This window comes from Eurosta solidaginis, chromosome 3, assembly GCF_040869045.1.
Source record: "Eurosta solidaginis isolate ZX-2024a chromosome 3, ASM4086904v1, whole genome shotgun sequence".
NCBI classification, from domain to species: Eukaryota; Metazoa; Arthropoda; class Insecta; order Diptera; family Tephritidae; genus Eurosta; species Eurosta solidaginis.
Genome location: NC_090321.1, coordinates 169,922,065 through 169,973,393, shown reverse-complemented (window position 1 = coordinate 169,973,393; position 51,329 = coordinate 169,922,065). Strand labels below are relative to the sequence as shown.

Below are 51,329 nucleotides of genomic sequence, written 5' to 3'. Positions count from 1 at the left end.
CTCAGAGTCAGTGCATATACGCCTTGGCAACCACGATGCTGTTGGCAGCCATAAATTCGAAATAGTAAAAGGCTAAGCTAATTTGGGAACCAGCATTAACACTAACAACAACATCAGGTCTGAAATCCAGCGAAGAATCACTCTTGCCAATAAATGCTACTTTGGACAATTGAAAATCATACTCTACAAATCACTTATCGTACCCGTCCTGCTATATGGTGCAGAAGCATGGACCTTGACAACATCAGATGAAGCCACTCTGGGAGTGTTAGAGAGAAAAGTTCTTCGAAAGATTTATGGACCTCTACGCGTTGGCGATTGCGAGTACCGAAGTATATATAACGATCAACTGTACGAGCTTTACGGAGACATCAACATAGTCCAGCGAATTAAAACGCAGCGGCTGCGCTGGCTAGGCCATGCTATGCGAATGAAAGATGACGCTCCGGCTAAGAAATTGTTTCTATCGGAACCTGCCTATGGAAGTAGATGAAGAGTGCGGCCCATACTCCGCTGGACGGACGAGGTGGAAAACTATTTAAGCTCTCTTGATGTGACTAATTGCGCCAGTTTGCGGAGCAAAGAAGCGACTGGCGCGCCTTGTTGGACGGTCATAACCGTTTAAATGGTTAAGCGTCAATTAAGTAAGTAATGTTACTGTGGTAACTGCAGGAACACTCGCCCAAGGTATGGGGAATGCTACGTCCGTCGGCAGTCCTTTACCGGATACGAAACGCAACCCCGTTACTAGTACTTAAACTTTCGCGACGACTCACCTTGCTTATCTGTTCTTCAAAGCATGGTTGTAGTTAACAATGTGACCTCAAGTGAAGTTAAGCGGGAGATTTATGGATTATACATATCAATAATTCAACTATCAAGTTGCTCGTCAATCTCTTTTGCCACACCGGCTCATAATATTTTGGGAAAAAGAAAACTAAACAAGGCTTACACAACTTTCTGTATCTGCCAAACTAGTTTGACATGAATTTACCTAGAATGTTCTGGTACCAAACTAAGATTGCAACAACGACCTCAGCAAGACTTCTAATTCTCAGTGATCAAGACAAAACACATACATACATTTTTAATTAAAGAATTTACAATTTCTTTTGAGCGCCCTATAAAGAAGAGAGGTGAAGTATAAAATGCGTTGTAGGTATGTATGATTATATATGTATAAAAACGTCTGAAGTGGGGCGATCAAGCAGGGGAATATCCACATTAGGGTGCCCGTTATTTACCAACTTGGTTATTTTCGCCCGACACACAGTGGTGTATTTTGTTTAATTCCTCTTTGCGGGGTCGTAATTTTTAACCGATTTTGAAAATTTTTGTTTTATACAAAGATTTCGAGATAAAGAAGAGAACTGTTGGGTAGGGTTTTTTGGACTTTTGTTTCTTTATACAAATTTTTTGTGTGCAAAATTAAAAAAAAAAAAAAATTATAAATGCGTACTCTTGCGTAAAAAGCTTGTTCGTGCAGCGTATATACATATATATTTCATTGTTGCAAATTAACATATTGACCTAAAACTTGCGCCATGCACTCTTGGCTCGATTACTCGTTCGTCGGTGGTGGCCGTATTACAATTTATAAAAACAGACCACACATAAAAAAAACTACCTAGTAGAGCTTACGATTTCTCGAACATGTTCAAGGAGAGATTTCTCGCAAGTCTCGCCTTCTCGCGAGATTCTCGAATCTCGAATTACTCGTAAGGCTCGTGAGATTTTCGAATCTCGAATTACTCGTAAGGCTCGTGAGATTCTCGAATCTCCAATTACTCGTAAGGTTCGCTTCTCGACATTCAACTTAATCGATTCATTGGCTGTTTTATATAGAGCTTACGATTTCTTCTGGAGCACAAGTCAAATTGTCCGCAAAACCATAAGTAAAAAACCCCGAAATGTATAGAATATTGCCAATGCAGCGACTGAATTGAAAGTCGAGAAGATCGCGAATATTACGAGTAATTCCAGATTCGAGAATCTCGCGAGCCTTACGAGAAATTCGAGATTCGAGAATCTCGCGAGCCTTACGAGTAATTCGAGATTCGAGAATCTCGCGAGAAGCCGTTTTCTTGATGTCTCGTTGAAAAATAAAATACTGCCTACAAAATTATATGTATAATAAATATGTTTTGAGTTAAATGTCATTGAAGCAATATAATCAACAAAAAGTTCACAAGTAAAAAAAAAAACAAGTGTATAAATACTGTCCATAGAGCGATTAAGTTTACGTCGAGAAGCTTGCGAGATTTAAGAGTACTTCGAGAGACGAGAATCTCGCGAGAAGTCGAGTTCTCGATTTCTCGGGTCTCGAAAATCTCGCTTGTGTTCGAGAAGAAATCGTTAGCTCTAATACCTACTAATGACTACCGGATAAGCGATCCAGGTATGAACTCCGCTTTTGTGTTTTTGAAAAAAGTGTTAAAATCGCATATCATTTTATATTGTAACGAATTTCGGGAAATTCCGCATACACTCTGCTGTCTCGTTCGCATACTTCTAGGCGTTTCTTCTTCTAGAATTTACTACTTAGTTACCAGCACGTTTATAGCCTCTCGCATAGCCATATGCGCGTGTGTATGTGAGTAATACTTCCACCGATAATTGCATACTTTTGTGAGTATCTCAAATATATGCATGTGTTTGTGCGTATCTCTCCGCTGCTTGTATGTACATATGTGTAGACATAATGATTGACTTGTTTATGTACATACCAGTGACTGCTTAGTATCGGGTTAGAGATGATAGTATCCCTTAGTGTTGCTAATATTCGTCACACTGCCCTCCACCTAAGTCTGATCGTCCCGATCAGAAAAATCTGTCGATCTAACCGCTGCTAGCATCTCCAAATAAACCACCCTTCTATTTCGTGGTTTCCCAATGGTTTGTATGCGGTAGATGGTATCACTGATCTTCTTCACAACTTTGTACGGGCCTTCCCAACTGCACCAAAATTTGGATGGAAAACCTTTCCGCCGGCGAGGGTTGTATAGCAGTACCAAATCTCCCTCCCGGAAACCTTCCGAATTATTTTTCTTGTCGTACCTGTGTTTCATCGTACTACTCATTATCCTGGACCGTTTCCTCACACTCTGTTGTTTGGCCAATGAACTACTTCGTAGAGCTTGCGCTTGACGGATTGGCTTCGCATAATCAGTATCGTTCCCACGTTTCACAACAGTAGTGCGCCCTGGCTTGAAACTACCCTCGCATTCTTTCTGGGAAATTCTTTCCTTCGTTTTTGTGCGTAATGCCAGTGTTTCTCTCGCAGGTACTTTTGGTTTCGCTTTATTTGGCCCATTCGTTCCATTAACCTTTGCCGATCTACTGCCTTTGACTTTGGTGGTCTTTGTCCAATCGCCTCCACCAGCACTCGCTTACTGCTGAACCCTTTGAAGTTGAGTGGTACTTCCTGGTCAACTAAGAAGTCCACTCCCTATATGATTTCACCAACAATCTCCGCCACAACGAATTTTTGTAGAAACATTACCTTTCCAATTAAGACTTCACAGATCACTTCTCCCCGGATCACTTCTCCCCTTGCGCAACCTTGCTCCAGGTAATGGCTTTACTCTCCTGTTGACCAAATCAGATCGGATCAAGGAATGAGATGCGCCCGTATCTACAGTCAGTACACGTTCTTTGCCATTCACAGTTCCTCTGACGGTAAGACTGCTCGAGTTTCTTCCAATTTGCGAGATAGATATCACAGGACATTCAATAGCTGGGTCAAGTTTTCGACCTTTACATCTGACTCGCTTTTGCTTATCTCCTGCAGCTTTACGTTTACGACCAGCCAAGTTGGAGCTACCAGGACCGGTGCTGCAATGGCGAGCAATGTGAGCTGGGTTATCGCACTTGAAACACTTCATAACTCCGTCATTTTTCTTTTGTGGTCCCTTGAGCGCCTCCAATATTGTGTTTACCCAGTCTGGCGTCTTCGCCACTTCCGCACGGCGTGCTTTGAAAGCTGGTTTACACAGAAGCGACGCTGTTTCCTGAATCAGAGCATGTGATACCGTTTCTGCGAACAGCAACTTTATCTTCAGCATTCTAGTTGTTCACTGTTGCGGTCTTCTCAAACTGTAGCTTAAAAACAGAACCGTCAAAGGATGGTGTTTTTACCTTTGGATTACTCGCTGAAACTGCTGGCCGATTTAGTTGCAACTGCTCCATACGACCTTTTAAATCATTGACTTCTGCCTGAAATTGAGCGGGTTTTGCATCCTGCGCTTCCAGCTTTGATGTTACCCTAGCTTCCTGTGCTTCTAACTGCGAAGGCATTTGTGCCACACGCAATAATAAGCGCTCCTCTTGTTCTTCCATCATGGATGTTATACGTGTCTCCTGCGATTCCAGTTGGGATGCCATATATGTCTTCTGCTCTTCCAGTTGAGTTTCCATCTTGGATGCTATATATGTCTTCTGTTGTTCCAGTTGAGTCTTGACTGTAATCTGTGTCAACATTTCTGAAATACGCATTTCTTGTGCTTCAATCTTCGATGTTATGTGTGTCCCCTGGGATTCTAGTTGTTTTTCCATCTTGGATGTTACTGTCGACGTTTGCGCAGATATTGTGTTCAAGTCTGTGTTGGCCATTGTCTGAGGTGTTTAATTTTTCTCCTCCAATTTTGTTGTTTCATCGCCATCAAAATGAAAGACGTACTGTTCAACATTAATTCCTTCCTACTCCATAGCGTCTCGTAGCCGCGCTTGAAGTTCGATCTTACTGCCGGTTGTATTCAAACCACGGTTCTCCAACTCCTTTTTCAGTTGCTGGATCCTTAATTCTCTTAACTTTGCCATGTCCAAGTTGTATTCCCAGTCTTCGGAATTTATTTAACAATCCCATTTCTGACACCAATTGTACCGAATTTTGGGAAATTCCGCTTATTCCAAATCTTCTACTAACGTTCGTATCGCTAAATTGGTGCATAATTAATTCCAATATTCAATAATGCAAAAGTGTATTTATTAGGCTACAATAACACTTATACTTCGCAACCAATAGCGTGCTTAAATCAAACTGATTGCTGCTTAATCAGCTTTCGCTCCTCTGCTGTCTCGTTCGCATACTTCTAGGCATTTCTTCTTCTAGAATTTACTACCAGCTATAAACTACAGATGCACGTTTAAAGCCTCTCGCATAGCCATATGCGCGTGTATATGTGAGTAATACTTCCACCGATGATTGCATACTTTTCTGAGTATCTCAGATATATGCATGTATTTGTGCGTATCTCCCCGCTGATTGTATGTACATATGTGTAGACATAATGATTGATTTGTTTATATACATACCAGTGACTGCTTAGTATCGGCTTAGAGATGATAGTATCCCTTAGTGGTGCTAATATTCGTCACAATTTGAATATTAATTAATCTATAGTATTATTCTAAAACACGGCTAAACTACAATACGTACATAAATGAGATATATATCAAATGAAAGCTTTTCATGAGCATGTTTGCACAAAATTAAAAAAAAATTTAAATTGGTTAATTTGATTATGAGATATTAGCGTTTAAAGTTTACTTATTTACCACAGCATTGTTTTTTAGAGTCAAATTCTGACTAGCACAAAATCATATGTCCTTACATCTACAATCTATATCTATCTATCAATCTATCTATAAATCTTATAAAATAAAGTCGATAAATGCCATGTACGCACATAACTTCACACAGAATGCTCCGATTTTAAAACGGGTCTTTGCATTTGAAAGCATAGCTACGTGAGATGGTACAGTCAATATAATTTGAAGGTATATATTATAGGGGCGTGGCAAATTGCTAAAATGTAGTAAAAATCATAAAATTTTTGTCTACACAGCTATAACTCATAAACGGACGGATGGATTTAAAAAATTCTACTTTTCAGTAAAACTTTGAAATATTTACCTTCGTTCTGCATAAAAAAATACTTGATTCCTTTCTTATATCATAAAAAATTGTTTAAGCAAAAGTAATATTTTTACCAAAAAATGCGTGTGTGTGGTTGTTCGCTGTCAACTGTGCGCACAAATTGCTTTTGAGTGAGGCATGATGCGACACATACGTACATACATAGAATTCGCTGCGTTATTTAACTTCGGGAGTACATTTATATGTATGGATGTATGTATGTACTTTTCATATCATATCAGTTTGACATATTTATGCGCTGTTGCCAAGTTAATGCAACATAAATGGTTAAGAATGCATACATCTCTTGAAAAATACTCTTTCGTTAAAAATATTGAACATTTCCTTAAAGTTCGTAAACAGAAGTTTTATTTTTTGATATTTTTGCGTCACTACATAGTATAAAACAAAGTCGCTTTTTCTGTTCCTATGACCCTTTGAATCCAATTTAAACTGCGCAACGGATTTTGATGCGCTTTTTTTTAATAGATACAGTGATTGAAGAGGAAGGTTTTTATGTATAATAACATCCATTAAATAGTGGAGAAATACTGTTATTTTTGAAGTTTCTAATGTGATGTATATATATAAAAGAAAGTGGTGTTAGTTACACTATTTATAACTCAAGAACGGATGAACAGATTTGGCTGAAAATTAGTGGAGGGATAGCTTAGAACCAGGAGACAGAGATACGATACTTTTTATCTCGTTCTCGCTAGGGTCTTAAGATCAAAACATGAACCTAGGTTATCCTGGGATATGTTTATACAATATGGGTATCAAATGGAAGCTGTTTATGAATACTTTGATACTGTGTATTTTTCGTACCCGTGGGTGACTAGGTTCTCGAGATATAGGCCAAAACGTGGACCCGGATACCCCTAGAATGTGTGTGTAATATGGATATCAAATGAAAGCTGTTGCTGTGAGCTGTAAAGTAATTTTCATTGAGATATTCCATTTAGTCGCATCAACTTGGCAAAACTGATAAATATGCATGCGAAGCCGAAATAAAGACATGAATTAATAATACCCACATACCTATTTACATACGTCCTATTCGATTTGCCTGAAATATGGTATATAAATTTGCCTATACATAATAGTAGTTACGATCCTTTTTTCCGGGAATTAGGCCAGAGATGGGCTGGGAATGGGATTAGGACTAGGACTGGGACTGAGTCTCGGAGTGGGACTGGGACTCGGAATGGGGCTGGAACAAAATACCTACCACCCTCCGGGACTGGCAATAAGGAATTAAGAAGAGTGGGAAAAACTTGAGAGAAGAGAAAAGAGGGAAGGAGAAGTAGACTAGATAGAGAAGAGACGAAGATAGAGATAGATGAAGCGAAAAAGACGGAGGGAGGAGTGAATAAAAAGATAAAGAAAAAGTGAAGAGGGGGAGGGCAGAGTCAGACGGAAAAAGCGTATTAAAATGTATGCAGATAGACCAAATTTAGGGCAGAACAACGCTGAGGGGTCTGCTAGTACATACATATTTACGTTTTCATTTTATAATGGCCGATTCACATAAACGCTTTGGTAGCTTCAAAGCGAAGAAAGGGTTTCGTTGTTACCCGATTATCGGGGGTTATATACTAGTTATTTTTATTAGTTTGATAATTGGTTCCGTGTTACAAACCAAAAATTTGGGGGACGCAGCGCGAAAAAAGCCAAGTTGGTGGGTAACGGACACCCTACTCTATTCTCCACATTTGCTACATTAAAGTGGCCCTTACTTTTGAAAATCGGAAATTTGAAGGGTGTAACTCCTTGAAATAGCTTTACATAAAAAAATACTCCCTAATAGTTTAAATTCAATTGGTTAAGTCCAGCCAGTGCACATTTATACGAATTTATTATTTATTTTTTTTTTTTTAATTTAGACATTGTTTTAGGAATATATTTACAATATTTCATAATTTTAGTGAACAAAGAAAATAACAGATTTGATCTGTACCAACCTAGCTCACAAATTACTGACCGGTTCTGTGGGTATGGATAAGTAACCGCTTTTGTGGTTTTGCGAGACTGTGAAATTGTCTCAAAATTGATTTTCACCCCAGAATGTCTCTAATGGTGACTAGAGACGGCTTCCTGAATTCAGTTGTTACTTCAAGGACATACTTAATTTTGACAATGAATATGCCTTTTGTATATTTGTCAAGTAGTTAATAAAATGAACGACAAAAATAAAAAAAGCAAAACAAAATAGCTTTTTCGGTTTTTTTATTTTAAACCTAAGAAAAAGGTTAATCCATTTATCAATAGTTTGTATAACAATGAATGTATTGGTAAACTTCTTATATGGCTGAGATTACCTTTTCAGTATGATTTTATTCGTTCAAAAATTGAGCGAAAACATCTATTTGCAGTACCTGGTTTTATTTGCTTGAAGAGCGCAAAACATCAACATAACAATTTTATTTGGTAATAAAGCAATATATTCGGTGTTTTAGATATTTAAAAATATTCACAGGCTAAGTTGAAGTGTTTTTTACAGTGCTCCCTGGACATTTTCTAAGCACAGCCTATTTCCTTCTAAATATACTTTTCGTCATCGCAATTGAATAGAGAACTGAAATATGTACCTACAATGCCAAACACTTTCCAGTTTAAGAAAAACGCTACTGTTTCAAAAGTCGCCAACAGCACAATTAACCTAATCGAGCGACGTAACAGGCAACAACTTATTCAGAGTCTTACCTTGCAAATCAGCAATACATCCGCATTAATGTTTTGCAAAATTTTCAGCTCTCTCATATGCCGGCAAATAGAAATCCTAACATATTTCGTTAAATATTTATCTGCTCAATCATAGTCATTTACATACATATATTGCACAAGAATATTTTAATCATGTTTATAAGTAACGGACACCCTAATCTACATATGCAATTAAAATTTTTGCGTAAGTTGTAGACGTCTATTAAATATTTAATAATATAATTTGACCAATTAACCCTTTAGATTGCAGGTAATGACTTTAATGCAACAAAATATTGTGCGCCTAAATCAGTGGTGCGCATAACCGCGTTTGTGTTAACTAAAATTGTACCGGGTAACCGAATTCCGGATAATATATTAAAAAACGTAGCCAGATTCGGGTATCTGGTAAACTTTATGCCGTATAAACGCAATTCAAATGTGTATTGTCTTAAAAAAAAGAGTGAGAGCGAAGGACATGAGAAGAATAAAGAGCTTAGTCAAAAATCTTAAATTTTGAAGTTATACCTTTTACATGATTTACCAAGTCAATACCTACCGATCTTTATGATCTATTATAAATTAGTTTCACTACTCACCGAGAAATCTTTTAGTAAAAAATATAACAATTCTATTGGCGCATATGGAGAAGTTTATCGCTAACAGAAGCTTTTGTTTATGCCTTTGCCGAACATTGTAAGTTTTTGAGTTGATTGCTGTTTGGATCTACTTTTTTTCTCTGAAGACATGCAATGACGGTACTACTTACTTACTAAATTTAAGCTAAATCATTGCAAGACAGATTCTTTTCTAGAGGAATAAATTGTTTAAGCATTTTTATTTATAAATGGCGTTTTCTATTCTGAAAGTATTGTCCCATCTTGATCCTTTGCAGCTCTCTCGTGAGATTGTGTGTTCCTTTTACAAAATATTTTCCATTTTACATAGCACCTGGGGACCCATTCAAAAGTTAGAATTTAGCAATGCATGAAAAGGGTAACATTTTTTTCAGTAAAGAAATCGCCATAAGAATGGTTGAAAAATAACCCTTATATTTTCTCAAACTGGCAATAAACCCGGACATAGAACCCCGATGAAAATTATTTTAAAAAAATGTTTTCAATTTTTACCCTTTGGTGTTCTGTTACGCAGTCCACCATAAAAATAACTCTTGGAGCAGCCATATTTTTCAGAAAATTGCACTTCGTATGTCACTTTCGCTGAACATATGTACTTATAGTCCAGCACGTCTGAGCAATTAAAAGATTAAAATATTGGAACCAGTAAACATCTTATCATTTCGTACTAATGCTTCAATAGAATTTTGACCCCTGGTATAAAAATACCGAGTAAATCTTTAGAAACATGTTGAATCAATCCGTAACAAATTTCCTCATGGTGGAACGAAAAAACGACCCAAGAACACCTTGTGACCCGTTTAACTTTAAAATGCAAATTAAAAGTAAAATATACCAGTTGGACTATAAGTTTATTCAGAAAGTTGTATCTCTACGATACTCGTATTATCTGTTTGTTGCGAAACTGCTGTTGTACATTGTTATTACAGAAAACTTGTCTGGAATGTGTCTTGTAGGGATTTCCGAGAATGTCTTCTCGGTACTACGAAGAACACCCAGTATCTCTGTGGTACACTTTCCTTCAATAAACTTGGGATTATATTGAGAAAAAAAGTTGCTACCAGACGCTTTTGTTTATGCAAAATATTAAAGCCTTTCTCCTTTAAATAACAAATTTTTTTAAAATAATACATACATGGAATTAAATACTCTCTAATCTCAAGTGTCTGTTCGGATAGCTAAAATGGTGAGATAGTCCAGACCCCGAATACCTACCTGACATCCGACACCACCCTAACCCTGTTAACTCTTGTAATGGTTACGCTTACGCTGTCAACTTCGCAACTTTAATACACACTTTATAAAATAGTCGGCCAAATAGCCGCACAGTGACAAAATAAGACTGTATTAGCTTGTACGCCTCTGATCTAAAGAGGTATGTATGCCTGATACTATTGTATGTCGGTAAGAGTTTAACTACATTATCCAGATCTAAATTGAGAAAAAGTGGCACGAGTCCTTCCATGTAAGTTTCGTTCTTGTCCTGCTATTGGTGCTGATTGATAACTGCTCGTCCCTAATTTCTGTGGGATGTAGGTCCGCATCAAATTTTTACTCCGTGCTCAATCCAGATTCTTGTACCCTGCTGTTGTTGTTGGTGTTGTAGTTGTGCTTCACCCCATCCAATAGGCGCGACCGATTAAAAATTGTCATCAATATCTTTTAAAGGGAGTCCAGGGAAGCTTATAGTTTCAACAAGGGCGAACCAGAGTGAGAGGGGTGTTAGAAGCGTTGGTTCCACATTGCAATTAAAGAGATGGTTGATGGCCATGTGGGGACACATTACAACCAGGGACATACATTATGTTTGTCGGATTCTGGATAGGTAAGAGTATAACCTGTTACAGTATTCAGATCGAAGCTGAGCTAGAGTGACACGCATCTCCCTAGGGAGAGTGCGTTCCTTTACTGGGTATTCTTCTTTAAGAACTAGGTTCACCGGGCAATTCCTGGTAGAGGTCCGACGCCTTTTTGTGGATATCTCTGGTGACTTGTTTGTGTTTTTTCTTCATACGGATGTGTTTTCAGGTGCCGTTTCTCCTCATAACTGCGAAGATGACTTCTTAAGCCCCTGAGAGGTATGTCGTATTCATTCAATCTTTTGCATGGAAATAGGGGCACCCAAGAACTTTTGACGTTTGATGGCGCATGGTGATCGGTGTACAACACACATGAATATTGAATTTGGATTGATTTTAATGAATGTTTAAATTGTTTAGTCGACTGCCGTCTAAGCTGTCACTTTTTCTTTAAGAAACAATGCGCAATCAATTTTTTCTCGGCAACACCAGAGTTGCAGTGTTCAATAAAAATCTTTGGAAAATAATAGTAGAAATTTCTTGAGCTGCACAAAGAAAGAAAATTTTACAGACGCTACAAAGCTGCCCAGCGGGTAAGGGGGCTTAGAATATACCCGCTGCAGGTATGCCTGACGTAAGAGGCGACTAAATACCAAATTGATTTAAGGGGTTGAATATAGCTTCTCCAACTCAATTGTCAACCACACCTACTCGTGGCGAATTCTGTTTCCTTAACAGCCGAGGCTCTGGCGACCCCAAGCTCCTCATGGATCTAGGGGGTGGGAGGGCGGTATGGCCTAGACGGTTTTATTTGCGTTCCCGAGATGGTCGGGCTAGTACCTTAATGGTGCTTGTCGCCGGAACGTTAGCGGATCTGCATCCAGCAATGGACCATCAATATCGATAACAATCCCTAAGGCCTTCGGGGAGTGTCCTTATCGCTACAGCAACAACAACAACAGCTGCATGCGGCTCTTCAGACTTGATGTGAATTCAAAAATTATTTCCGATGTTCTGAGAAATAAAACCAAATTAGTTTTAATAAAAATACATACATATTTATTTTAGGCCATTTAAATAGGAATCCAGTTGCATTTTATGTATTGTATATCATTATTTTATAAATAGTTTACGTTGGTCATATATTATAAAACCAAACCATTTTATGTTTTTTCTTCTATATACTAAATATCTAAAAACTACATATATATATAGACATATTCATATGTATGGCGTCTCACACGACACTAAACTAAAAATTATACAATATTGGAATAAATAGTAACTTTGTGATACAGAGGCTGTAAATGCTCTTTTTCTGAAAAATCGTTTTAATACTCGTACATACATATATAATTATAATATTACAATAAATTAGTGTATACTCGCAGTAAAGAGGAACTATGTGTTTTTATGTAAGCTAAATGTTGCTTGGAGGAATTTCCAAGCAAACAAGTCTACCATTGATTGCAGCATTTTATTTCGTTTTTGCATTGTTTTTTTTTTTTTTTATTTTGTGTATTGTTTTGTTTTGTTTCCCGCTTATTTTGCTGACTAGCCGAGAAAATTTATTCGTAGCTTTTTAAAGGATATGCACCGTTATTAAAGGAATCCACATAATTAGTATTTTTACTTTCGATTGCACAATTTCCGGAGTCACCTCGTAGGTAAGTTGTATAACTGTAAAGAAAATTTATTAAAATTATTATTTTATTAAAATAGGAAGAATGAATAATAAAAAACTCCTATCACCTACTAAAAACGCGTTAGGGGTATTCACGTCTACTTGTTATTAGCTCACATATCTTGTTGGAAGTTATTTGTTTCCGGTGCATTTTGTTTTTTGAACAGGGTGAAAAACATAACCACATAAGCATATAAGCTATTAACAACAACAACGTGAACACACCAATTGTAAAGGTCTCCAGCGGAGAAGAAGACTCGGTCGGAGAATATACAGCAATTAAGAATTGTTAAATAAAAAAAAGTTTAGCTTAAACGAGCTCCTACCGGCAAATAAAAAACTCGAAAATATTAATGCGCTGCATCGAGCAGCGTCCCAATTGAGTTATTGTTGTGTTAACCAATCGATGGGTTCGACCACTCACAAACTCTTATCAAAGTCCAAGGAAACTAGCAGTTTCAACAGGGGTGAACCATAGGGATGTTGATTTCGCATTACAATTCATAAGACGGTTCAAACGGCTGCGTACGCAGGTGCCGCATCTCAATATAATGCTTACGGAGGTGTTTCCTTATTTGTGGAAATTTAGCAAAAACCGTCTGTTAAGCATTTTGCTATGCTCTTTACTTACAAACTTAACTGCCGCTTAACTGTTTAAACTGTTAGGCGGGTTCCAATAGAAACACATTCTTGGCCGGAGAGTAATCTTTCATTCGCATAACATGACCTAGCCAGCGCAGCCGCTGCGTTTTAATTCGCTCGACTATGTTGATGTCTGCGTAGAGCTCGTACAGCTCATCCTTAAATCTTCTTCGGTACTCGCCATCTTCAACGCGTAGAGATCCATAAATCTTTCGAAGAACTTTTCTCTCGAACATTCCCAAAGCAGCTTCATCTGCTGTTGTCGTGGTGCATGCTTCTGCCCCATATAGCAGGACGGGTACGATAAGTGACTTGTAGAGTCTGATTTTCGTTCGCCGAAAGAGGACTTTACCTTTCAATTGCCTACCTAGTCCTAAGTAGCATTTATTGGCAAGATTGATTCTTCACGGGATTTCAGTGCTGATGTTGTTGCTAGTGTTGATGCTGCTTCCCATATAAACGAAGTCTTTTACTATTTCGAAATTATGGCTACCAACAGTAGCGACAAAGGGCATTTGGGCTGACTCTTTGCTTGATGACAGCAGGTACTTCGTTTTGTCCGCAATCATCATCAAACCCATCTTTACCGCTTCTCTTTCCAGTTTGGAGTAAGCAGAACTAACGGCGCAGGTGTTTAGGCCGATGATTTCAATGTCATCAGCATATGCCAGTAATTGCACGCTTTTATAAAAAGTTGTTCCAGAGCGGTTAAGTTCTGCACTTAGTATAATTTTCTCTAGCATCAGATTAAAGAAATGGCACGATAGGGGGTCACCCTGTCTGAACGGCTCGGAGAGGTCCTTCCCAATTCTGACTGAGCTAATGGTGTTGCTCAACGTCATTTTGCACAGCCGTATAAGTTTTGCGGGTAACACAAATTCAGACATAGCGGTATATAGGCAGTTCCTTTTCGTGCTGTCGAAGCCGGCTTTAAAATTGACGAAGAGGTGCTTTGTGTCGATTCTTTTATCGCGGGTTTTTCCAAGATTTGGCGCACTGTGAAAATCTGGTCGATGGTAGATTTACCAGGTCTGAAGCCGCACCTATGAGGTCCAATCAGCCGATTCACGGTGGGCTTCAATCTTTTGCACAATACACTTGACAGGACCTTATATGCGATATTAAGAAGGCTGATTCCGCGATAGTTGGTGCAGTTCGCAGTATCCCCTTTTTGTGGGCTGTAAAAAGAACACTTAGATTCCAATCGGTGGGCATGCACTCGTCCGCCCATATTTTGCGAAGAAGCCGCGGCATGCGCCTTACCGACTACTTGCCGCCATGTTTGAATAGCTACGCAGGCAATACATCAGCGCCCGCGGCCTTGTTCTTTTTCAATCTGGTTATTGCTATTCTGACTTCGTCATAATCGGGTGGGGGGACATTTATTCCATCATCATCGATGGCGGGATCGGGTTCGTTATCCCTGTGCGGTAAATCGATGTCTCCATTTAGAAGAGCAGATAAGTGTTCCTTCCATAATCTAAGTACTCTCTGGACATCAGTTACAAGGTCGCCGTTTTCGTTCCTACAGGAGTTTGCCCCGGTCTTAAAACCTTCCGTCTGTCGCCGAATTTTTTGGTACAATTTTCGGGCGTTATTCCTGGTGGCTATCAGCTCAACCTCCTCGCACTCACGCCGTTCTGCCTCTGCTTTTCCTTCCTGAAAAGGCGTCGCGCTTACCTTTTTAACTCGCGATAGCGTTCACACACTCCCCCTGTTGCGCTTGCTTTTAGCGTAGCCCTGTAGGCAGCGTTGTTGTTGTTGTTGTTATAGCGATAAGTTTGCTCCCCGAAGGCTTTGAGGAGTGTTATCGAGGTGATGGTTCTTTGCCGGATACATATCCGGTACGCTCCGGTAACACAGCTCCATTAAGGTGCTAGCCCGACCATCTCGGGAAAGACTTATATGGCCACATTAAACCTTCAGGCCATCCCTCCCTCCCCACCCCCAAGTTCTATGAGGAGCTTGGGGTCGCCAGAGCCTCGTCTGTTAGTGAAACGGGATACGCCGCTCAAAGGTGAAGTTAACATTTGGGTTTGGAAAAGCTATATATTGCGCTGGCAATCTGAAAAGGTTGCGCTACACAACCCCTTGAATCTGGTATTTTAATCGGCTCTTATGACAGGCATACCTACCGTGGGTATATTCTAACCCCCTAACACGCTGGGGGTCTGTAGGCAGCGTCTTTTCTTTCGGTTACAACGCGGCATTCTTCATCATACCAGTTGTTTTTCCGTGGCCGCCGGTAACCAATTTTTTCATCGGCGGCAATACGAAGTGCTTTGGAGATATGCTACCACTGCTCCCGCATTCCATCTGGCGGAATTGTGCTCTCATAGAGCGGGTGTGAGAGTCGAGTTCCGAAATCATTGACAGTGTGTTGCGACTGCAGCCTTTCGACGTCTAACTGTCCTTGCGTTTTTGTTCCTTGGTTTTACCCGCGAAGAGGCGGGTGCGTATTTTGGCTGCGACGAGATAATGGTCTGAGTCAAAGTTAGGATCTTTAATGTTGAGCTTTTTTGCCTTACAATGTAGATGATGTTCAAGAGTCATAAGAAGACATCCCTGGCAGTTCTGAGTACAGCATTTTGACAGGCCTGCTGCCTTTTCCAGTAAGTGTTTCTAAGACCAGGCGACCAAACTAGTGACGCATAGCTCATGAGCGACCGGCCACGCTTTGTACGTGGTTAGTAATGTTTCTTTATCCTTTCACAAGTGCTGCTTTAAAACGACTTGAAGGTTTTGTTGCAGCTTTATACTTTAGATATAATCTCGGAGGCATGCGAATTGTAGGTGAGAATGTTATCGAACGTTACCGCTAAGTTCTTTGAGTGATGGACAATCAATATTTTATTTATTATTATTGTAAAAGAAAAAATTCAGTTAACTGCTACCTGCAGTAGAATTCGTTAAACATAAAAACTAGACCTTGCTCCAAAAGATTGCCTTTGTCTGGACCATTTGAAGTTATATATTTAGATTTTCGTATAGAAGTGTTGATAAACTTGAAAGATTGGTCCAAATTCTTGACTTGGCATTTGGAATTTTGTGTATCAGTTTCTTTTCAATGAATGTCTGAAATTTTAAGATTTGTAAGAGGTCCATAAACTTTGTTTTCATACTTGAAAGAGTCCGATGTTCTCTACCATCAATTAAGCGAAGAAGTGGTTGGTAATCCAGTTCACATTAACGACTTTTCCAACATCCAGCGAGTGTAAAATATTGACACACCTTAGTTCAATATTGCATCTCTTCTGCCCAAATATAGCCAGGAAATAAATAAAATATCTACGAGTACATTTGTAAAGCCGCTCCTAATGAAAAATGCACTTCCAACCTGTTTTATTACGGATCTCGCAAAGTTGACATAGTCATAACCATATCTAAAAATTGCAAACAAATTCCGCAAATAATAAGTCACTTTGATAAAACGTATAAAAACGATAAATAAAATATGGAAAAAGTTATTAAGTTCACCAACTCAAATATTTATAGGTCGTGGATTTGGCGAAAAACCAAAACCAATTGGTTGACTAGGGTATGGATATGGATAGGGCGTTATGGTATGGTATCATTGACCAATTACATTAGTTTCCCTAAGGTTGGTTGGATCCGCTGTTTTATATGGATATGGATATGGCAAGTTTGCCACGAGCCTTGAAAGCAGCCAAGCGAGTAAAAAATAAATATAAGAGGTTGCAGAGCATCCTTCCAAACATGAAAGAACATATTAGGCCGGTTTTTTATGCGAGTTTAAGCTATAGTAAAGCTGACTAGAGTTTAACCGTGCCAGTTTGTTCAATAACATAAAATTTTGCTGCTCATCTCGGCTTGAGCGCTGAAAAACCATCTAAGTCTATCATCAGTTATTGTTTCTTATTTAATGTTAATGTTGCTGGTGTAAAACCTTTAAAGGCCAATTAATGGTGACTTATCCATAACCAGATAAAACAGCTGATCGAACCAACCTTATGGAAATCAATGTAATCGATCAATGGTGCCATACCATAACGCTAACGCCATAACCATACCATAGCCAACCAATTGGTTTTTTTGTTTTTCGCCATATCCATAAACTATAAGTATTTGAATTGGAGAATTTATTAACTTTTTGTAGATTTTATTTATTGTTTTGGATACGTTTTGACTAAGAGGCTTATTTTTTGTGGATATGTTTGTAATTTTTTGCGTTTTCTTCATTTTTATGAAATTTACATGATTTTTAGGTTAAGGCACCAATAACTGATGCCAATTTGATAGGGATAAGTAAAAATATGGTTAGGACTATGGCGTTACGGTTAAAGAAGTTTAACTGGCCCGTTAAGCACCAAAAACCGGACATAATTCTATCATCAGTTGTTTCTTGTTTAATGTTACTGTAGCTGGTGCAAAACTGCAAAGATATGTGCAATATATATGGGGTATTCCATCCCATTTCGACCAATTTTGAACCCGACCCCTTTAGAATTGGCTGAAAGTTTTTCTTCTTTTTCTAGCTTACGAAAGACGTTTTTCAGAATTTTTTTTAATTTTTTCATCCAACTCAAAAAAAGTTATGAATTTAAAAAAAAAAACACCGTTTTTGTTTTCAAAATGCTATAAATTTTTCAAAAATTGACCGTTTGGGATCTTTTTTTTTAATTTGTTTTTAAATGTACTTTTCGAAAAAAATACAAAAAAATTTTTAAAGTTTTTTTTTTAATTTTTCAGTTTTCCGAGATTTTTCGAATTTCACCATTTTTTTTTCTCATAAAAAAAACTTCAATCAATTCTGCAATCATCCCCACTAAACCCGGAGTGGGCCGATTTTTGTTTTATTTTTTTTTTTTATTTAATTGAAAAAAAAAAAAATTTTCAAAAATAAAAAATTTTTTTTATCAATTTTATTTATATAACAAAAAAATGTAAGAAAATGATTTTTAAGTATTCTTTCTGGTATTATTATGGTAATCTACGATTAAAATAAAAAAAAAATAAATGTAAGGCGCGATAACCTCCGAAGAGATCTAAGGCCGAGCTTCTCTTCCAATTTGCGTCGTGCTCCTCTTGATTTTCCCTACAAATCGGCCGGACGGGACCTACATGTTTTATGCCGACTCCGAACGGCATCTGCAAGGCAGATGAGTTTTCACTGAGAGCTTTTCATGGCAGAAATACACCCGGAGTGCTTGCCAAACACTGCCGAGGGGCGACCCCGCTTAGAAAAATTTTCTTCTAATTGAAAAATCTTATTTCTAAAATTTTGATGTTGCTTTGCCCGGGAGTTGAACCCAGGGCATACGGTGTGATAGGCGGAGCACGCTACCATAACACCACGGTGGCCGCCCACGACATTTCGACTTTGGAAATTCCAACAGATTCGTCACAATATACAGTAGCGGAACGTGACTAAAGCAATTTCGATCTACACAAACACGTTGGACTTAGTCATCATGAAAAAAAAAATTGCGAGGATTTAATCCGTTTTTTTCTGTTTAACCTTATTGACATTAATAAGTCGCATTTCTCTAGGTTTAAACTATTGATTTGGTCGACTAGTGTATAATGCATAATAAATCTAAAAATATATCATCTGTGGACTTAGACACTTTTGATCTGTGCCTACTCATATAATAACAAATAATAGTTTTTCAGCTACCACAAAATTTAAAATTTTGTGATGTACTTGTTACTAATAAATACTCTCAACCCGGTATTTTTTCATATATAGAAAGCGGGGATTAGGGTATTCCAACTGCTACTTAGCACATTCGTAGCACAGACGGGTATTGATTTTTTTGCAGCTTCGTCAAGCTTTGCATGAGATAAATTATTTTAGCAATTTTTTTTAATGAAATATTAACAATCTAAATGGAAACCAGTTTTATGTTCCACGAATTATTCGTTGAGTTTGGAGCTAATTAAATGTAATGTGTAATATTGTCCCACTAAACGGCCTTCCTCATTTTTGGGATATTTTTATTCTATCGGGCGTCATCATTTTTGTTTTTTTTTTTGTTTTAAACAAATAATAAGTTTGTATGGAAGAAAGGTGCGAAGCCTGCTAGAAAAAATACGATTTTTGTTAGAAATTTCTTTCTTTTACGGATACGTTTACGAAAATTTTCTTGGCTAGGCTGACATCCATCACCCTTCGTTGTTTAGAATGGAGCGGTGCCGGCTCGGCAGACATTGTTTTGCTCTTACTTTGATTTATCTGCATAGTTGTCTCTTTAAACAAATAGATAGCTGCCTACAAACACCATTGGTGCAAATCGTATAGAACGATTCTTCTAATTGATCTGTCTCTGATCTTCTCGGAAAAAATTATTACAAGTATTTAAGTATTTAGCTAAGTAAAAAGTTATCTATGTGTGAACTTTAAACCAAATCGCACAAAAAAAAACGATTTTTCGTATAGATCGGTTACTGGTCCACTTTCCGGAAAAAAGATCCGAAGCATTAATCAAGGCAAAAATCTACTACCTACGTACCCAAATTGAAGCAAACTACATGATAAATAATTTTTTTGTGGATAGATCGGTCCCTGGTCCACTACCCGGGAACACTCACCAGGTTTCTATGAAGCTATCCTTGGAAAATTGAACCGATTCGTTTGAGTGCTTTCGGAGTCCACAGGCGGCACACATACACCTGCGAGTACAAAAATAGCAACAAAAATGATTAACTTAAAAAAATTTAAAAAAAATTAAAAAAAAACTTAAAGGAATTTTGAAATGTGTTTAACTGCTAGAAGGTTTTCAAAATCCTCATGAATTTTTGAAATTTTTATTTAGAGTTTTACACCCATACTCTGGCTAGAAGTAATGACCATTGTGTATCTATGACTCGAACTTTAAAATAACTTTCCAAATTGTAGAAGCATTTGTAGTTTAACTTTAAAAATGTACAGTCATTACAAGCCAGTGTATAGGTGTTAAATAAAAATTTCAAAATTTGTATGATGATTTGAGTTAAATTTTTTTGAAAATGGTTTACATTTTTTAAGAAATCTTGGTTCGAATTTGAGCTCAAGGCCTTTAACAATAATTTTTGTGACATTTAATTAGTTGGGGCGTTCACGTGCCTCTGGTTAATAGCTCATAAGTTTATTGGGTTAAAATTTTTTAAATAGTTTACAAAATACACTGGAGACAAATTACTTTTAAGCAGAACTGTTTTTTTTTTAACTAACAAAAAATCCTACATAATCAAAATATAAAGTTAGTTTCAATATTTAAGTTGAGTTTTTAAAATAAAAAATTTTGTTCTTAAAATCAAAGATCTTCATTAGAATTATATCAAAAATCATATAATTATTTTAAAATCGCACATCATGCTCTACATATCGTACCGGTTTGATGTATTGAAACATGAGCAACCCGATTGGTTTACCTTCTCTGGATATCGAAACCGTGTAAATTTTCTTATTTTGATTTCGGCAATTTTAAGTTTAGCGTTTTTATACAAATATTGTAGTTAACAATTTACCAAATTTCTAATTAAATACAATAGAGTAGAACGTTAGAAAAAAAAAACAGAATTAAAAGAATTGTTTAATATATAAAATATAGCAAATATATTGAGAAAAAATTACACAGGAAATAAAAAAATATGTAAGTTTAATTAAAAATTATAATTTTCTTGTTGATATTCCAACAGTGTAAATATATAAAAATTGATATATATTGGAACGATTTGCCAAGATCCCTTTTCAAATTTGGTTTAGATAAAATATATTCGAAGTTGTCATCTTAATGTTTCGTTCTCAAACACGTTTTGCCTCCAAAACAAACCTTTGTGTGCACACCCGTGGTACCCGGGTACTGAAGTGATGTTGTTTTAATTTAAAAAATTTTAAAATAAAAATAAGTTGGTCAAAGCATGGTTTAAACTCTCTTCCTTTCGAAGGCAACTCCCGCACCTCTGCCTTTATACCCCAACAGCCTTTAAATTTTTTAAGATTAAATGTGTAATAGCAACAAACAAATTCAAAATAATTTCGAGTTTTAATAAAATAGAACTATTATCAGAGCAAAAAAAGAGCAGAGAGTTTCACATAATACAGAAAAGTTTTATCAAATTATTTCCATTTTATCACTTCACAGAAGATGAATTACTCCGATAAGAAGAATATGGCTGATACAATTTGTTGATAATTTTTGCTATTTTTTTACACTTTTTAATTTATATAGAAAATACAAATTGAAAATAGGTGCCGCAGTTCTGATAAAATTATTTTTCCAAATACATATTGTACTGCATAGCAAAACAGCGAAAATTTAATATATTGTGACGGATATTCACATCACTAAGTGGTACTAGCATCCGTAATCCGATACTAAGCAGCCACTTGTAGGTACGTAAACAAATCAATCATCATTTACACATGTACATACGAGGCAGAGAGATACTCACCATCAGCCGAAGCAGTACTCACATATTCACACGTATATAGCTATGCGAGAGACTATAAACTACAAATATACATGTACATATAGGGCTGGTAACCAAGCATGAAGTTCGCGAAGTTACTAGACCTTCGGAGAAATGGGTGGACGAGGCAAAAGAGAGTATAAAAGCAGCGAAAGCTGAGGAATCAGCAAGCAGTTTGATTTAAACACTCAATTAGTTGTGAAGTAAGATTTATTGTGAAGTACTCTCAATATAGTCTAATAAAGACCATTTTGCGTTACTGAATATTGATGTTATTTATTCAACGATTCAAGCGATTCGAACGTTAGCAGAAGGTTTCAAATAAGAGGAATTTCCATAAAATTCGTTACAATTGGTGTCAGAAGAGGAATTGCTGAATAAATTCCAAATTTGCAGAGTACAACAAGGACATCGCAAAGTGGAGTGAATTGAAGAGCCAGCAACTGAAGAAGGAGTTGGAGAGCCATGGATTGAATACAACCGGCAATAAACTCGAACTTCAGGCACGACTAAGAGAGGCAATTGAATCAGAAGGAATTAACCTGGAAGAGTATGTCTTTCATCTTGATGGCGATGAGACAACAAAATTGAGGAGAAAAATGAAAGGAGTTGCAACTTAATCGCCCGGCTGCTTCAGCGAGTAATACGAAGGTAAAAACTCCATCTTTTGACGGTTCTGTTCCTTTCCAGCTCTTTAAGCTACAGTTTGAGAAGACCGCAGCAGTGAACAACTGGAATGCGGAAGATAAAATTGCTGCACTGTTCGTAGCGTTGAAAGGACCTGCTGCTGAGATTTTACAGACTAATCCAGAGCACGAACGGAACAGTTATGAAGCATTGATGGGCGCACTAGAGAGGCGATACGGAACCGAGCATAGGAGACGGATATACCAAATGGAGTTACTGAACCGCTTCCAGAGGCCTGGTGAAACATTGCAAGAGTTTGCGTCGGATGTTGAAAGGCTTTTAGCGAATGCGGACGCACCCGTGGAATATACTGAGAGGGTAAAGATTCAGAGCTTTATAAATGGCATACGGGACGTCGAAACAAAGCGAGCTACATACGCAAACCCAAAGCCAACATTTGCAGAAACGGTATCACATGCCCTGATTCAGGAAACAGCATCGCTTCTGTGTAAGCCAGCTTTCAAAGCACGTCGTGTGGATGTAGAAAGGCCAGATTAGGTAGACACAATTTTGGAAGCACTGAAGGGATCACAACAGAAAAATGCCGGATTTATGAAGTGTTTCAAGTGCGGTAACCCAGATCACATTGCACGCCATTGCGATCTTAATCCTAGTGGTTTCAACAGCATTGGTGGTCTTAAGAACAAAGCTGAAGGAGATGAGCAAGAGCGAGTCAGATGTAAAGATCGAGAACTTACCCCAGCTATTGAATATCCTGTGATATCTATCTCGCAAATTGGAAGAAGATTGAGCAGTCTTACCGTTAAAGGAAATGTGGATGGCAAAGAACGGGTACTGACTGTAGATACGGGCGCATCTCATTCCTTAATCCGATCTGATTTAGTCAACAGGAGAGTAAAGCCATAACCTGAGCAAGGTTGCGTACGGTCACTGGCGAGTACAACCAAGCCCAGGGAGAAGTGATATGTGAAGTCTTAATTGGAAAGGTCACGGTTCTACACAAATTCGTTGTGGCGGACATTGTTGATGAAGTCATATTGGGAGTGGACTTCTTAGTTGACCATGACATCAGGATCGATATGCAGAGAAGGATGTACAACTTAACTTCAGTTTGGAGAAAGGGTTCAGCAGTAGCGAGTGCTGGTAGAGGAGATTCGACAGAGACCACAAAAGTCAAAGGCAGTAGATCGGGCAAAGGTTGATGGAACGAATGGGCCAAACAAAGCAAAATCAAAGAACCTGCGAGAAAAACACTGGCACTGACAAACTCAAATGGACGCAATAAAACGAAGGAAAGAATTTCCCAGAAAGAATGTAAGGATAGTTTCAAGCCAGGGCGCACTACTGTTGTGAACCGTCAAGACGATACTGATGTTGCAAAGTCAAACCGTCAAGATCAATCTGTGCGAAGTAGTGCATTGGCGACACAACAGTGTTAGGGAACGGCCCAGGATAATAAGTAGTAGGATGAAACACAGGTACGACTAGAATAATAATTCCGAAGGTTTCCTGGAGGGGGATTTGGTACTGCTATACAACCCTCACCGGCGAAAATGTGTTCCACCTAAATTTTGGTGCAGTTGGGAAGGCCCGTACAAAGTTTTGAAGAGGATCAGTGATGCCATCTACCGCATACAAACCATTGGGAAACCACGAAATAGAAGGGTGACTCATTATGAGAGGCTAGCAGCGGTAAGATCGAGCGATTTGTCTGATCGGGACGATCAGACTTAGGTGGAGGGCATATATTAGCAGCACTAAGGGATACTAGCATCCCTAATCCGATACTAAGCAGCCTTTGTATGTACGTAAACAAATCAATCATCATTTACACATGTACATACGAGGCAGCAGAGAGATACCATCAGCCGAAGTAGTACTCACATATACACACGTATATGGCTGTGCGAAAGGCTATCAACTACAAATATACATGTACATATATGGCTGGCAACCAAGCATGAAGTTCGCGAAGTTACTAGACCTTAGGAGAAATGGGGGACGAGGCAACAGAGAGTATAAAAGCAGTGAAAGCTGAGGAATCAGTAAGCAGTTTGATTTAAACACGCAATTAGTTGTTAAGTGTTATTGTGAAGTAGTCTAATAAAGACCATTTTGCATTACTGAATATTGGAGTTATTTGTTCAACAGTTTAGCGATTCGAACGTGAGCAGAAAGTTTCAAATAAGAGGAATTTCTCTAAAATTCGTTACAATATTTTATGCGAGAGATATATCAAATTGTACGCCAAGTCGAGTATACAAAAACTGCATACACATAACTTCCAATAAACCCTCAAAATATGGAGTTAGGGGGCAAAAAAACCCTCTCTGACAGGTCTTCACATAGACTGAGTAAGTCCCCTCTTACATAAGTTTAGCCCACGAACAGCTGTCGTGCTTACCGGTAGCGTTCTCGCCTACCACACCAAAGCTTCTGAGTTCAATATCTTTAGAGAAGTTTTTTCAATTAAAAAAAATGATCTAAGCGGGTTCACCCCTCGGCAGTGATTTGACAAATGAAAGGTCTTTGCTTCGCTTAATTTGATAACCGAATCAGATTTTTGATTTGGGTTCTTGTTTTCGAGATAGTTTTACATAAAGGTGCGAAAATCACATTTTTGGCTGCATTCAATATATGATTTTCCCAAAAAAACTAATTTTTATTAAAATCTAAATAAACTTTCAAACGCTATTTATTTTTTCCCGATATTTAATTATGATATATTGATTTAAACGTTTTGGTACTCTACGTTGTTGATCGCGGCGTACAAAAGAAATCTGTATAGCGCACAGTCAGGCAGACTTTATTATGTTGGATATGGAGTGGTGTAGAAGATGGAGTAGTCGATATAATTCTTTCTTTATTAAATGCGTTGTTTTATTAGTATACTTAGTCAATAAAATTTTATTTTGCGCACGCTTGGTGTACTGAGCTTGCCTACATTCAGTTATTAAAGAACACCGTCTCAATTCCCAAAGGGAGATATTTTGGAAATAAAACTGCATTTTCAAGGAAAATAGATGCACTTTCAAAGAGTATAAGGAAGTTCAGGATTTTGTTCAAATGGTCTAGCATCATTGCATTTCAAGCTTCCCTGGGATAGTTTTTAGAGTAAACTAACAAAATACAGGGCTATGCATTTGTTTAGTCAAAAACGCAACATCAAAACCCGTAGTTTAGTTGTAGCACTTTCAGATACAAATTTCTCGAAAGCCAAAACCAATTTGAAAATTCTGCCACCGGTTTCATGTTCAGCGTATCAAAGGCCTTCAGTCGTCCTTCAAATTCTGAGATACGGTTATTTGAAACATAGTTTTCTTCAAATAAATTTGAGATATTGCAATACGATCGAAAACATTTGAAAATGGGCGTGGCACCGGCGCACCAACGACAAATGAGAGCGCCCCCAATAATAAATTAGCGGGATAAGTTTTTGAATGACGGGGCCTGCACGAATTTATGTTTTCTAAAATCTAATTGAAGTTATCTAAACTTTTATTAACCATTGTAAAAACCAATTGGCTGAAATCATAATGACTATTACCCTGGGTAGGTCCAACACCGGTTTGGAGAAAATCTATATCAAATCACAATGAAACCAGGTATTTTAAATCCTTATTATAATGAACAATCTCATTTTTTGATTTTTTTCCCCTTTTCCGTTTGCAATTAACCAGCAACCATTATGTAAACTCATTCACCTCCGATACGCTGTTTTGAGTGACATGCGTACTCATAACGCATCGTAATATTGCATTGTCTTTTCACAGAAAATACGAGAAGTCAAGTTTTACATTTTACAATCACTTTTTCAATTCAACATAACAGTTCAAACTTCGAAATTTTACTTTTGATTTTGAAACATATGAAGATTAACTTTAGATTTGAAACGAATACACAGCCCTTATAGCTACACATAATAAAAAAAAAACAATAATACTAAAAAATTTTAAATTTTAAATCCATAAAACTTACACATTTGAAAAATATTCCGAAAAGGATGGCAACGCATTTGATTTGGTATTGCCAGTGTTATCGTTCTCTTTGCCTTTTTCGTTAATATCTTCGTAACTACTATCATATTCAATATATGGAAAGTCAGTGGAAGCGACAGTTTGCTGTTGCTGTCGTGGAGTGATGATGTACGTTTCCGTTATGGGGGCGATTATTTGAACATTACAATTATTGAGAGACTGAGACTCATCGTATGCAAATTCTTTGTTGCAGTAAGCGAGTAATTCCTCATCTGTAACACCGTCCACCTCTTTATCCATTTCATTTAAATTTTGTGGTGGCTGATTGCTGCTCTCGTTTCTGTAGCTATCGCTGTTATTATTACACTTGGCAATAGCAGATTCATCATAACGCCAACCATCACCATCAACCACATAACCAAGGCGTTGCAAATAATCGGCAACGGTCTTCTCCGACATACTAATTAATTCTCCAATTTTTTTACTTGTAAAATGTGGATATCTTTCAATTAACATTTTAACTTTATCACAATCGGCAATGCCAGGGCGTCCAGTACGTTGCCCATCGATACAACTTGTATCACCTTTTCGAAATTTTGAAAACCAAATTTGGACGACACGTTCACTAACGGCATCAGCACCATATACTTGACAAATTTTACGTTTTGTATCTGTGGCGGTTTTATTTTTTCGAAAATAGAATAACATTAAACAACGTAAATATTCTTTTTTCTTTTCCATAGTTTTAGAATTTTTTTTATATATATTTTATATTATTTATATATTAAACAGCAATCAAAAACAAAAATAATGCAATAAAATTTGTAGACAATGATTGTGGCTGAGATGAAATACGCCAAACAACTGATTCCAGAAATTAAGATTTCCTTCTTGCTAGCTCGTTTCTCTGTCGATATCATTGTTGTAATTAGTAAAAAAGCGAGATTACTTTTTTTGCTACCCTTATCTACATACATAATTTTGTGTCTGAGTTTATGTTGGGAGTACACGAGCACGTACCTGCCTGTGTGTGTCTCTTTTTTAAATCATAAACAATACCCATGCGGTAAAATTGTGTAAAACGTGAAGGTGGAAGGGGTAGGAAGTTAGGCATGCAAGCTGGCGTGCTCGATGTGTGACGGTGACACGACACAGGCAGGGCAAGGCAGGCAGGGGTACAATTATTATGCGATATGTAAAAAAACACCCTTGCGAGAGATGAGAGCGGTTTTTTGTCGTACGTATTTATGCATAGAGTTCATTCGTCTTGGGTGAAACTTATGAATTCAACCCCGAATGACTTTTATTGATAAGCGGTGGTGACTTACACAGAATCCGCGAGCGTAGATGAATATAAAAAAATGCAAAAATCGCGTTAATTAATTTTTTTTACTATGCCATAGAATAGTATACAAAAAACTGAGGTATACAACTTATAATATTTTAGTATAGTCGAATATATTCAATATGCCTACATACATAAGTACATATACAATAGACACTTGTATTAAGGTACCCATAAACTAGAATTAAAGGAAATGAATGTACAGGTTTTTATGATACACATATTTTTTTATTCATATTTTTGAGACACAATTTAAATAACTAAAAGCAAAGTATCCAGGGTGACAAAGAAGACCTATGTAAATGTAAATGTGTATTTAAAGAGGGTTGACGCTTTTCGTGGGTGGAAGTACATTATATAAAAAAGCAAGTATAAAATGCGCAGATATGAGAACTTTAAGGATAATTTTTTAAGGTGGGAAATATGTACATACATTATACACACAATTATTTCATATAAGCGCATATTTTTTATGCATACATATGTTCATATATATATATTTATTAGTCTGCCTTACAAATACAAAATCGATACTTGAAACAATAAAACTAATTTTATTTCAGTAAGGAAAAATGTTCGATTAAATTGAGCAGCAACGGTTTGAAAAAATCGTCATGATTAGTTTTAGTTCATTATCATTTGAAAAGTAAATTAATTATTTATTTAGAAGTTTTATTAAAAAATCATCGCACAAGATCAAATTGTCAAGTTAACAACAATTTGATCTTAAAAAAGGGTTTTTTCATATCATTATAAATTTTTTATTTCTTTTAAATTTTGTTGTTGTATGCATTTGAGTATGATAATCAAGTTATCTTGTTAAAAATTACTTCTGCCTAGTATATTTTGTTTTCGTACATTGAAATTTAATCCTGAGTTATTTCCTAAGATTCCATTGCATACAAATATTTTATCATTTAAGCAATTGCTAAATGAAATTATCAAAATAAAGTATCAAATTTTCATTTACGATTTCAGTGCTTATCATGTTGCAAGCATTACAGCGCTCACACGTAAAGAGTATTAACACCGCAATTTTAAATGAAACATGTGTTTTGTTTACAATGTATTTGCGATTTTGAATTTGCTGGATTATACATTTCCATTTTAACCAAACCCCTACCAACGCTCGTAAGCCGTGTAAACCTCGCAAACTTATATGACAAATTTTTTCAATTGCGAGAAATCTTAGAACATTCTAAGTTTTGTATAAGGCAACCTAATGTTTACATATACATACGTTCATACATATATATATATATATATATATATATATATATTCAAGAAATGTCCAATTGGAAAAAGGTAATGCACTTTTCTTATTAGATGCAAGAAAACTATGCACGAAAGGATAAACTGTAAGCGAAGGCAGTCGACGTCCACAAGGTTTTGTATGGTAACATATGTGCCCGGCCTATAAATTGCGAGAAACAACTGTTAAGGATAAACAATGCATTTCTTCAGTTCCTTAGTAGTTTTTTTTTTTGAGTCATAAAGATACATTACACTTTCTCTTACATTTACAAATGTTTTCTTGCATTAGTTGCATGCAGTTTTTATGTAAGAAAAGCTGCCCCCATTCCTACCGGGTTGATATATATAAAAATACGTATGCATACATAAACAAATAAAGTCCTGTTTGCTAGTTTTGTTATTGTGTTTATACTTTATTTATATGTACATATGTAGTTAGCAGTAAATTGGGAAAACGATTTTAATTTCAACTTAAAAACTCAATTCATAACTGAAAAAATACACGTATTGCACTTCACACCACTGTGCTAGTGTACCTAATATCTACAAATTCCTTACTTCTAAATATTAACACAAGGCGTTTGAATCTGTCGCTTATACATACATACATAAATGAAAACTTTTTCTTAACTAATATCTAGACCCGCTAGAAATAACGACAATTATAATATTGATTTTTTTAAAATTTTCCACTGAGCAAGCGTTATTTACCTAACACTGAAATTGAAAATCGGGGTGTAAAAATTTGAACTTGGCAATTTCTAAACTAAGCCAATTATTATTGGTTTGATTAAATGTTTGTATTTCATGCTGTAAGCTTTGTATTGCATTAATTGCTTGCAAGAGAAGCTCATCAAATTTTACATTGCCTTCAGCAGTTGTGAAAGTGGACGTACTATGGTTTGAAGTTTGTGCTACATCAATACCAGAACAATAACCAGAACATCCGGATAAATCCGACGTTGATGGTTGTACCGTTAGGTCAATAGGCTGTATCTCATTTAAAAATAGTTCGTTTTTAATTATATCTAAATTTGAATTGCTTTTCGAATCATACGTTCGTCTATTCAGATTGGGGGGACTGGCATAACTGCTCACATCACTTGGACTAGGAGTTATAGCGCTCATTGTAGTTGCACGACCATACAAAGATTGTTCACTATTACTGGGATGAAGCACCACGTGTTCATCATTTTGGATTATTGACTGAACGTTGGTTATAGTATTATGGGATATAAGATATCCATATTCTGTAACTTGTTCATTGTTAATGGAAACTGCCATCTAAGTGATAAATTTAAATGTACTTTTGTTTAATGAAAATTAATTCCATCATGGTATAATGGTGTTAATTGATGTTCATACTCACTGGCATTTCGTTTGTTTGTAAATTCATGGGAGTATCAGCTTCCTTAATTATAATCTCTTGAGTTCTCTCAGACGCATGGTCAATGCTAACAATGGTACCTTCATTAGCACATTGCTTGAGACTATAATTGAGCGGCTGTGGTTGCTCATTGTAGGAGTCCATGAGTGTGATGTTATGTGCTCCCTCAAAAGCTGGTGTAGCCAAAAAGTGATCGATCATATTCCACTGGAAAAAAGAGAGAGTTACAAGTTGTATATGAATATGTAGTAGTACGTATATGTTGTACGCTATGGAATTTTGTGAGATTTAAACAATACTAACAACGATATTGTGCAAAGGTTGCATATTACGCACATTTATATTTACATGTGTATGGATGCATGGTGTATGTGTACGTATAAATCTGTATTGTTTTGAAAGCGCAGAGATATTTTAACGGTTCGTTGTGCTCTAAATCAATGCTGGTATGACTGCTTGTGGGTACGGTTGCCACTGCTGGTTGTTTTTATTTTTTTTTTATTTGGAATTGAATTGAATTTTTGTTACTCAGCAAGCAGTTTATTGTTTCTTTAAAAAATACGTCGCGATGATACCATTAAATATTTGTTGAATTCATTAAACATATCGAAGGCTGAGTTTAAGATCATCTTATGTGGCAATTGTCTGTTGGGCTACCCACAAAGGTTATAGCCCAACATAAGCTGACTGTTAAGCATTTTACTGTACTTTTTAACTAAGAGGATTTTCGCCTTCTTACGAAGGTTAGTTGTGATAATTAAGACCTGTTACAGTGAAGAAGGCACTTTCGTATGTGACGGCGGTAAAAAAAATTGATTTATTTTAAGAGTGAATAAAAGTTATGTAAATTTATAAACATATTCGTAAAAACGAAGTACAAAATAAAATAATAAAAAAAAAATTTTAAGTGAAACGGTTTTGTTGAAAACAATACTTACATGAAGTAATAATAATACTAAAAGGTACAAAATAAGTAGGCAGGTCCTAGGTACTAGTCATCACACTCCTCATCAATCTAGGGCGTTGTGAGGCGCAGCATAACCTGATTAAGGTTCAGTTGGTCTTACTTATGACTATCAATAGAAATTTTACGCGTCCAACCCTTTTATTTAATTGTCTGATCAACGCCCTAGATTGATGGGGAGTGTGATGACTAGTACCTAGGACCTACCTAATTATTTTCTAGCTTTTATTATTAGTATTACTTCATGTATGTATTGTTTTCAATAAAACCGTTTAACTTAAAATTTGTTTTAAATTATTTTATTTTGTATTTCGTTTTTACGAATATGTTTAGAAATTTAAATAACTTTTATTCACTCTTAAAATAAATCAATTTTTTTTACCGGCGTCACATAATAAAACCGTTTAATTATTATTTTTTTTCAAGTTTTTAGTCTTTATTTAATTGCCTATTATTTCTCCATCTATTTAGTTCATTGAGTGACTCATTATTAGAAGGACTCTTTTCTGACAATTTGTTACAATCTAAGTCCTCAATACATAATCCTTCCAAATAATTTACTCGACTCTGCGCCACGTATGCTTGTCCCTCCTCGAACTCCAAAATATTTTGATGTCACTTCTATCGGACTGTATGTAATATTTGTTCCAAATATGAACCAAATCGGACCACAAATACGATTTTTTGAAATATTTCGATCCATGCGCCACCTATCAGAGTTTTTTCTTATTATTGCATTGTCATCGGGTTCCAAGTATCAAGCTTGTAGCTTATCGGGAAATTACTTAAATTTTAATTACAAAATTCTTTCACAGTGGACGTGCGGCCGGCCGGCCTGTCATGTTAAGCTAAATAAAACCGTTTAAACAAGTTCAGTAAAAACGGGATTCCACATATGTATAACCTTCATATAAGGTTTCAAAGAGTTACGTCATTTTCAATGAATTTTTTGTATTTCGTTTTTATGCATGTTAACAAGTTTTTCTTTTATTCACGCTTTAAACGAATATGTTTTTTAAAGCCGGCCGTTCATATGTACATATATAGAAGTGAAAAAAGTTTGGATTGGACACTACCCCGGCACCCTCCTTATCGACTTGAATAGTGCTGAAGAAGCCTGTCATGGCTGAGAATACCAAAAGCTTTCGACAAGTCAAGTGCCACAATGCCGATCTTTTGTTTTGAGTTAAAACTATCTTGGCAAATGGTTGAACAGCGCTCTCTGTTAGAATCAGTTGTAAGAATATTCTTAAAATTTGGTTCAAAAACGACTTGCACCTTTCCAGAAAGAAAGATAGTTGTCATCATCCGGTGGCAAAATCCTGAGCCATATAAATAATTTTGCATGTAAATGCAACAACAACGATTTGAGCCAGATAAATCCAGATAGAAGTCTGGTTCAATTTGTGAGCCAGATAATTTGTTAATTACTTCTTTTTAGTTTGGCAACGCTGCCTTTAATAAACCTACTGTTTCAAAAATAGATGTCGCTGCTAAGCCTTTCGCCGTATGAGTTAAATGAAAAGCAGCGGCAGCATCTGCCTATCACATTTTACGTGTCCGAAAATTTCACGACATCTGCTTCTCAAGTCTCTCAATGATCCACAGCATTCCCGTGAGAATTGGGCGTCAGCCGGAGGTGTAAAACTCACTGGATGACGGCAAGTATGAAAGTTCGGAAAACTTCATACATGTGACCGACCATGGTTCAACTATACATGGTTGCCAACCTGTACATGTGACTTAAATTTTATGTTTAAGCTATTCGGTTGAATTGCGATAACAGATTGTTTGTTGGGTTCGAGTTGTTTCATCCAGTGTGTTAAGGCAAAAAAAAAAATCCAAAGAATGCCGCGAAAGCGTCGAAACGCGTAGGCGGAAAAGGTTAAAACTTGTTTTATCTTTCTTAGCACACCGGCTGCAGCATCTCCAACCCAACAAATATTTTGCAAGATTTTAATTAAAATGTTGCATGTACATATGAGCCGTTTATTTTGAAAGTGGCATAAGTCATTTCCAACTCATGGTCTTAAATGCATTGTTATTTTTGAACGAATGCATATATAGATGGTTCTGCAATTATAAAATAATAATAATAATTGCATCTTTTGGATATTTGACTCTAACAAACTGGAGGCGAGGAGAGATACAAACAAATTATCACTGAACCTAAACGACATGAAATGACTTATGCCACTTTCAAAATAAACGGCTCATATGTATGTATATTTGTATGGGTCATGAATTTATTTTGCTCAAATTTTTTTTATTTTTACTTGTTTAAGGCTTTAATGGTGACATTTTAGCTAAGTGGCAACCGCGCTTTTTTGCTATTTCAACTATAATTTAAGTGTTCGGGGCGATGGTTTTTTAAGAAAATGAATATTCCAACTGGAGTTGCCCCAACTCATGTAAATATATGCATACATGCATTTTATAAAAAACTTTCTTGTTAAAAATTGTCTGTCTACCTTGTTTTTTACCCCAAGCTATATGGATATAACTGATCGAAAAACGCTTAGAATTTTAATAAAATTGTTTTAAGAAAGAATGTTAGTCGCGTTAATGCTGAATTATTTTTTTATAATAGTGACTGTTTACATTATTCCACCGTCTGCACGTTGGTCTACATCCGTTAACCAAATGCCCAGAAAAACCACCACAGCCATTGATTAAGATAAACCAAATGAAACAAGTATACTGCCTTGTCCTTGAAATTTTCACGACACAGACAAGATAAACTGCCTCTCCCATATGCGCTAAGAAATGTTTAGTAATAGCCAACTTTTTTATCGGTTAGTTTTCCACCTATCATATTTCTTCGTTATATATGTAAATAAAAATTTTCATAGAGCGTAATTGGATTCAGAAATATGGTAGTACCATATATAACTTTAACTATTGACGTAAGTCGTTTCAAATTTAGATATGTGACTAATTGTCCTTTGTCTAAAGAATTCGATGATCCATATATCTTTATATCTTGGGTGCAGCCAATATTCGATAATCTGAAGCCCTCGTTACCAGACGCACTGCGACAAATTAGAGTTGGTTCAAAAGCAATTCCTGATTTTTGCGCTAAGGGACTTGCTAACCAAACAGTTTCTGTTGAATATCCAGAAACCTGGGCATCCCAACAGACATCTGATTGATGAGCCTACACCACCCAGGGGCTTAAGGAGTCATCTCCGTAAGCATTATGAGGAAATACGGCACCTGAGAACACAGCCGTATGAAGCTAAAAAACACAAGCAGGTCCTCAGTGAAGTCCCCAAACAGGCGTCGGACCTATATGTCAGGAATTGCACGGTGAATCATGTAATCAAAGAACAATACCCAAAACTAGCAGAGGAGGAACGCACTGTCCCTAGGGAAACGCGCGTCACTCTAGCACAACTTCGATCTGGGTACTGTAACAGGTTAAATTCTTACCTATCCAGAATCAACCCTGACATGCAAAATGTCCTGTTCGTAATGTGTCCCCACATGACACCTCTTTAACTGTATTGTGGAACCAACGCCTTTAACACTTTAACACCCCTCTCATTAATGTCCACCCCTGTTGATACAGCTAGTTTCCTTGGGCTCGAGGTCACTGATGACAAGTTGTGATCGGTCGCACCTATTGGATGGGGCGAAGCACTGCTACAACAACAACACCAACATAATTTTGGGGAAAGTAGAACATAGGCTGTGTGTGAAGTGGGCGTTATACCCGTAGATAAGTAAGAAGCTGCAGACATTAAAAATTGGTACAGGGGACCATCAGGAGAAACCCGATCACAAAACAGTGATCGTGACAATCGACCTGTCAAAAGCTTTTGACACAGGCAACCACGGCACGCTACTGCAAGACATAGAATACTCAACTTCCCCGTTTTCTAAAAAGATGAACCACAAATTATCTGCATGGCAGGAAATCTTCGGTTCAATTTAGGAACGAATACTAAAAGCCTAGGAGAATTAAACAGAGGGTAGCACAGGCTGGTGTCCTATCCCCGCTCCTGTTTAATTTCTACATATCAGAGCTCCCTTCGGCACCAGAAGGAGTTACAATCATTTTCTATGCCGAGGACATGGTACGGGTACGGCCTTAGAACACATAACCGTAAAGGCTGCAGACCTGTCAAAATGCTGCAACCAGAAGTGCCACGGGATATCTCCTTATGACCCCGGAACATCGCCTTCATAATGAGAATCGAACCCGACATACGTAGTATGTCCTGCATGCGATGTGTTCCCACATGACACCATCCATCTTTATAATTGTAATGTGGAACCTACGCCTCTAACACCAATCTCCCCATGGTCCGCCCCTGTTGAAACTGCCAGTTTCCTTGGACTCCCGTTAGAGGATTTTGACAACAATTTGTGAGTGGTCGTGCCCATTGAATGTGGCGAAGCACTGTTAGCACAACAACAGGGGACCATGTGAGAATAGGAAATATACACATTTCACTGAAAGTTATCCAACGGATGAATTCTTTGATATGACTGAACCCTGAAAGAATACTGGCAATCAAATGAAAACTCATGCCTAGATACATATGTTGCAAGAAACCTGGGGAGTAGACAAAATTCCCGACAGGTTTATAGGGGAGTAGTATGAAAAATCGGACGTTCTGTTTAAAATGGCGTATTATGCAACATTTTTCTCCCTTTTATTGATTTGTATTTGATTATAAAACTATTTTGCCAGTGTGTAACTGTATCCACCAGCACAGTCTTCTAGTTAACTGTTCTTAATACACTCGGCTGGGTATTTTTATTTTGATTTAACTTTAAACAGGTAAAGCATAAATATTTTTTAAAACTTTGCAAACATAAGTAGAAAAAACTCCATATTTTTTACTGCTATTCTTCGTTATTAAGTGCAATCAAAACTTTTTTCTACGATTAGTTCTTATAGATGAAAAATATCATGAAGGATGCAAAGTTTCATAACATTTTAGTCAGCATAGTTCTTAAAGCATTTGTATGTACTACAGCAAAATCAAGGAGTATATAACTTACTTAGTTGGAGAATATCTTCTGCAATTCCTCACCTTATGTAAAACACTGCTGTTCTGTTCGGTCTTCAATTGTTTTTGCTTCAGTTCACCTTGTTGATTTCTATGCAGTTGTTGTTGTTGATGTCTTTGAAATGCTGCCTTGATTTTGAAAAGCTCAGAATGTGGCTGCGTCAAGCAGGGAATGCGATGTCCGTTGTACGACGATTGCCGTCTATTTCGATTGGTGTTTAAGTTTCGACGTCGTGTTGACTTACGATTTCTCATAAAGCGATCTCTCCTTTCCACCAAAGCATTCACCTTCATATCATATATCTTACCCATTAAATCGGGATGTCGACGCTTAATGATTTAAAATTTTTAATTTCAATAATCTTTTTTCTCAAAGTTTAACTATGTACATATGTATGTAGGTATCTACATACATACATTAAATTGCTTCGTTGATCTTACCTTTATATGCATGTGAAAATTACCCGTTGACCGTACACTTCCTCGATACACACGATCTGGTGGACAATTACAACACTTTACCGTTACATTTTCACCATCCTGAGTTTGTATTTCAAAGAGCTCCCCATTCAGAATGTAAGGTATATGAATACTCCGTGAAGTGTTCTCATTCTCATTGTCGTTGTTGGTGTCTCTAGAATTTTTCAATGTATCTGGAGCGATTTCTGTTTTAGGATTTATGGCATATTCCTCTGCGTTTGATAGGTTTTCCATATCGTTATATGGTTTATCTGGTTCCATTTTAATGTCACAATAAATTGTAATAGCTTTGTTACTATTTTTGTTGTTAAAAATATTCTAAATTACACTAAAAGCCAAACGATCCGCACTGTGCGAAAGCTACTTACGGTATAAAATATGGACGATGCTCCATGTTCTGCACTTTCTGACCTTGAGGACAAATGTTTTTCTGAGAACTATTGCATTTTTATTGCAACAACAAAATATGTACGTCTGTTAAGATTCTCAAATTGTGTGTTGTTGTTTTTGCTTCAAATTAGTGTTTGCATTCCGAAGGATTTTTATTAATAAATGCAGCTTACCTTTACGAATATCGTTTTATTCACCGATCAATTTTCTACGCAACTGTAATTTTAATAAATAATCAATTTCAGGCGCCAATTAGACAAATTAGAATTTAAAGCGAAAGATTCGTTTGTACCAAGAAATAGCCAAGCAATGTGGCCACTCATAAATAAAACTTAATTTTTTCATTTTGAGGAATTCACACGCACATTTCATTGGGTTTGTGTCTCAACTTTTATTTTTTTCGGAGTAGCTAGTGTAAAATTTATTCATTTAAGAGCAGCATATCACAATTCCATCATAAATAATTTTTTAGGAAGAATCGGGTGAGGTGAAATATCGTCTAAAAAAGAGCTATAGCGGTCGCAAGCCTTAAAGTGAACTTACATAGATGCTTTGGTCGCTTCCCAGCGAAGAAAACAGAAATGCGTTTCTTTTTATCTTCTGGTGCAATCGAAGCGTCAAAGCGGAGCACGACTAGACGTTTATTCAAATCCATCCTTAACTTATTCAAAAATAAAATTCAGTAAAATAAAACAAGTGGAATTAAATAAAATAAAACAAAATCGAATAAAATAAAACAAACAAAGAAACAAAATAAAAGAAAGTTAAATTAAATTAAATTAATTAAAATAAAATTAAATTCAGTTTAATGAGATATAATAAAACAACATTAATTTTAAAAAATAATATAAAATAATAATATAAAAGCAAACAATAACATTAAACAATTCATTATAAATAAAATGAAGTAAGTAAAATAAAATAAAATTTAATTATATAAAGTTAAACTAGACTAAACCAAATAAAATAAAATTACATTAAATTAGAAAAACAAGTAAAAAAATTTAAAAAAAGCAAACGAAATGAATTAAAAAAAAATTAATTAAAACATATTGAACTAATATAAAACAATTACATGAAGATATGGCAATGATCAAACAATAAATTACTCTTCCTTTGCCAAAATAAATAAATAATTCCTGAAAACTAACTTTTGTTTTTTGCTAAAAAAAAATGCCCATGTGTGTAATGTACACAAAGTAGACGTAAAATCTTCATAAAACCAAATTACTTGGAAGAACCAAATAGTTTGGTAATTATGATATTTAGAAAAAATACCAACCTACTTATCAGCTTCCTATGTGGCTTTTTTTATTTTTCGTTTTAATATTCTTTAAATTTCTACAAAAGATACGTAAATATGGAATAAATGCATTTGCTTAGATCAATGGTCAAATTTGATGAAAGAATTATTCTTTTTCGGCAAAATAGTAATAATTAATATTGTTCGAAAATATACACATGTTTATCAATACTTCAGAAATCATATTATATAGTTCATAAAACGTAAAACATATTTCAAAACATATCAAAATTCCAAACGGTCAATTGTATATTAAATTGCGGTAAATATACTTCCTACTAGCTAAACGAACGTCATAAAGTGAAAAATTCACTTTAAAATAGAAATATGCACTTCAAAAAAACCTCAGAATCAAAAAAATTGTATATGCTTTTCCCAATATAGAAAGTGTTCAGATCACATAAATAAAACAAAGTTAAAAAAAAAAAATTGTGTATACGTCTCTTATAAGTTAGGTTCCTACTTGCATGGTCCATAAAGACAGTGCATCTGGATGGAAGCACCCCCTTTCACTATGTTGAATAGCTCTACTGCATTCACAGTCCAAAATAAATGCTACAACTTCATCAATAAGGGTTTTCGAATAAAAAACTTGTGTTCTTCAAAACTTAGTACGTCTGGTTTAAGTTGATACGTTAACTCAAAAGATGACTTGATACTGTGGTTGTTAACCACTTAGCCAATTTATTTTTGTATCAAATGAACGTATATTTATTATGTAGATAATTTATATATTAAGTTACAAAGCGTGAAATTATTAAATATTGAATTCTTATTAAAGTTGTATAGAAGCGTCAGCTTAGTTCAGTTGGCGATTCAATGAATTGTCTCCGGTTGCAATTCGAACTTGCAACCGCCAGCGAATGACAAGAGGAAACAGAAACGAAGAAGAACTGCCACATAGAATGGTATTGCCAGATGCTGTGTGCTATGTGTGTCCCCAGAATACAAATCATTTGTTTACACCCTCATATTTTCCCTCTCACTCAATTAAAACGAAAAACAGGCAAAAAGTTTCGGTTCACTTTAGTTTGACCCACAACCATTGTGAATTCATACAAGTGAAAAATCTTTTTATTCCTCCATTGCCATACCTTCCTATCAAATAATTGCTGACAGTGAGAACGGCTGTCACGAATGGCCAGAGAATAGAAGGTTTGGTTTTTGCTCGCGGTTAAGAAATTGAAGTGCCATGAATTGCTTGTTTGTGTTTCAAACCAACTGAGACTAAAAATTAATATTAATTTTTAAAATGTTGTTAATAGATAAAATATGAGCAGCCAGTTAAGCTAACATTTTAAAATTTGTCAAAAATTCAAATGTTTGAAAAACACTATTGAGCAAATGATTTAAGTAATCGAACAGCGATTTAACAGGCGGTCCAGGCTGTTTACTATTGTGAAAGTTTTTTTCAAACATTCGCCACTTGTATGAATTCACAATGCCCACAACTGTTAAAATGCTTTCAAAAATGATGGGGAAAAAGCATTTGTGTTTTAGATTTACATATTTTACATATAACGAGACTATGATATATAATTATTTAAAGAAAAAATGGTAGTTTTTTCAATTTAATTTGAATTCCATGTAGTTTAATTGAAGAACACATGACTTTGGGACTCGAATTTACTTGAACTTCATCAAAATCGATTGAGGGACATTAATTCCATCATCCCTATGCGGTACATCGCTGTCTCCATTTAAGAGAGGAGAGAAGTGTTCCCTCCATAATCTAAGTACTCTCGGAACATCGGTTACAAGGTTGCCGTTTTTGTGCTTACAGAAGTTTGCCCCGGACTTAAACCTGTTTAAGAGACAATGATTTGATGACACGCACCTGAGTATCCGTTCCCTAAATGGGATTGGTGGAGATGCCCTGCTGGTTGATGTCCTCGTCAAAGTAAAATGCGACATCACCACCATCTAAGAAATGCGATGGACGAAAATGGAAGAAAAAAGCTAAAAACTGTGATATTTACTGGATGGCCATGGAAATAAGCATCCCACCGCTATCCGAATAAAACTAAAAATTTTTAATATATTATACATTTGCGCCCATACACCGACAGAGGAGACAATGGGATGAAAGACGTTTTCTATGAGTGATGTAGATATACTGGAACGATTTACGTCGTCCCTTGTCAAATTTGGTTTCGAGACAAACCGGTTTCGGCGTTGTGCCATCACCAGTGTCGATTTTCGTTCTGATCTGTTGTGGTCGTTTGTCCTGTATTTATAGTTCGTAGGTACATGAAGAGGTATTGTCAAAATTGATGCTTGTGTATATTTAGTAATGTGTATGTGCTCTGCGCACATTCAGAACCGATGGTGGGTTTTACTGATCGATTTTTGTGGTTGACTGAGGCAGGTAAAAGTTCGTAATTTTAGTCGTTTGACCTTCTTTGTGGGTTTGTTGGTTTGCTCCTTTAATTTTTTTGTGTTTATTTGTTGTTGTGTGTTTGTCTGTTGTACCTGTATCATTACTTTGTTTCTTGTAAACAAGTTTTAAAGGCTTGTTAGATATTGTGTTTATCTGTTCGTTTATTATTCTACCGTGGAATGTTTCCTGTTTGTAGATTTCCATGTTTTCGAGTACGTTGAGACGTCGGCCTTTAACCTGTATGTGAAGAACCCTAACTGTTTTATTGATATTTGCTGGGGAACATTCGTTTTCGACCATGTGATTCGCGAAGTTAGACTCTGGTATAATGTTTGGATTTCGTGTTTTTTGTTGTAATCTCTAATGTGCTCTCAGAACCTCGTTCTTATTTGCAGTCCTGTTTGTCCTATGTAACTATGTTGGCATCCGCAGGTAAGCTTGTATACGCCGTGGCTGCTAAACGGATCCTCTGAGTTAGTGTTAGTTCTTACTTTTCGCCTTAGATTGTTCGATGTTTTGAATGCTGTTTTAATGTTGTATTTTTTAAAGAAGTTTGCCGATTTATATGTTGCTTTTCCAGTATATGTCATAGTCGTCCAGGTGTTATTATTTTCCTTTTCGTTATTTCTTTTTGGTTCACCATGCGTCCTTCTGAGCTTATATGAGTGTAAGAGGTATCCTTTGAAGTCTATGTACCTTAATACTGCATTTTTATGCTGTTGGGGATGATTTGCGGTATTAATCTTTGGAAACTTTATCAATATTTATCGTGAGGTCTAGATAGTTGATTCCTCCATCTTTTTTGATTTCCATTGTAAATTTTATATTTCCGTGCTGCTTGTTGAGGTACTCCAGTACAAGCTCTTCGTTATTAGTAGTTAAAACGCATATTATATCATCCACGTATCTAGAATAAAATAACACGCCTAATTTTGACTTCAGCTTCTGTATGTACTTTTCTTACAGATTTTGCACGAACACTTCCATAAGAATGGCTGATATGGGGCTTCCCACTCCAATACCATTTGTTTGTCTACATATTTTATTGTTGAATTGAAAATAGTTTTGACGTAAAGTGGTTCTTAGCATCTTTGTGATTTGCATATTTTTCATTATGAACTATTGTTCATTGTTTTTGTATTATGAACTATTGTTGAGTTAACTATGTCCAAAGCCTCCGATAGTGGTATTGATGGGTATAAATATTTTATGTCATAAGAAACCAATTTGCTGTTCTCTGTTAGTTCTACGGTCTCAAGTTTCTCTATTAGTTCTGTTGTGTTAGCTATTGCATATTCTTTCCTTAGTTCCAGAGTATCTTTTAATATCGTTTTTAAATATTTGGACAGTTTGTAACATGGTGCCGATTTAAAATTAATGATGGGCCTCATTGGAGTGTCCGGCTTGTGGCTTTTTTGGTAGCGCAATTAGTGGAGAAGCCGAAGGGTTCATTTGGACCAATCTATGTGCCAAGTTAGAATCTACTATATTTGTTGCATTTTTTATAGCAGCTTTGATTTGTTTTTGGTATTCATCCGTGGGATCCTCTCTTATTCTAGGACATTTCATTTCCTCTATGAGTTCTTCGGCTTTGGCTATATATTCTTCTTTTTCGATTAGCACAGTGGTATTTCCTTTGTCCGCTTTCGTTGTGACAATATTGTTTTTCCTTAGTTTATGTCGTAAATTCTTTATTGTTTTCTCTTAGCTTTTTGTGCTTTCACCTCCATTCCTCCTCCACACCTCTAGTAGCGTATTAGCAGTCGACCCCTCAACTAGAATTTTACCTTTTTTATAGGCGCGGCAGAAAGATGTTCTGCGCAAAATTACCACCCCGGTTTCGGAGGGACCCGCGGGTCATTTTTCGGTTTTTCGTTAATATCTGTTTAACGATATAAAATTTTTATTTTCCGCCTTCGGATTATTAATACTGATGTCAAGATGCGTCGTTTGGCACCTCTCTCGATATTTTTGGTAGCGTATTAGCAGCCGACCCCTCAACTAGACTTTTACCATTTTTTTATAGTGTTGTGACTTCTTTATTATTGTAACGAATTTAGTGAAACTCCGCTTATTTTACACCTTCTACTAACGTTCGTATAGCTAAATTGTTGAATAAATAACTCCAATATTCTTTATTATATTACTTTGAAAATAACACTTATACTTCGAAACCAATAGCGTGCTTAACTCAAACTGATGTCGGACTACTCAGCTTCTGCTGCTTTTATACTCTCTGCCCAAATGTCTAGACGCTTCTTCATCTAGAATCCTCTACCTGGTCATCAGCCATACGCGCGGGTATTTGTGGTGTGTAACCATATGCATGTGTATATATGAGCGAAGTAGTAGCTGATGCTGACATGCGTTTGTGAATATCTCTCTGCTGCTTGTATGTATGTGTGTACATGATGATTAATTTGTTTACGTACATACAAGTGTGGCAGCTTGCTTTATTGTTGTTGTGGCTTTATTTACTTAGTATCAGATTAGTGATGTGTGTATCACTTAGTGTTACTAATATTCGTCATACTGCCCTCCACCTAAGTCTAATCGTCCCGATCAGACAAATCTCTCGATCTAACCGCCGCTAGACTCTCCAAATGAACCAGCCTTCTATTTCGTGGTTTCCCAATTATTCGTATGCGGTATATGACATCACTGATCCTCTTCACAACTCTGCACGGGACCTCCCAACTGCACCAAAATTTGGATGGACCACCTTTCCGCCGGTGAAGGTTGTATAGCAGTACCAAATCTCCCTCCAAGAAACCTTCCGAATTATTGATCTTTTCGAACCTGTGTTTCATCCTACTACTCATTATCCTGGACCGTTCCCTGTTGTTGTTGTTTGGCCAATGAACTACTTCGTAGATCTTGCGCTTGACGGATTGGCTTCCGATAATCAGTATCGTTCTGACGTTTCACAACAGTAGTGCGCCCTGGTTTGAAACCACCTTTGCATTCTTTCTGGGAAATTCTCTCGTTTGTTTTAGTGCATCCATTTGGGTTTGTCAATGTCAGTGTTTTTCTCGCGTGTACCTTGGCTTTTGATTGGTTTGGCCCATTCATTCCATCAACCTTTGCCCGATTTACTTTCTTTGACTTTTGTGGTATCTGTCGAATTGCCTCCACCAGCACTCGCTTACTGCTGAACCATTTCTCCAAACTGAAGTTGAGTGGTACATCATGGTTCTTATACCGCATAATCGTTTTCTGCATATCGATCCTGATGTCAACTAAGAAGTCCACTCCCAATATTACTTCATCAATAATCTCCGCCAAAACGAATTTGTGTAGAATCGTGACTTTTCCAATTAAGACCTCACATACCAATTCTCCTTGGACTTGGTTATACTCGCCAGTGACCGTACGCAACCTTGCTCCAGGTAACGGCTTTACTCTCCTGTTGACAAAATCAGATCGGATTAAGGAATGAGATGCGCCCTTATCTACAGTCAGTACACGTTCCTTGCCATCCACATTCCCTCTGGCGGTAAGACTGCTTGATTTCCTTCCAATTTATTTATTTATTTAGTCTAGTAACAAATGTTTAGTACAGACACTTATGACTAAATTACAGAAACCAGCTTATATTAAGCTATGGAAAACACTAGCAAAAAGAATTTATATTGTTACAGATTAAGTAATTTTTTAGTTTAAGTTGAAAAGCGTATTTTGAGTGGGGGAAATCAATATCCAAAACACTTGAGAAGCAATTAATTTCTGATAGGGCTCTGTTAATAGGCGCTTTTGAGTTATAAACAGTTCTACTCAGCCCCATGAAAAATATTTCAAAGTGGCGGAAGTTTCTACAGGGAGTATTTAAGCACAGTCTTTCAAGAAGCAACGCGGAGTCAATTTTGCCCGTGAGAAGATCGAAAATGAACAACGAGGCCAAAATAATTCTGCGATTGTTTAGGGATAGTAAGGATATTAGTTGGCATCGAGACACATAAGACGGGATCGGTTCAGAGAATCGTAATGAAATAAGCGCGAAGCGCATAAATATTTTTTGAATCCGCTCCAGGCGGTTGATGTGAACTGCGTGGTAAGGCCGCCAAATAAAAGCCGCATACTCAAGTTTGGACCGCACAAAGGATGTATATAAAACTTTGAGTGTGTAGGGGTCAGAGAAGTTTGCGGAATGGCGTCTGACAAAAGCAAGCATTGAAAGCGCCTCAGACATTGTGAAGCTGACGTGAGTGTTAAAATTATACTTTGAATCGAAGTATACCCCCAAGTCTTTAACTTCAAGAGTCGTTCGAAGAAAAGTGTCTGCAATATGATAGGAGGTATGAAGTGGCCTCAGCAGTTTACCATACGTCACAGTGTGGCACTTACTTATATTAAGGAAAAGACCGTTCTTAACACACCAGATATAAAGCTTATTAATCTCAGATTGAAGAACAACGACATCATTATAACAACTGATCTCAAAATAGATCTTGAGATCATCAGCATAAAGCAGAAATTTTGTAGATGAGAAGCAAGAGCTAATGTCATTAATGAACAAGATAAATAGTAAAGGGCCCAGAATACTGCCCTGGGGCACTCCAGAGGTGGCCCAAAATGGTTTCGAATAAACACCGTCAATATTTACAACATTACTTCTGTTGTGCAGGTAAGATTTAATCCACTGTAGGAACGTAGAGTGGAACCCATAACAAGCTAATTTCGCAATTAAAATTTTATGAAAAATTTTATCGAATGCCTTGGAGAAGTCTAGGTATATTGTATCAACCTGAAAACCCCGCCTAAATGCCGCGTAGCAATCCTCAAAAAAGACAGGGAGGTTCGTTAATGTGGATCTGGCCGGGACAAAACCATGTTGATTGGCGCAAATCAGGTGCTTAATACTAAAGTAAAGCTTGTCATTGACAACACATTCAAAAAGCTTCGAAGTTGTAGACAATTTGGTAATAGGCCTGTAATTAGAACAGTTACTTTTGTTGCCAGACTTAAAAATGGGAGTGACGGATGCTTGTTTCCAGTCATCAATAAAAATACCCGATGCCAATGATTTATTGAATATAATCATTAACGGTCGTACTAGCGAAGGACAATTTTTCAATAGAATAACCGAAAGATTGTCAACATCAGTTCTGGAGGAATTTTTAAGTTTTATAATCCCCTCAACTATGTCTGCCTCAGTGAGAGTAAGTGACCCAAAATTACTAGCGGAGGGAAACTTAATCAACTTGTGTATGTTATCTGTATCTTCCACAGTTAAATCATTATCTGTGATGAGGTTCGCCGAGAAGAAGTCAGCAAAGAGATTAGCGACCTCATTAACAGATTTGGCAATAATATTATTGTAGCATACTGATTTCGTTATGCTAGATACGCTCTTCATAGAGCTTATGTAATTCCAAAAGTTCTTCGGATTGCTCTTGATGTTTACCTCAAAATTTCTGACGTACTTAGCATATAAAGACTTATTAAGATTGTTAAATTTTTTCTTATAAACAATAAACAAATCATAAAATCGACGCTGATTAGTAAACTTATATTTTTTAAAGAACTTGTTTCTCAAATTTTTAGATGTTTGAGCTCACTATTGTGCCAGGGAGATTTATAAATTTTATTTTTATATACCGGCACGATTTTTTCGCAAATCTTATGAATTTCATTTTTAAATGCATTGAAAGACTTTCCGACTTCGCTTTCGCCAAGCATAGCATCCCAATCAACTCCACGTGAAGCAGAATTTAAACAAATAAAATCACATCTTCGAAAATTTAACGATGTTTTCATATTTGATGTAGGAATACAGAAATACTCAAAGAACTGAATTTCAAGCTCTAAGGGCATGTGATGCTAGATTGGTGGCGAAATTGAAGACGCTGGTTCCACGATAACAAAACTAATATTGTTAGTTACAAAAATTAAATCAAGAGTGCGATGTAAAGAATTATGGAAACTATTAATTTGAGATAAACCAACCCCTCCAAAATTATCAATAAGATACGATTCATAAGAGCTGTTAATATTAGTAGGAGTTAAATAGAGATTGTTTTCAAGAGAGATCCAGCTAACATTACTTAAGTTAAAATCCCCCCGTACACATAGCTGCGTTTCTCCTAAACTTTGCTTAAGATTTAAGATATTATTTACATGAGCCTTATAAATACTTTCTGGGCTGGGCGGCGGAATGTATGAAGCACAAATGAGCAGTTGACCCAGAGAGCCATGAATCTGCACACAAATTTGATCAAGAAGCGTGTCACTAATAGTTAAAGAAATAAGCGAGGCCTGGAGACCGACCCGGGCGGCAATCAGCACACCACCTCCTCTATTTAGGCCAGTCTTTGTTGCAACTATATCCTTACGGAAAACATGATAAAGCTTAGGATCAAAAAATTCAGCATCTAAGAAATTACTATTCAGCCAAGTCTCAATGATGACAAATACATCATACTCCAATAAAGAACTAAATAGGCGCACATTTTCGGTCTCGCTTCTAAGGCCAGAAACATTTTGAAAAAAGATATTGATATATTTGCATGGCATGTGATTGACACTATGAGCGACACAGATATCACAGGACATTCAATAGCTGGAGCTAGCTCTCGATCTCTACATCTGACTCGTTCTTTCTCATCCCCTCCAGCTTTGTTATTAAGACCACCCATGTTTTTGAAACCACTAGGATCAAGATCGCAATGACGTGCAATGTGCCCGGGCTTCCCGCATTTGAAGCATTTGATAACTCTTTCACTCCGCTTTTGCGATCCTTTCAGCGCCTCCAATGTTATGTTGACCCAGTCTGGCCTTTCTTCCTCCACACGGCGTGCTTTGAAATCTGGCTTACACAGAAGCGATGCTGTTTTCTGAGTCAGCGCATGGGATACTGTTTCAGCAAATTTAGGCTTTGGATTTGCGTATGTCGCTCGCTTCGTTCCAACGTCCCGTATTCCATTAATAAAGCTCTGGATTTTTACCCTTTCGGTGTATTCCACGGGTGCGTCCGCGTTCGCTAAATGTACCAGCCTTTCAACATCCGACGCAAACTCTTGCAGTGTTTCACCAGCCCTCTGGAAGCGGTTCAGTAATTTCATTTGATATATCTGTCTCCTATGCTCGGTTCCGTATCGTCTCTCTAGAGCGCCCATCAATGCTTCATAACAGTTCCGTTCGTCCTCTGGAATGGTTTGTAAGATCTCATCTGCAGGCCCTTTCAATGCCATGAACAGTGCAGCAACTTTAAATACCTGGAAAGGAACAGAACCGTCAAAGAATGGTGTCCTTACCTTTGGATTACTCGCTGAAACTGCTGGGCGATTTAGTTGCAACTCCTGTATACGACCTTTTAAATCATCGAATTTTGCTTGAAATTGTGCGATTTTTGCATCCTGCGATTCAAGTTTTGATGATATTCTTGCTTCCTGTGCCTCCAGCTGCGAGGATATGCGAGTTTCTTGTGCTTTCAACTGCTCAGCCATATATGTCTTCTGTTCTTCTAACTGTGTATCCATCTTGGTTGTTATACGAGTCTCCTACGATTCTAGTTGGGATGCCATTTGTGATGTCATATATGTCTTATGTTCCTCCAGTTGAGATGTCATATATGTCTTCTGTTCAGCCAGTTGAGATGACACTGTCGATGTTTGAGCAGATATTGCAGCCAAAATCGTGTTCAAGTCTATGTGTTCAAGTCCACTGTTTGCGATATTTCGTTTTTCTCTTCAATTTTTGTTGTTGTCTCGTCCTTATCAGGATGAAAGACATCATCGTCCACATTAACTCTTCCGACTCCATTGCCTCTCGTAGCCGTGCTTGAAGTTCAATCTTATTGCCTGTTGTATTCAATCCACGGTTCTTCAACTCCTTTTTCAGCTGCTGGATCCATAATTTACTTAACTTTGCCATGTCCAAGTTGTATTCGAAATCTTCGGAAATTATTCAACAATTCCTCTTCTGACACCGATTGCAACGAATTTACTGAAACTCCGCTTATTTTACACCTTCTACTAACGTTCGTATCGCTAAATTGTTGAATAAATAACTCCAATATTCAATTATGCAAAATGGTCTTTATTAGATTACTTTGAAAATAACACTTATACTTCGCAACCAATAGCGTGCTCAAATCAAACTGATTTTGGTATACTCAGCTTCTGCTGCTTTTATACTCTCTGCCCAAATGTCTAGACGTTTCTGCTTCTAGAATCCTCTACCTGGTCATCGGCCATACGCGTGTGTATTTTTGGTGTGTAACCATATGCATGTGTGTATGTGAGCGAAGTAGTAGCTGATGACGACATGCGTTTGTGAGTATCTCTCTGCTTCTTGTATGAATGTGTGTACATGATGATTAATTTGTTTACGTACATGAAGTGTGGCAGCTTGCTTTATTGTTGTTGTGGCTTTATTTACTTGTATCAGATTAGTGATGTTTGTATCACTTAGTGTTACTAATATTCGTCACAATATTAATATCTTCGGTAAAAGTCTAGTTGAGGGGTCGACTGCTCATACGCTACTAAAAATATCGAATTAGGTGTCAAAAGATGCGTATTGACCCCGACATCCGAGGGCGGAAAAGAAAAATTATATCTCTGTCTGGAGATATTTGCAGTTGAAGTTGCCGATTTTCATGTGGTTGTTGTAATGTCGTTTGACACCTCTCTCGATATTTTTGGTAGCGTATTAGCAGTCGACCCCTCAACTAGACTTTTACCAAGAAAGTTTTCTTGGGCATATCTTGGCCACTTTTTATATGCAATTGTTCATTTCTTGTTATGTGGATACCGCTCTTAACATACAAGCAATAACTTTAAACTATGAGCACTGGGTACTCAATAGCCGTAAAAAAAAACGCTTATCCTCGCTTAGATAATGCTTAGAAGATCCAGCGGCAGTGGTTAAATAACTAGCTACAGAACAGGGTGTACCTAAAACCGGAGACACAAATCTCTGGTGGACATAATCCCTGCAAAATTTGTTGGATTACGTGTTCCATTCCCTGCAAAAATTGTTGGATTACGTGTTCCATTTTCTTCATGTCGGAGTACTATAACAATACTCCTTTGCAATGCGTTTGCGGACCACCATCAGCCGATCATAGCTCGTTTTTTAACGACAGTGATCACGACACGATGACGATCGAACAGAGTTGCCAAAAGTAAAATATTACATGCAAATAACTGATAATAAAATTTTACTTTGGCAACTCTGATAAAATGCAACAGCGCACTGGTTTTATGTAAACATACTATAGTATGTATAGAGAAATATTAGTTTCTTTATTCACGCAAATGCTAAATAACATGAGAATATTCGTAGTATAAAATATAAAAGTTGTATTGCCCCTCTTCATTTACATTCATTTTAAATTAAATTCACTTCGATAACTCTTTCCGACACAATTCCTCTTTAGTACTTTGGCATATGATCCTCTGTGCATGCTCCATGGAGTACTACAGAGAAAGTACTTTGGAAAGTACTCTCACGTATGTACTCTATGGAATACTCACAAACAAGGCGAGAGTGGGACCACCTACTCCTCTCCTAGGACATCGCAATGTTAATTGGAGCACATTTTTTGTATGAATACAGATTAGATTTGGAGCAGTCCTATACTCCCAAAGGAGTATTCCTTACATAATTTATAAAATACTCGCGTTTTTTTAAGGGATGTATAACCAGAGCTGTAAAAAGCTTGAATCAATTAAGTGTGCATTCTCTCAGCATTCTTTTAAAAATTTGTTATTTTTTGGTTGCATATTATAAATCTCCATTCCTGAATGGCTTAAAATCCTTTAACTCAAAGCTAAAGTGTGTGTGTTATTGAATGGTAAAATATAATTCAATATAGAGTGTGAATGTAGGAGCCATTCCCAATCTTTAATGTATGTAAACTTGAAATGAATGCACACTTTTTTCCATTCAGTACAAAATACTTTTTCCCTAAGGTAATTTTTTGTATACTTTCATTGCCATCAGATATGTTAAATCAATTTAGGAGTTGTTACAAAAAAGGCGTAAAATAGGTCAGTAGCAGAAATAGTCCCTTCTAATTATCCAAGTAGTTTAATATTTAAGAATTCATGAGCTTAACACCGGCTTATAATTATTGAATAAGAATTATTATGTTTGCTTAAGAGCAACTGAAAAGAAAGAAACATTTACTGGTATATTGCGACGGTACCATTTCGAAAACAAAGAAACAAGTAGTTAATTATAAACCAGGAAAGTCTTAAATCATCTTCATGTTGTCCGAACATAAGACATACAAGAAATAGTACTTCATAGCAGATTTTGTATACCTTGTTATTGGGTTGATTTTTTTTAAATTAATCGTGTGAGATCAAAAAATGTTAGGCTCTTTTGAGTTGATTGGTTTCCTTTTTAGGTAAATCTCGCGGATAATTCGC

General features: G+C 36.6%; 1 protein-coding gene across 1 annotated transcript; it reads right to left on the bottom strand.

Moving 5' to 3' along the window:
- Nucleotides 1–12,123: 12,123 nt before the first annotated feature.
- On the bottom strand, nt 12,124–37,613 carry stil (stand still). The gene is made up of 7 exons (XM_067777157.1): nt 37,246–37,613; nt 36,839–37,172; nt 36,422–36,727; nt 30,395–30,619; nt 29,742–30,309; nt 26,428–27,187; nt 12,124–12,740 (listed from the first exon to the last, which is right to left on the bottom strand). Exons 1-7 carry the CDS (start codon nt 37,269–37,271, stop codon nt 12,629–12,631), a joined length of 2,331 nt encoding a protein of 776 aa, XP_067633258.1. The 5' UTR covers nt 37,272–37,613; the 3' UTR covers nt 12,124–12,628.
- Between the last annotated feature and the right edge of the window lie 13,716 nt (nt 37,614–51,329).

What these genes read in the sequence shown, in the direction of transcription:
- stil (XM_067777157.1), bottom strand. Translation starts at nt 37,271, where the DNA reads ATGGAGCATCGTCCATATTTTATACC. An exon ending in ACAGCAGTGTTTTACATAAG is followed by an intron (nt 30,620 to 36,421) that starts GTGAGGAATTGC and finishes TCTTTTTTCCAG; the next exon opens with TGGAATATGATCGATCACTT. An exon ending in CCCCGATTTTCAATTTCAGT is followed by an intron (nt 27,188 to 29,741) that starts GTTAGGTAAATA and finishes TATAAAATATAT; the next exon opens with ATAAAAAAAATTCTAAAACT.